We start from the raw sequence: 72089 nt of genomic DNA, 5'->3' as shown, positions 1-72089 counted from the left end.
ATACACTACTAGGTAGATCATGATTTTAGGATCTCAACAAAACTGATTTCACTATTTATGATTTTTATTTAATTTATTACGGATTTACAAATTTCAGCTATTTTAAACAAATAATGAAACTAGCAGAAAACGGAACACGCACCACGGCCGTATTAGGCCCAGCCGGTCAAGACCGGCCAGCCCCAGGCGAAACCAGGCCACGACGGCACAAGGTGGCCAGCGCACGGTAAGGCGTGGCAACCCAGGCGGGCACAGCGCGCGTGGCCATAGGCCCAGGCGACGCGCGGCCAGCGGCCTAAGATCGACAAGCGCGGCCCAGGCGCGCGTGCCAGCGACCGGCCCATCGCGGGATAGGCGCGGCCAAATGGGGGCACAGCGCGCATGGCCCAACAGCGCGGTGCAGCCCATCGGGGCGCGCGCAACCTTCCAACTAGGTGGACCAGCCAAGCCGACCTGCGGCTTAAGCACAACGGCTGTAGGCCGGCCCAGGTGGCTGGTGACGCGGCACATATGCAAAGCGGTCCCTGAGCTTCTACTAAATGACCCCATAGTACAATCAGTACTATTCCTATGGCTCACGTATTCGCAGTAAGAACCCTGTATAAATATTTTTCTTGGATTTCTCACCCTTCCTCACCTTTTCTTCATTCAAAAACAGAGCACGGACCGGATGACAGCCATGGTGAGCACGGACCGGACGATAGCGGGGTGGCACCGGTGCGGGGCACAGGAGGAGCCACACGTGGATGCCATTGAGCTACGGCGTGGTGCAGCGGCCGACTCGACAGCAGGAACGGGCGGTCACGACCGTGGAGTTGCGGTGGAGCGGCACACGGGGACGTGGGTGGATGACGCAATCGACGGTGGATGCGGCACGGTGACTAAGGCGTACCGCGGTGCTACAGCAGCCACAACGAGGTAAGGTGCAGAGCATGTAGGACTCGGTGTCTGGCCAGGCAACGTTGGCTCCCAGCACGAACGGTGGCGGCGCGGGACGCGGTCAGTAGCGGGGCTCGGGCGGAGCCGTGGGGGTGCTAGGTGAGGTGAAGCCACCTGCGGGCTCAGGCGACGGTGGACTGGAGCTAGGGCGCAGTGACGACGGTGGGGGCAGCCTTGACAGGTGTTGTAGCTGTGGTCTAGTGCGGTGGCGTAGACATGATGGCCATGCGTGGCCATAGCAGGAGCGGCGCAGGGAGAAACGCGACCGCGACCGAGCCTACCGGGCCATGGCATGGACCGAGGCGAAGGAGGCATCTGGGAGGGGCAGAGCTGTGCACGGCCGTGGTGGCTGACTATGGAGGAGAAGGAGAGCGGCGAAGCTGTGCGGCATGGGACGTGGTAGTGGGGGTTCACGCGTGGTGCGATGTTGGTGCGGACACCAGGGTAGAGCACGTCAGGCTCGGTGGAGGGGGCACCAGGGAGAGGCGACGCCATGGGTAGAGTAGCGGAGGAGGCCGGCACCGGTGGATGTAGCCATGGCGGGGTCGCTGTGGCCTTGCGCATGTGAGGGGAAAAGGGATGTGGCACACGGGTGCTGCGGGAAGGACACCGGCCGCGGACGGCGCAGTCAGGCGAATGGTTGCGCGGGCAGCAGGGCTTGGAGGCTGGCGAGATGGCTCAACGCGCGGAGCTGAGACGCCTCCTCATGGCTCTAGAACAATAAAAGGGAGAGGAGAAAGAGAACACGAGCGTACAAGGCAACAGCGCCAGCAGGCCACGGCTTGGAAAATCAATCGGAGACAGAGACAGACAGAGCAGAGAAGAACAAGGAGGATTTGGCCTAGCCCAAGGTGGCCGGCAGAGTGTGTCGGTTGGCATGGACAGCTCCAAGGAGGTGCGCCTACGCACGGTCAACTGCAACAGCGACGCAGTCGGCAACGTGACGACGTCGAGAACAAGTGAGGACAATTAGACACAGAGCAACACGACACGACGCCATAAATCAAAAGACTGATTCACAGCAGGGTACGTATAAAAATATTTTCTCCACCTAACACTCTCATTCCTATTTATTTTATTTTAAGTTTTAATACGATTAACTCCCAATTTTTATTTAAGTTCTAATTACAAGTGATATTTTATTTTGTAACAAAAATTGTTTTCATGCTCAATCCAACAGAACAAGCCATTCACCATTTACTTGCTAGAATCGCTATTGGATATTTTAAACATAATTTAAAATTTTAAAATCTGAGAAAATCATTTCGGTAAATTTTATTAGGCCTAAATCGCAGTGCTAAACAAGATCGTGACACCGGAGTGTTACACTCACCTAGGTCAAGCTACCTGTCCATACCCCCCTTAATAGTACGACCAAATGAAAATCAAAGTCCTAAACTACTCTAAGTGTCTCTTAACACCAAACGACACTTAGAACTAGTCCATCCTTAACCTTGTCGTCCATCCTTTGAAAACCGAAACGATTTCCATTGTGGGGGCATGACCACCATGATAGCACAATCGATCTCCATTACCATGACCTAACTTAATTGCCTCTGCAAAACACATGTTAGTCATAGTAATCACGTATTGTCATTAATCACCAAAACCTAACTAGGGGCCTAGATGCTTTTCAGGGTGGCGCCTTTGGAAGGGAAGGACCTACCGCCACCACCCTGCTCTCCTCGCCGCTCACCATGGCGTGCTACAAGGTGGGCCTCCAATCCTCCCGCACGGGAGTTGGGGCGATGCTCAGCCCCATCAGCATTCGGCCACTGTAAAAAAAGTACAGGTCAGTCACACTCCAAAAAACTCAACAGCGAGATCGAAAAGAAACAAAGAAGGCATACCGAGATGGAAGCGGTAGGGCTCTAAAGCCCTGATCCGACATCAACAGGCCCATCAGGCGAGGACCGCTCCTGGGCCATGACCCATGCCCCCTCACTTCAACCAGGGGGATCGACCCAACCCTGCACCTGCTCAGCCCGCGAATCACCACGACGTTCGGCTCGAGGCATGTCGATCGAAGCAGCTAGCGGGGCATCCTCCCGTTGTGGGTCGTGCACTAGTGCCAGCCCCGATGACGCATGGGTACAAGCTTGCTCTTCTGACCACCTGGCTTGTCCCGCTGTGCCCGGAGCAGGTGGGCACAAGGCCGATGACGCCTTTGAAGGGCGTGGTGACCATGTCCGCTTCGCCTCCCGTTCGTCAACAGCATCCACACTCGCAACACGCTTCCTTGGCATAGGAACATCACCGCGCCTCTCTGCCTCCTGCTTACCGCCAGCGGACATGGCTGTAGGATCACGACGCTCTGCTGAGGTCGCAACGACCTTCTGATCCTCCTCCTTCTCAGAGAAGATCACGTCATCACCCACCTCTGTAGGATCCTCTAACTCGAGCTATGACTCGATGTTGCTCCTATTTTCCTCGACCTACACACGCTGGGCTATCTCCATCTCCTTCTCATGCTTCTGCTGAGCCTCCTCGACTTTCTTCTTCTTCCTCTCAACTGCCTCCTCCTTCTAGGTGGCCAACCGGTCCGCACCCTTTGGCCCCTTCGGAAGGTGAGGCTAGGACTTGTAAACTCAAAGTCCTTATGGAACGGATGACTCAAATCCCACAATAGGAGAGCAAAGGGGAAAAGAACATAGGGTAAAGAGAGGGGAGCATACCAGTTTTGACACCATCGTGGCGTTGAGAGGCCCGGGCTTTCTATCGAGGGTCTCTTTAGGCCTCAGCTGCAGCACCCGATCAAGGCGACTCCAAACCTCATCGTTCAGTAGCTCCTCCGGTGACGCACGGTCGAGGTCTATTGGGCCATATTACTTTCACATTGGCCACGTCCTCTCCACCAGCGAAGCGACCCAATGGCAAAAGAGGGTGTGGAACACCCACACCCCGTCAAGGCCACATAGCACGAGCTTCTAGAGCTCCACCTTGATAATCTCTGCCTTCTTCTTCTGCCGGCTGGCGGGGCCCCATGACCAGCTCTCCTACCTCTCTGGCCTCTGACTGGTGAAAGGCGGGAATGGCATCTCCGTCAGGTTCCTGATGTAGAACCATTCCCTGTGCCACTCCCGATTGGAATCACAGAGGGTGTACACGGGGTACAAGCCCGACGCGCTTGGTTTCTTCTGCCGCGCGAAGCCCCCCCACCAGCATGATCATGAGCGCCTTCCCCTTCGACAAAGCTCGCCCAGAGAACAATCACCAGAAGAGGTCCACATGCGGCTCCATCACAAGGAAGGCCTCGCACACGGTGATAAATCCGGCCATATGAAACACCCTAGTTGGATTGAGGTGCTATAGCACTAGGCCCCACTCATTGAGGAGCCCGTGCAGGAACCAGTGCGTGGGGTATCCTAGCCCATGCTCATGAAAGGCGAGGAAGGAAACAACCTCACCGGCCCGAGGTTGCGAGAAATCCTCCCCCGTAGGAGCCCTCCAGTGCGCCACCTCCTTCGGTAGCAGAAACCCCTTCTCGGCGAAGGCAGCCAGCATAGACTCCCTCACGACGGATGACCTCCAGCTCAACATTGCGCTCTAGGTTCGCGGATGAATCTGTGAGTTTTCTCCTCTCCCTCACTCTCCCCTTTTCTCTCCTAGGAACCACCGTGACACTCAAATGCTCTAGGTGAGAAGGAAGAAGGAGAAGAGGCGGTAGATGAGGAATGGGTGAAGGAATGGGACGAAAGCCTTCTCCCTTCCCCTACTTAAAGAAAGAGGCATAGTAGTTCAGAAAGGCGCAGTGATTGGGGAAAGGCAGAACGACGAGGGCGAAAAACCCTCTCCCTTCCCCTATTCAATGCAGATGGGATATGATGGGACGCGCCCTGACCGATGGGACATACCCTACCCGACAGAATGGCACCTAGTCAGATGGGATGTGGCCTAGGTATGGCCACCACTACCACACACTAGGCGTAAGAAACAAGGTGCCACTACGCGTATGCGGCCCTCCACCTTCCCAGGCGGGACATGGAAAGGCTCAAACAACAAGATCTCCGCCAGGAGAGACCAACGGGCTTCCTGAGTCGATCAGATGGCTTAGGCGAATGCCGAGAGATAGGTAAAGAGCAGAGGGATGCCCCATGTGGGCCATGCCGACTCTATCATGAACGACGAGCGTGGATCCCGGTCAGACATATCTGATAGGAGCTCCTCAAACCCCGTCACTCGAGTCATCAAGGTAATATAACCAACCCCCACTATTTCTTTATATGAACATTCATCCATGCATGCATTCATTTATTCCATACATCCAAAAAGCATCGCATATACAGTTAAATGCATCACAACGCTCCATGTTGCATCATGAAGCGACAGTTGGCTCATTCAACATGAGCAACGACCGATCGGGGTTCGAAGGCCAGCTCATGAAGGGCTCGAGGCCACCTCGTGTCAAATAGAGCCAGGGGAGAAAATGCAGAAGAGCCCCGAGCGGCCCTCGCCTAGTCTGCCATGAAGCAGATAGGGTTATCTCAACCTTCTCGTTCGATCCTAACCTCCCGCCAAACCCACAGAATCTCCATTGAGGTGAGGCCAACGGGCCACCTAGGTCAGTCTCTAGAATGACCTAGGCATCTACTGGGTTGTAGGTTAAGAAGCAGTGGAATGCCACATAAGGGCTATGCCGACCTCGTCACGAACGACGGACCCAAATTTCCCTCGAACGTGCCCATTAGCGAGCTCACCGAGCACGTCACTCGAGCCATCAAGGCAAGCGATGTTAGCTTAGCCCCTCTAGTTGTGAGAAACCGTGGGTGGGGTAACACACAAAACTCAACCAACCCCTACTAAAGCCCAACGGGGCTCAGGGGCTCAAGACACCCAAACACCTCGGCTATGCCTAGGTCCATGACTCTGACTCGCCCGATCCCTCGGTGCGCCCGATGCCTGGATCCGTGACTCTAACTCGCTTGATCCCTCGGTGCGCCCGATGCCTGGATCCATGACTCTGACTCACTTGATCCCTTGGCGTAGCTAGCGCCTGGATCCATGAGTCCATCTTGTCCGATCCCTCGATGCACCCAACGCCTGGATCCATGAGTCCGTCTTGTCCGATCCCTTGGCACGCCCGACACCTTGGTTAGCGACTCTGACTCGCCTGATCCCTAGATCCGTGACTCCGACTCACCCGATCCCCTGGCGCACCCAACACCTAGATCCGTGAGTCTGCCTCGTCCAATCCCTTGGCGCACCCAACGCCTAGATCCATGAGTCCTTCTCGTCTGATCCCTTGGCACGCTTGAGGCCTTGGTTAGCGAGTCCGACTCGCCTGATCCCTGGATCCATGACTCTGATTCGCCCAAACCCTCAGCACGCCCGATGCCCCAATAGATGAAACTCCGTCTTGCCCAGTCCCTCGGCCACAACCAAACATCTAGGCCAACGCTCCTGGAAACGATGGGCTAGAAACTAGAAAAGGGAGGCTATGCCCACCAAAATATACACACTCACGCCCGCTGATAAAACCCCCTAGGCGATTCTACCCGAATCACCCAGGGGCTTCACCCGTGGGTGCGTTCACGCGTACTCGCTGACAAAACAAAACTTCCCCCAATTGGTGACATGAAAAACCCCAAAACAATTCTACTCGAATCGCTCGAGGGCTACACCCATGAGTGCGCTCGCGTGCACCCGTTGTCATGAAAAAAATCCCCTAGACGATTCTGCCCAAATCGCCCAAGGGCTCGGGGGCTCCTATCGGGTTCATAAACCTAGGGTCCCTCATGGACTGGCTTCCCAACAAAGGCTCGGCCCAGCGAATAATGTTGTGAATGATGCGCAACTGATAGGCCGGCCCAAATACCTGAATGATAGGCCAGAAGGGTGATCCAATCTCTGATCGGAAGGCTTGGCCGAGGAGGAACGGTGCCCACTTCCAACTCTGGCCTCCCTCTTCGACCAAAAGGCCTCACTAAGGAGGAACAACGCTCGCTTTTGACTCTGGCCCACCTTCGTACGGCCTCTCTGATCGGAAGGCTTGGTCAAACACCAATTCTAACTCTGACCCTCATCTCCAACTGGGGACGCACTGAACCCCTGCTTACAACTCTTCTCCGACTGGCGCAGTCGGAGCCAACTAGGACCAACTGACCGGGGACGCCCGCTTGGTGAGGACCAGGAAACAAATGAAGCAAGTAAGGTAGGGCACTCAAGTCAACCGCAATACCAAGTGATGTAGACTAGGCCCGATCTTCCAAAAGGTATGATAGCGTCGATTGGTGGAGACTCAACATTCATGATCTAGGCTTCGAACCAAGACTGATTCGGACCCCCGCAACTGTTACACCACTGCTCCGTTGGTTATCAACCACGCGAACGCGATTGACCTCGCCGAGAAGGCTTTCCTACAAGTGAATCGAGAACATAAGCAAGAACGGGATGAACGCAATCTGAAATTGCAAATAAATACGAGGCTTTTGATAACAAGAAGAAGTTCAAGTCTTTATTCGAAAGGACTAATTGCCACAGGCGAACAAGATCAAGAACTGGGGCCCTGGTTCACAGCAAGCGGCCTTGGTAGCGATAGTTGCAGCAAAACGATGTCTGTTTCACGAGGAAATCAAGAACTAAACAAAAACCCAAACCCTAAGGAGATCGATGGCTGCTATTTATAGAGTCTTGGGTGTCACCCCCTGGACGCGCCCCTTAATGGGCCCAAACACGATACACGGTCCAACGGACCAAAAGACGGTGTCGCAGCACCCTGGCAAATTCTGGACACTGACTTGTTTCGATGATTCCCGTTGATTCCGAAGGTCTTTTGATGTGAAACCACTTGGATTGGCTTCCTTATCCAATTAGCTTTCCAACCATATGTGGATCGTCAAAAACGGAGTTCGGATGCGTCCTGGGTGACCAATTTAAGGTAGACTAGTCCTAGAACCCGAGACAGACTCGAACTTGAGTTGCTTTGGGCCTCCACCTTGGGGACTCGAACCGAATTAGCCTTAGACCTCCTTCTTGACTTGGACACCCTCGCTGATCTCCTTGGTCTCCATATGGTTCTCCAAGCATGGTCATATGTATGGAGGTCATGTCCTCATCATCCTCCCTTTCTTGACAAAAAGTCGTCCTCGGCGTCGATTTTGTTTGAAGTCAACCCTGCACAACATGAGGACAATCGAGGTTTCCAAAATAATGAAAATGGACAATGTTGTGAGAGAGAATATGACCACATGTCTAGGTTTGTATCATGTCTTGTCCTACAGACATGTAGTCTACTCGATTGAAATACACACGATCTTTGCCAATACTATCCTGCAAAAGATTAGTACTAACAAGAAACATATGCTCCCTTTCTTTGGATTCCACTTGTGTTCGAAAAGCAAAACTAGAGGAATATGGCGAAACAATAGTGTTGATTTTACTATCCTCTAGTTGATCATTACTTTGCACAACAAAAGGAGAATTCGAATTTGTACAAATGTAAACTCGTTGTATCAAATATTGCCCTTGGTTGTTATATTTACCAAAAACATGATATGTATGTCGAGAGAACCATGGTAAATCAGCATATGCATAAAGTTTGTCCTCTAAAGAACTAAGATTACATGGAACATCAAATTCAATGTAACCCAAAGTATTTAAAGAAGACAACAATTTCGGCTCATCAATTTCACTAGCATTATGAATAACAAGTCTATTTTCAGCACAAGTGCTCGATTTCAGCACACATATAGCATGATCATTCTTCAATAATTGCATGGGTATAACATAAATATCATCATGCAAGTCATCTTCATCACAAAAAACATCAAGCAAATCATCTTGTGACAAAGGTAAATCAAGCGAAGGCTCCACTAAAATTTTGCTCTATCATAGCATGATTGGTGGAAAAATTCAGCACATCAAGAGAACTCTCACCTTCCGTGAGTTTAGCATCGTGGGCTTTACCTTTGCTCTCATGTTCAGCAGGAGTAATAGTTGATGGTTCTGAATTGTCACATGAGACTATGAGCATCTCATTTTCTGTCACGTCATCCTCGCTCTTTTGTACATTGTCCTGCAAAATATTAGGCATAGCAGGAGGAATAACAAGAGATTGATCTAGTTGATGCACCTCATCATTTGAATTAATTACAAGAGATGGATTAACAAAATTTTCTCTCATAAGATCTTTCATATCATTCCAAGTTTGAGGTTTATCAGAAGGATCTAAAGACTCCCACCAAGATAAAGCAGAATGTCACAAAACACTAGATGCGTTTTTTACCTTCCTCCTTGGACACATAAAGCGAGTAGCAAATATGTTATCTATGGCAATTTCCCACTCCATGTACTCATCAGCACCTATACCATCATAAGTCGGTGGATATGAACAACCTGTCATTGTTAGAATCAAACAAGAAAACACACAAGTATGTATTTTTCTATGAACTACTATAGTATGTGGATAAGGAAAAACAAGGCACTCAACTCTCAAGCGTCTTACCATGGTCTTACAAGTGTTCTTACCAAAGCAACAGGCGGTGCAATCGGTCGGTGACTGTGATACCGTTGTAGCTTGAGTGTAACAGTTGCAAGGCGAACTTGTACTTGTTTAGAAGAAAGTGGAGCTTGGACAGGCACAATATAGTAGCAAGGAATAGCAATAATTTAATTCAAAAATTGCAAGATTGAAAAGTAGTCCCAAGCTAGTCTATGTCGCTGGCCTAAACTCATCCTGAACCTAGTTCAAGCAAGCAATACAATACAACTCAGCACAAGGACTCAAAAGGATGCAAGCACTTCTGAACTTTTTTTTCACTTTCTTTTTCTTTCCTTCTTTTTTTCTCTTTTTTTAGGTGCGGCTTTTTTTCCTTCTTTTGGTTTTTGCACCTCTTTGCCTTTTTCTTTGTTTTATGTTTTTTTATCTCACAAAAGTGTCGCACATAAGAGATTAGACTTTAGATATTTCCACCGATGAAGAAAAATACTTAACTAAGGAAGCCATAGAAGGAATTGCTAGACAAAACAAACTCAATCACGTAACCCACTCCGTGACTATTTCAGATCCAAAGAAAAACTAGAGATCAATCTGATGCAAGCCACACTAGGAAACAAGACTTGACATTAGACCAAGAACAAGATCAAAACACAACGAACACTAAGACGTGGCGAGGGACGACAGTTCAATAAAGCAAACTGAAATTAAAAAATTACAAAGGCACAACGGGGCTATAGGACTAGAGATATGTGATAGTGTATATTTTTTTGGCTTTTTGTGGACTGTAGGTAATGCAAAAACAATAACAATCTAAAGGGGGAAACAAAGTTATACCTAACGGGCAATAAGGTCTCTGATACCACTTGATGTAGACTAGGCCCGATCTTCCGAAAGGTATGATAGCGTCAATTGGTGGAGACTCGACGTTCACGATCTAGGCTTTGAACCAAGACTGATTTGGACCCCCGCAACCGTTACACCACTGCTCCGTTGGTTATCAACCACGCGAACGCGATTGACCTCGCTGAGAAGGCTTTCCTGCAAGCGAATCGAGAACACAAGCAAGAATGGGATGAACGCAATCTAAAATTCCAAATAAATATGAGGCTTTTGATAACGAGAAGGAGTTCAAGTCTTTATTCGAAATGACTAATCGCTATAGGCGAACAAGATCAAGAACTGGGGCCCTGGTTCACAGCAAGCGGCCTTGGCGGCGACAATTGCAGCAAAACAATGTCTGTTTCATGAGAAAATCAAGAACTAAACAAAAACCCAAACCCTAAGGAGAGTGATGGCTGCTATTTATAGAGTCTTGGGCGTCACCCCCTAGACGCGCCCCTTAATGGGCCCAAACACGATACACGGTCCAACGGACCAAAAGACAGTGTCGCAGCACCCTGGCAGATTCTGGACACTGACTTGTTTCGATGATTCCCGTTGATTCCAAAGGTCTTTTGATGTGAAACCACTTGGATTGGCTTCCTTATCAAATTAGCTTTCCAACCATATGTGGATCGTCGAAAACGGATCCGGATGCGTCCTAGGTGACCAATTTAAGGCAGACTGGTCCTAGAACCCGAGACAGACTCGAACTTGAGTTGCTTTGGGCCTCCACCTTGGGGACTCGAACCGAATTAGCCTCGGACCTCCTTCTTGACTTGGACACCCTCGCTGATCTCCTTGGTCTCCATATGGTTCTCCAAGCATGGTCATATGTATGGAGGTCATGTCCTCATCACCAAGGACCGTACCGTGTACACCTATAGGACTGTACCGATAGGACATGTCAGTAGAGTGCCCTGCAACCTTCCAGGCATGTTAGAACCCAAGCAGTGTTGTGGGCACCGACATTTGCCCTACAGTATTATGGGTGCCCGCAACTCCCATACCAGACAAGCATGGTAAAACCCCTTGCGTACCTCTGGGCATCAACAGTATGGCAGGCACCGATGTCTGCCATACTAGAAGAAGACGATGCAACCTCCCACATGCATCTGACATTAACAGTGTTATGGGTGCCTATAATTATCTTGTACCCAATGGCATAGGCAACAAGACTTAGCATACATACACACTCTCTCTCACTCACTCGTAAGGCCACCCCCTTCATCTATAAAAGGGGATGCGCTCTTTCCCAAAGAGGGAGAATTAGTCCACAACAACTCGAACAACACACACAATCCGAACAACCAAGGATCCCAACAAACAACAAACGTTCAAACACTTAGCACATAGCGGAGCTCCCGTCACTCTCGGCCCTTTAGACCAGAGTCCGACCGGACCTCTTGTACCCCCATCTTTCCCCCTTCCGTTTGTAACCCCACAGCAAACTTTGAGCACCTAGGCTTAGGAATAAAGTCACCGACCGACTCAAATTAGACGCAGGGCACGCTGCCTAAACTAGTATAAACCCTGTGTCATTGAGTGCTAGGCCACATCCGATCACAACGTACGACAAAACTACAAATATTTACGTGTTGGTCACTTTCTGCACCGACAAAACTAAATAATCTTGATTATATTTAGAAAATAATGAAATTTATTTACTTTATTTATTGTTTTCTTGTTATTTTGAAGTGTGAGTTTGTTTCATTTGGATCGACTACCCTTCATTCATCTTGTAGGATCTTTGGTACGCCTAGATGGGGGTGAATAGGCCTATAAAAATTCAACTCAAACCAAAGTCAAATTCACCCGCGGCACTGCCGCTCTGTGAGCGCGGCACTACCGCACCCGCAGGAGAGATTAGTTCATAGTTCAAAATCTACCCAACAAAATTTAGATCAGGTAAATTCCTTAGCTCCCTACAGGGTAATAGATCACAGATCGATAGCTAAAAATGGTGGGAACACCACACACAAGTAGATTGGCCTCAATCCTAGAAATCACCTCAACCACAATATGTCATGCAAGTAATATAAATCAAGCACAAGTGACACAATGATTTATCTCATGGTTTGGCTCACCACTAAGGCTTGACTACCTCCACGCTATTGAGGTTAGCCACTAAGGCTTAGAGCTTTCCAGCCCTTCATCGTTCTCAAGTTAAGAGACTTAACTCTTGAGATGAGGGGTGAGTTTACTAGCTTCAAGAGGTGGTTACAAACCTTCCGAGGCTGCCACAAACTTGGCAAGCTCGCTAGGCGACGCTCTAGCCTACTAGGAGCTAAGCTCCAAGAGTAACAAACACAACCGCCGGCTAAAACGTGAACCAAGTGCTCTTTAGAGTTTGGGATCAATAGAGCTGCTCTCTATTCACGTTTGGGACCCTTTTCCCTTAAGGATTGATAGAGAAATCAATGGATTTGCTTGGGGACTTGAGGTCAATAATGGAGTGAGAGAGAGAGAGAAAGAGCTCCTACTCTGTTTTTGAGCATGTTGAAGTGAAGAAGAAGAGAACAAATTGGTTGGTTACCATTGGGAAGAAAGGGGAAAGGTATATATACCCCCAGTCCCCAATGGTCACTTTAAAACGTAGATAGCCATTGGAGAGAAAAGGAAAAGGTATATATACCCCATCCCTCAATGGACACTACACCCAAGAGGTCGAGCAAGATGAAGCCACGACCAAAGGATCAGGCGAGCCGGGGTCCGTGACCTTGGAGTTGGGCAAGACGGAGCCCGTGACCAGATGGTCGGGTAAGCCAGAGCCCGCGACCAAAGGGTCGAGCGAGCCGAAGCCAGTGACCAAAGGGTGGGCGAGACGAAGCCCGCGCCCAAGGGGTCGGGCGATTTGGAGCTCGCATCCAAGGGGTCGGGCGAGTCAGAGCTCGCACCCAAGGGGTTGGGCGGGTTGGAGCTCACACCCCACAAGACAGCAAAGGTAATAGTGAAGTGTAGACTGCCTTGGTTATGAATATGAGGATACTTGTGATTGTTTGAGCACTTGGTAGCACATATTAGCTTAAGCATTGTGCCCCCCTTTATAGTATGGCTTTTTCTATACTCAAATTCAATATATAAAAGAATCTTAGACCTCTTTTGAGTTTGAAGCCATCTATATTTATTATTAGGGGCTCCTCCATTTTATGTAGCATCCTCGAATATAAATTTATTGCTTGTCATCTTGATAAATCTCATTAGTTCTCTAATTGCGTGGTCATTATCACCAAAATCCACAATTGTGGCTTGATTGCACTTTCAATCTCCCCCTTATTGGTGATTGATAACAACCCAATTAGAGCTTACAAAATATATAAAATAAATATTAAGATTTTTAAGCCATGGGTGTAGAGCCTCCCCCTAAGTATATGAATAGAGAATTGAATTCTCAAATTGACATAAGAAGCCAAGATTCACATTTTAGTGAAAGTGATGGGGCTCCCCCTACATCCATGCTCCTATGGGGTGCTGCATATTGTGTTAGGTATGTAAAACATGATGCAAATGACAGTTTATGCACACATGTGCTTGTTGTTGTGCGGTAGTGCCGCACCTGACTGTATGAGCAAGACAGAGTCAAGCACCACACAGCTAGCTCAGATAAGAAAGATATGCAACCAAGCACAATAAAATGACTTCTAATCCACACAACGATACATGTCCATATCCAATACATAAAGAGTCAAATAGTAGCATTATTTCATAATTTAGAGTTTTGAGCGACTCTCAAACTTTCCACCTAGCGAAGACTAATACTCATCGAATAGGACATGAAGCACAACTGCTGCAAAAAGTTGTTGACCCCTCTAATTTTCTCCCCCTTTGGCATAAAGCACCAAAAAGAGAGGAAAATAAGAAAGATCAACACCTACTCATCATCTCCCTGGGTGTCCATCCAATCAATATCATCACCTCCTACAGCAGTCCTGGCACCACCATCACAATCATCATTGTTGGAGTCAATACGTGCATGACCCTAACGATGAGTAGTGGCGGGGGAGCGAATGGAATGAGTGGAACGCCTCGGCTCCTGTCTCTGACGGTATCCCTCCAGAGTCTCATCCCAATATGCTGCTCATCCCTATTGCTCCTCCTCCTCCTCATCATCTAAATCTATGTTGAAGAGACTCAGAAGGTCATACTATGGAGGAGGTGGAATAGGAGGAAGTGGTGGAAGGTCCTGTTGACGCTGCTGACGCTGCTCAAGCTGTGTCTCATACGCTCTATCAGCTACATAGGTGCACTTGCTGAAGATTGTCTTCAACCACTTGCCAAACTACTTCATCTTGCCTCCTCTATGAGACCTAGAGCGGGAAGACTCAGGGATGTCTACGTGAGTATGAGAGCTCCCCGCTCCCTAAGTAGCTGTAGCTGGCTGGGTCTTCTCAATTTTATAGATGGTGTGCATTCCATCCTTCAGAAAATAAAATCTAGTGACCTTCTCAATCATGAACATGAGGTAAGGGACATATGGCAACCCCCTCCTCCCATCCTCCACTATAAATCTCAACTCAGTCCATATGAATCTAGGGACATTGAACCTGTCCCCACCTAGAGCAAATCTAGCCAACACATTTCTCACAAACCCATTAATATCTGAGGCAGCTCCATCCTTTGGGTTGATGGTGTTCCTGATGAGGTTGTTGAGGATGTAATAGAAGCTATGTAGACCACTCCTCTTGTCATCTGCAATCCTTCTATCTCTCCACATGTAATTGATATCACATATTTCAGCTCGGGGCTCATCATGAATGTAAGTGTAACCTCTGTGCTCCTCCCCAAAGCAAAGAATTCGGCTAAAAGTGACAAAGTCGACTCAGTAGTGCCGATCATCAGTCATCTAGTGAATCTCATTAGAGGTCTGGTCATAGAATTATGTGGCATGAAACTGTGCAAGGACCTCCTCATTTCAGTTATACTGGAAACCCATGATGTCTGAAAGCTAGAACCTATCACAAATTTTGATTACCTTATCAAACTCAGGCTCCTCCTTCTCCTGCATCTCATCCCAATCAATATACTGCATCTTGATGATCTTGGTTTTCTTAGATACAAGAATGGCAAGTGGCATAAAAGTTGGAATGAAACTCATTCCAGAATATGTAATCAATGCCCAAATCCTTGCGCACTGCATAGGGATTGATCCTCCTTGCCTCTTCCACTAGCTTCCAACTCTTGGAATAGTTGACAACTGCATGCTAGCAGGAGTCATCTAGAGGTCTCATAATGATCTCACCCTCAAAATCTCTTATGTATCTGCCATCAAACTCAGAGAGATGCTGTGGGGTGTTAGGAATGGCATCAGTGGTACTACCTACCATCTCCAACCTCTCCTCATATTCAATGTATTGCACGTGCCTCCCCTGGTCACCAAGTCCCCCTAGAGCTACATTACTGCCTGTTGTTATTGACCTCCCTCAACCACGGCGAGGTGGATCCTTGTCTCTTTGCTCATTCATATTCCTTTTCCTCATTCGGTCATTGTCTCCATGCTCCATCTTCTCAAACAAGGAATGTAGAGAAGAGGGAAGACTCTACTAGGACCAAGGGGTAGTAGCAGCCATCAGTGATGTTGAGGGAGTGCTGGCAGTTGTCGCGGCACTGCTAGAGATTGGCAATGCGCGCTCAAGTGACAGCGACGACGTGGGTGCGAGAGGAGAGAGAGGCGCGGGTGTCGGCGTCGGGGGGGCGGGGAGAGAGGAAAATAAGTTACTATGGACCTAAGGATAAGAGGAAGAATAAATGGGCCTTGCAGTAAAACTGTTTGGGCCAAATCTCAATTGAGATTCAAAGTACGACACTATCGTAGAGCGACACTCTTTCGGGTTGGCTTAAAATCTATATGGACAAAACTGTTTTGGCATGGTAGGCGTGGCACTGCCGCACTCCCCAAAATAGTGGGAGTTAACTATAATCTATATGACTCTCTCTGTATAAGATATGGACACATATCACCTATATACCATGACCAGAAATAAATAATCAATACAGACCATGATCATGATACATAAGTTGTCTTTTAGACATCATTTTCATGCATAATATGAAAATTTTCAACTCTTTTGCCTAGATACTAGTTTATCAAACAAAGGCATGCTAAAATTCAAACCACATTATGAGAATCAAGTATATTTAGCTCACTACGCAAAGTATAAAACCCTGACTCATCAAGAGGCTTAGTGAAGATATCGGCTAGTTGTTTTTCGGTGCTCACATGGCAAATTTCGATATCTCCTTTAGCTTCGTGGTCTCTCAATAAATGATGTCGGGTGCCTATGTGCTTAGTTCTTGAGTGGCTTATGGTATTGTTGGCAAGCTTAATGGCACTCTCATTGTCACATAATAATAGGATTTTGGTAAAATGACATCCAAAATCACAAAGAGTTTACCTCATCCAAAGTAGTTGGGCACAACAGGCACCGGCCGCAACGTACTCGGCCTCAATAGTGGAATGGGCTACATAATTTTTCTTTTTAGAACTCCAAGACACTAGGGACCGTCCAAGGAATTAACATGTCCTAGAAGTGCTTTTTCGATCTACTTTGCAACCGGCGTAATCGGAATCCGAATACCCAAGTAGATCAAACTTAGAGCCCTTAGGATACCACAAACCAAGGTTAGGAGTGTGTACTAAATATCTCAAGATTCTCTTAACGGCCACCAAGTGACACTCTTTTGGGTTGGCTTAAAATCTAGCACACATGCACACACTAAGTATAATATCAGGTCTAGATGCTTACAAATAAAGTAGAGAGCCGATCATGGAACGATATACCTTGGTATCCACGGCTTTCCCTTCAATGTTGAGATCAAGATGTCAATTGGTTGGCATGAGAGTTTTGATAGGCTTGGCATTCACCATGTCAAACTTCTTGAGCATATCATGGGTGTACTTCGTTTGACTAATAAAAGTTCTATCCTTCACTTGCTTGATTTGAAATCCGAGGAAGAACTTCAACTCACCCATCATGGATATCTCAAATCTCTTCGTCATGATCCTACTAAATTCCTCACAAAAAGTATGATTAGTACTACCAAATATTATGCCATCGACATATATTTGGCACACAAATATATCTTTACCAACTTTGTGAGTGAAAAGGGTAGGATCTGCTTTGCCCATTTCAAAGCCTTGTTTAAGCAAGAATTCCTTAAGGCATTCATACCATGCTCTTATTGCTTGCTTAAGCCCATAGAGCGCCTTTTGGAGTTTGTAGACGTGGTTGGGGAACTTGGAATCTTCAAAACCCGGTGGTTGCTCAACATAGACAAGTTCTTGAATGGGGCCATTGAGGAATGCACTCTTCATGTCCATTTGGTATAGCTTGAAATTGTGATGAGCAGCATAGGCTAGAAGCATTCATATTGCTTCAAGTCTTGCCACCGGTGCATATGTTTCCTCAAAGTCCAAGCCCTCTACTTGAGTGAAACCTTAAGCAACCATTCTTGCCTTGTTTCTTATCACCACGCCATTCACATCTTGCTTGTTGCGGAAGACCCACTTGGTGCCAATGATATTGGTGTTGGGTCTCTCCACTAAGGTCCACACTTAATCAAGTATGAGAATTAGTAGAGAGACCAAAGAGACATAATGTGATTGGAACCAAATGGGTCTTTAGAAATAAGCAAGATCAAGATGGGATAGTAGTAAGGAACAAAGCAAGATTGGTAGTACAAGGATATACACAAGTTGAAGGTCTTGACTTTGGAGAAATATATGCCCCGGTTGCTAGATTGGAAGCAATTAGAATCTTATTAGCCTATGTTTGTGCCCACAACATCAAGTTCTATCAAATGGATGTCAAGAGTGCATTTCTCAATGGTTACATCAATGAAGAAGTATATGTTGAGCAATCTCCCGGTTTTAAAGATGACAAGAAGCTCGACCATGTGTACAAGTTAAAGAAGGCATTGTATGGCTTTAAGCAAACACCTAGAGCATGGTGTGAGAGATTGACATACTTCCTACTCTCTAAAGGGTTCATGATGGGTAAGGTTGACGCCACTCTTTTCACCAAGAAGATTGGCAAAGACTTAATTATGCTGCAAATCTATGTTGATGATATCATATTTAGATCAACCAATCAAGACTTTTGTGAAGAGTTTGGAAAGATGATGGTTAATGAGTTTGAAATGTCCATGATTGGAGAGTTAAGTTACTTCCTTGGTCTTCAAATCAAGCAATTGAAGAATGGTATATTTGTGAGTCAAGGCAAGTACATCAAAGACATGCTCAAGAAATTTGGCATGATTGATAGTAAAGCCATTAGTACACCAATGGGAACAAATGACAACTTGTATAGTGATGCAAGAGGAAATATGGTGGATCAAAAATTATATCGGTCTATGATTGGAAGCCTACTCTATGTGACCGCATCAAGGCCGGATGTCATGTTTAGTGTATGTATGTATGCAAGATTTCAAGCCTCACCAAGAGAAAGTCATTTGAAGGCTATAAAGAGAATATTGAGGTACTTGAATGAAGGCTATAAAGAGAATATTGAGGTACTTGAAGCATACACAAAATGTTGGTTTATGATATCCCAAAGGAGCAAAGATTGAGCTAGTTGGTTACTCCGACTCAGATTGTGCAAGATGTAAGGTTGAAAGGAAGAGCACCTTGGGCAAATGTCAATTATTGGGAAGATCACTTGTTTCATGGTCATCAAAAAAGCAAAATAGTGTTTCATTCTCAACCACCAAAGTCGAATACATATCCATCGGTAGTTGTTGTGCACAAATACTTTGGATGAAGGCCACCTTGAATGACTTTGGAATCAAGTTCAAGAAAGTGTCATTGCTATGTGATAATGAGAGTGCAATCAAGTTAACCAACAATCTGGTTCAACATAAAAGAACAAAGCACATTGATGTCCGTCACCATTTCATAAGAGATCACCAACAAAAAGGGGACATTTGCATTGAGAGTGTAGGCACCGAAGATCAACTTGCTGATATATTCACCAAGCCATTAGATGAGAAAAGGTTTTGCAAGCTAAGAAATGAGTTGAACATATTGGATTTCTCAAATATGTGTTGATGCACCTCCCACTTATATAACATGACTCTCCTTTGAGCAATCTAAGGTAAAAACTTGATTAGCCTGGCATACATCCTTGCTAAGGATATATTTAGTGCATCTAGTCATCTTTCACATTTAATAGGCTCATTCATGAAAATAAAATGATTTTGATGTTTGTATGGTACCACTATTGCTTCTATGCTTAATTTTGTCTAGTGGTAGCATATGACATGTTTGTGGACTTGTAAACCTAGTGTTTGATCTAGAAAAAGAGCTATAAGAGTTTAACTCAACATGGTACAAGATAACCCTTATTTGAAGGTGTGAATAAGCTTGACCTTGGATCAAACCGAGTTAAATATCTTTGGCAAGTGATCTAGATTGGACCAAATTTGGGAAAATAATCCTCACCCCATTGATTGACATTGATAATCTTAATCTATCTATATTTTGAACCTTTGTGGTCATTGATGACAAAGGGGGAAAAATAGTGTACAAAGATAGCATCGGGTTCATAAATCTGTGGTCCCTCATGGACCTGCTTCCTAGCAAAAAGCTCGGCCCAGTAGATGACATTACAAACGATACACAACTCATAGGCCGGCCCCAATACCTAACGACAGGCCAGAAGGGCGACCCAGTCTCCGACTAGAAGGCGCGGCCAAGGAGGAATGACGCTCGCTTCTGACTCTGGCCCGCCTCTCTGACCGAAAGGCCTGGCCAAAAGAGGAATGGCGCTCGCCTCCGACTTTAGCCTACCTCTTCGACTGGAAGGCCCGGCCAAGGAGAAGATGCTCACTTTTGACTCTGACCCACCTTTCCGACTAGATGGCCTGGCCAAAGAGGAACAGCGCTCGCTTCCGACCCTAGCCCGCCTCTCTGATCGGAAGGCCTGGCCAAGGAGGAATGACGCTCGCTTCCGACTCTGGCCTGCCTCTCTGACCGGAAGGCCTAGACAAGGAGAGGACGACGCTCGCTTTCGACTCTGGCCCGCCTCTCCGACCGAAAGGCCTAGCCAAGGAGGAACGACGCTCGCTTCCAACCTTGGCCTGCCTCTCTGACCAAAAGGCCACCAAACCTATGCTTACAAGTCTTCTCCAACCAGCGTGGTCAGAGACAACTAGGAAACAACCGAATGGGGACGCCCGCTCGGTAAGAACCCAAAGAATTAGGCGGAGCAAGTAAGGCAGGGCTCTCAAGTCAACCACAATACCGAGGACTGTACCCTACAAACCCATAGGACAGTACTGTCAGGCCATGTTAGAAGGGTACTTTGTAACCTTCTGAAATGGCAGGACATGAACAGTGTTGTGGGCACTGACATTTGTTCTATAGTATGGTAGGCACCGACATTGTCCATACCAGAAGAATACGATGAAGCCTAACACATGCGTCTGGGCGTCAATAGTTTTGTGGGCACCCACAAACCACCTTGTACCTGATGGTGTGAGCAACAAGACTAGGTAGCACACACACTCTCTTTCTATCACTCTCTCTCTTGTAAGGTCGTCCCCTTCATCTATAAAAGGGGATGCGCCCTCTCCAAAAGGACGATCGATTTGGACAAACCGAACAACCAAGGATTCCAATGAACAACAGACAGATCACTCTGATTCTCTCTTCTTGGATCTAGAACTCTAAGATAGACGAAGCATACGTTCGAACGCTTAGCGCATGTCGAAGCTCCCATCACTCTTGGCCCTTCGGTCTAGAGTTCGACCGGACCTCTGATACCCCCATCTTACTTCCTCTCGTTTGTAACCCCATAGCAAACTTCGAGCACCTGGGCTCAGGAATAAAGTCACCGACTAACTCAAACTAGACATAGGGCACGTTGCTTGAACTAGTATAAACCCTGTGTCATTGAGTGCTAGGCCACATCCGATCACAACGTACGGTAAAACGACAAATATTTACTAGTTGGTCACTTTTTGCACCGACAGGTAGTGAAAAGACAACAAAGGAGAAAAGAAACAAAGATATAAGTGATAAGGGGAAAACTTGACATAGGGGGAGAGATATGACAAATGAAGGGGATCAATTAAAATATTAAGCACACAAGTAGGGGAAGCAAGCTCATGAACTTGTATGATGCATTTAAATGTGTATTTCATATATTTGCTTGCATGGCACAAGTTTTAAATTTCAATATCCATGCTTGTGTGGTATATGCTAGTTGTAGGATTGAATGATGAAATAAAAAACTAGCATGCATAGGTTAAGTAACTAGACTCATACTCATATTATGAAAACTAGACCCTTGCTTCTAATATTGATCTCATAGGGTATTCTAGTTTTTGTGTATGCCTAGTTACTAATGGTGTTAAGGATGGTATATTGGTGCACTCCGATTGGTATCACGCTTCAAAGGTCCATCTCTTATACCTTAGCATCATTTGGTAGACATTGTCTCCTATATTTCCTATCTAAGCATATGTGTAAGCTATAATCCAATCTTTTAACACATATATAGGGGGAGCAATTGCTTCCATATGGGATTCATGAAACTTGTCCATATCCTTTTACACATGGTAAATATGCTTGGGCAAGCAACATGGATTCAATTAAAATTCAATTCATATATTTGTGTAAGGGTTATCATCAATTACCAAAAAGGGGGAGATTGAAAGCTCTAGTTTGTTTTTGGTGAATTAATGAAACCCTAAGTGCTAACCTAGTTCATCTAAGTGATCATGAGATAGGTAGCATTATTCCAAGTGGTGAAGCAATGGTGAAGATCATAATGATGGTGATGCCATGGTGATGATCAAGTGCTTGGACTTTGAAAAGGAGAAAGAGAAAAACAAAAAGTTCAAGACAAAGGTTAAATTGATAGGAGCTTTTTGATTTAGTGATCGAGACACATAGCGAGTGTGATCACATTTAGGATCGATAGCCGTACTATTAAGAGGGATGAAACTCGTATCAAAATGCGATTATCAAAGTGCTACTAGATGTTCTAACTTATTGCATATGCATTTAGGATCTAGTGGAGTGCTAACACCCTTGAAAACATTTGTGAAAATATGCTAACACATGTGCACAAGGTGATACACTTGGTGGTTGGCACATTTGAGCAAGGGTAAAGAAGATAGAATTGAAAAGGAGTTGAATGCGCTGGTCGCAGGGTGACCAGACGTGTCCGACATGCGTACCGAACGTGTCCGGTACTATCTCAGGTGGTAGTGTTCCTGATGTGACCGAACGCTGATGAGTTACTGTTCAGCATCAGGGCAAAGTGATATAGCCTGAAGCAGGATTGCAGAGAGCGACCGGACGTGTTCGGTCGCCACACCGGACGCGTCCGGTGTGAACCAGCAAGTCTTGAGTTTTCAGCACAATAATTGATCGAACACTGGGAGCGTCTGGTCTAGCGTGATCGGACACGTCTGGTCGGTCCAGAGCAGCTCTGAGAGCTCTTTAGACTCGACCAGACGCTGCGTCTCCCACGTCCGGTCGTTTTCTAACAGCGCGTTCGATCACGTAGTATTACTGTGCGTAGAGATAGCCGTTGGACGCGAATGGCTAAACAATTTGAATGGGGCACGTGGTGGTCAGGCTGCAACCAGACATAGCGACCGGACATGTCCGGTCATCACACTAGACGCGTCTGGTGCACACGACCTGCGCGTCCGGTCGTCCTGCAGTCAGCCCAATATTTGAGCCAACAGCTCTATTGTTTGGGGGGTGTCTATAAATATCGTTTGTCCATCTTAAGCTCACCCTCTTGGCTATTTGCATTGACATAGCAACCTTGTGAGCTTAGCCAAAGCCCTCCCACTCATCTCCATCATTAATTCATCATCTTTGTGAGATTGGGAGAGAATCCAAGTGCATTACTTGAGTGATTGTATCTAGAGGCACTTGGTGTTTATGTTTCGCTATAGGATTTGCTTGTTACTCTTGGTGGTTGCTGCCATCTAGACAGCTTGGAGCAGCGAGGATAGTCGAGTGGAGATTGGTGATTGTTTCTGACTCCGATCGTGGTAATTGTGAGGGGTTCTTGACCTTTCCTTGGTGGAGAGTCAAAATGTACTCTAGTGAATTGCTCGTGGCTTGTGTGATCCTCATCTTATGTTGGTTGTGTGGCACCTTATTGAGGGTTTGGCATGTGATGCTAATTAGCGCGTGAACCTCCAAGTGAGTGAATCGCCACAACGAGGACTAGCTTGCCGGCAAGCAAGTGAACCTCGGTAAAAAATCATTGTGTTATCATTTGATTCCGAGGTGATTGGTCTTTATTGGTATTCATTCTTGTGATTGATTGGTTCATTCCTCGACTCGGTGGTATAATCATCTTGCTCTCTTTTTTTACATTACCGTAAACTAGTTGTCAAGCTCTTTTGTGTAGCTAGTCGTGAGAGCTTGTTAGTTTGGTTAGCGTGGCTCTTTAGTTAGCCTTTGAGAGCACACTAACTTAGTGTAGTGACATAGCCATTGTGTGGATAGAGACTATAGAAACTAAAATTATGGTAGGTGGCTGCAAATTTTAGTAGGCTAGCGCAACACTTGCTTTGCCTCATAATTGTCTAACCGGTTTGCTAAGTGTTGTTGTAGAAATTTTTAATAAGCTATTCACCCCCTCTAGCCATTAGGACCTTTCAGAGATGCACATCGAGGTTGGCCTAGGGTCGACAAGGCCACCTAGAACGCCACTAAATCTCCTCGAGAGACGTGTCGAATAGTAGGGGGTTGGAAAAGTTAGGTAAAAAGATAGTAGATTATTTTTTTATGATTTGATGTTGGATTTCTCAATCAGCCGTGGCCCTCCGATATATATAGAGGAGTTGATCTTATCCTAGTAGGAAATATATCTAAGATGTATTTTATAAGTTTCCCACGTCAAAACATGAGCCGAGATCGAGTTGGACTTGAATCGGTCTCTGTCCAGAAAAACGACTTAGCTGAATCTTGAAACTGGCTAACCTCGGGGCTAGGAAGGTCTGCCAAATAGGCTACAGAGAACCTAGCCTAGCCGGTTTGGGAATCCGACTAGACCAGTTTTGGCACATTGGGCCCAAAACATTCTTTCTTTGCTTAGGCTTCAAACACGATAATCCATTGTTTTTTATCGCCTTGATGCCTAAAATCTCATGATGAAGTAATTTTTTTTTCTGCCAACATGTTGTATCCGCGTGTCATCGTATTCAATGCCCATAACTGTACGAGCAACATATATGATATTTAGTACTCCTTCTGTACTGGTAATTCAAGACGTTTTGGATAATGACACAGTCTCCAAAGCATAACTTTGATTTCCTTTTTATAAAAATATTTATTAGGAAGTGATATATGTATATTTTTATGAAAGTACTTTTCAAGACAAATCTATTCATATGGTTTTTATATTTCCAAACACAACAACTTAAAAGTTATTCATGATTTATATTTTTAATATTTTACTCAAGCATTGTCCAAACAACTTAAATTACCAGTATGAAGGGAGTACTCTTATATATATACTGTAGCTTGCCATATAATAAGGGCCTCTTTAGCGTGGCTCCTAAGGGCTCCGGCTTAACCTACATGTGCACTGTTGAACCTTGTGCATCATTGTAGGGAGAAGCCATTCCATCAACAACATCCAAAAAATAAACTGCAGAATGAAGGAGCCGGCGAAGCTAATTTTTAGGGCTTCAGCTGGCTCCTTGCTACAGGACAGCTACATGAGTCCTACAGTTGAGGAGCCGAAGCACCTCATAGCCGTACCAAACGGCCCCTAATTGGAGACGGATATAGCGCGACCCGTCACGCATACCGGAAGCGTGCGACCCAGCCCACGCGGGGACCAGCACGCAGCAAGCCAGTGCGGCAGTGCATACGCCCCGACAAGCCTGTGCGGCTGTGCCCCGAGAAGCCTGTTGCCGCCATTGCCTTCATGTGGTCAGCACGCAAACCAAGAAAACAAAATACTACTCCGTATTTTAGGTGTTTGGTTCTTCGGTCGCTGCTAAAACTCAGGTCACATCGAATGTTTAGATACTACTAAAGGACATTAAATATAGATTAATTATAAAACCAATTACATAGATGGAGGTAATTTATAAGACGATTTTTAAACCTAATTAATCTGTCATTAGCACTTATTTACTGTAGCACCACGTTGTCAAATCATAGACTAATTAGGCTTCAAAGATTCGTCTCGCAAATTAATCGCAAGTTATGTAATTAGTTTTGTAATTAGTCTATATTTAATACTCCATGTATGTGTCTAAACATTCGATATGATAGAAATTTTAGGAGCACCTGTAGAAACCAAACATGGCCTTTCTTTAAATTGCTATAGATTTAAAACGGTGTATCCGTTTTCAATTCTGTTTGCACCCATACGTTTTACGTGACGAGACAAACAAAACTAGACCCCACTTGCCTATGTTTCAAAAAAGGTTATAAGTAATTTATGTGTAAATGTGTTAAGAGATTTATCAAAGAAGTTACTACCTGTAATACTAAAGTTGTTACTAAAAAATATACTGAAGTTGTTATCATGAGAATATAATAAAATTTACATAAAGATACTAACCCCTAATAAGAATAGCGGCTCAAAACAAGACAAGCTGCAACATGGAGGGATAAATTATTAAAACAAGCATTGCATAAGCTGTTAACTAGGAGAGCAAGTTATTATACAAAACTTTACAATAAACTAGAACCGAAAGCGACAATAAATAATAAAGAATGAAATTGACAAATAAGTTGCTACATGCTTAATATATAAGTTGCTACATGTTTGCTAATATATATAATTTGTTGGAAGGTTAATATATATATTGCTATACCCTGAATACATAAATAGTTATTACATATATAACATAAGTTGCCGGTACATACAAACTATTTTGAAACACATGCATCATGGTCGTATTTCTTAGATCTCATCACAAGTGGCTCAATAGTACAAATAAGTAAAAAATAAAAAATATTAAAAAATGAAAAATAAGTTGTTACACGTTTAATACGTAAGTTGCTACACGCTTGCTAGTATATATAATTTGTTGGAAAGTTAATATATAGGTTGCTACACGCTGAATACATAAATAGCTATTACATATATAACATAAGTTGCCAGCATATATAAACTATTTTGAAACACATGCATCATAGTCTTATTTCATAGATCTCATCACAAGTGGCTCAATAGTACAAATCGAAATTAAAAACTAAAGTAGACACAATAAAAAACAAATAACTAAAACATAAGACTGAAACTCAAATTGACAATTAGAAAATAATACTAAAATTGAAATTTAAAAAAAATGAAAAATAAAGTAAACACAATAAAAAACAAAAAATTAAAACATATTACACAAACTGAAATTACCGGAAACTGAAATTGACAACCAGAAAATAAAACTTAAATTGACAAATAGAAACTAAAAACTAAAGTAGACACATAAAAATAAAAAACGGAAACATAAGACTGAAACAGAAATTAACAATCAGAAATAAAACTTAAATTGATAAATAGAAAAAAATAAAGAAAACTCAATAAAAAACTAAAACATATTACAAAAACTAAAATTACTAGAAAATAAAACTAAAATTAACAACTAGCAAATTGAACGGTTAATGACAAATACAAACTCAAAACTAAAGTAGACATAATAAAAAACAAAAAACAGAAACATATGACTGAAACAGAAATCGACAACTAGAAAATTAAACTAAATTTGACAAATAGAAAAATGACAACTAAAGAAAAAACATTCCACAAAATACGTAAATACTTATCATAATAATACTCGGATCAGCAAGAAAACACAAAAAAATTGCCAACCCGGGGCCTCAACAATATTAATCCATTCTGCAAATTCGTTTAAAATTATGTGCTTCTGTCAAGTGTAATTTAAGTTATTTTAGCAAGTGGCCACTTATTTTGATTACCATAATCTATAAAATACATAAGTAGCTACTATATATACAACATAAGTAACCACTATAAAAGAATATATTTTAAAATATAGGCATCATGGGTCTAGTTTTATAGATCTCATCATAAGAAATACAATGGTGCATATAAAACTAACAACAGACTAAGTATAAGAAAGTTATTATATTTTTAAAAGAAAGAAAGCAAAACAAAAATGTATAGAGCAGCCTACCTCCATGTCTCATGAGGAGTTGCAGTGAAAACACTATCTCATGGTCTACACTCACATGCACTGGGCGACGGGCCGGTTGTATGGCGTGAATCATGCAAACACTATCGAACGGTATACGCACGCATGCACTAGGCAGGCCTGGCCGCGTGAGCGCTGGTCACGCACTAGTCGTCACTTAGAGTTTCCAATAATAATTTATTTTAAAATAACTTATTCGATGGCTACCTTGAGTTCTCGGTAACTACTAAGGTGACGTTTATGGAGATGATTCCCACCCGTATCAGTTGCAGGGGAATTGATTACGCCATGTGTTTGGTAAAACGGCAGTGGCGGGAACGGGTTGGAGGAGAGAACAGTAGAGCGCATGGGGAAGAGGGACGCGGCGCTCTTTTCTTCGCGAGTCTGCATGCGCGACTGCGACGGGACCGGATAGCGCCAGGAGACGAGGGGCAACCGTGTTGTATGGGGCTGGATCGGTTTACAGTGGCATCGGTTACGGGCTGGGCTAACCAAACACAATGCAACGCGATCTGTTACCGCTGTAAACTACTTACGGGCCAAAAACATCGAACCAAACAGCTCCTTTACGAGATCACAGTCACAATAACTCAGTAAGTCTCTCAAGTCGTATCCAGGGAATATTTAACTTTTTACCATTATAATAAATGTCACATCTTCGAATATTATTTTTAAAATTACTCCTACATATTTACCACCGAGATAAAACATTTGACTTACCATTTTCGTTAACCTGACACGCCAACTTACTTGGGAGCATACACCGACCACACAAAACGACGTTTTTGCCCATCATCTATTTCTTCCGTCTATGGTCTGGTTTAGTTCTAAAAAATTTTCACTCCAAACTATCACATCGAATCTTGTGGCATATGTATGGAGTACGTGAGACGAATGTTTTAAGACTAATTAGTCCATGATTAGCCATAAAGTGCTACAGTAACTATGAGGCTGTTTGGCTGGCTGGCTCTGTCACTCACGAAATCACTGTTCACGTCCTGCCAGAACAGTATTTTTCTCTCACAACAATCCGTCGGAACAATGTTTTTCAGTCCTGCCGAACAGTCTATAACATGCGCTAATGATGGATTAATTAGGCTTAATAAATTCGTCTCGCAGTTTTCAGGCGAGCTATGTAATTAGTTTTTTTATTATTATCCGAAAACCCCTTCCGACATCCCACGCATCCGATGTGACGTCAAAAATTTTCATTTCGCGAAACACACCCTATGTTCCTTCCTGCCTCGAGCTCCGGCCATGGCCGACGATGGCCCTAATTACCTTTTTCTTTTCTACTCCTGGCGTCTTCTTCCATGGAAATCTTCACGCAAGAGCCTGTACCGCAAGAGCTGGTCCCCATGCACGCACGCAAGAGCCTGTACCAGCTCACAGCCAGCTGTACTCGAGCGCACGCAAGAGGACGCCTGGCACCGCGCCGCGCGCTGGCCCCGTGCCGGCGGACGCGCTCGTTCCCGCGACGCCTGGAGGATGCCCCGGCGACTGCGGCCGCGCGTTGGCTCCGCGCCGGCGGCCGCGCCCGCCCTGGCCCCGCGCCGGAAGCCGCGCGCCCTGGCCCTGCGCCGGCGGACGCGCCTAGACCCCGCGCCGGCGGACGCGCCTTGACCTGCGCCGGCGGCTGTGTCGCGACCCTGCACCTCGGCAGCCGTGCCCCAGCCTTGTGTCCTCGGTGGCTGCGCGTGCCCCTGCGACCGAGCCCGTGGGAGGGTTTCGGGGCAAATCTGCCAGGGACCCAGGTCCGGGCCATGGCCGGAGCTTGAGCGAGGAAGGGCATAGAGATTGAAGAAAGAGACGAGGGAAAAAATGTTATTTTTCGTGATCTGTCCTATCCAGGTCGAGTTGACGTGCTACGTGAAAAAAAAATAACGAAAATATATTAAATATTCTCTGTCGAGAGTAAATACGTAGGTGCAATTCTTACGAGAGGTGACATTCGGTAAAAAGTTAAATATCCTGCGCAGAGTACAGACGACGTTAGAATTTGGAGCTAACGCAGTTTCGTTTTTATTTGATAATTAATATTTAATTATAGATTAATTAGGTTTAAAACGTTTGTCTCGTAATTTTTTATTAAATTATGTAATTAGTTTTTTTTTTTAATATTTAATACTCTATGGGCCGTAAATATTCGATGTAACGTGTGCTTTTTGGAAATTTGGGGTAGCGTGCGCCTCTCCGGACTGCGCCTCTCCACGGCGGCGTGCGAAGCCGCGTCGCCGAAGGGCGAAGAGAGCAGACGCGAAGGGCGAAGAGAGCAGACGGATCAAGAGGCGAGGCTGGAGGTGAAAGCAAGCACAGCCTGGCCCGGAGCCGTCCGTCGTGGGTCGTGGCGCCTACACCCCCACACCACCCATGTCCTCCGCCTCGTGCCTCGCCCCTCCCGCTCCAAGGTTCCGGGTTCGGCTCCCACCTCTCTCCGCCGCGAGGCCGTCACTCGGCTTCGGGCCTCGGTGTGCGGCTGCAGCGAAGGTACGTCTCTCTGTCACTCGATTCTACCTGCTTGCGCATATGGGGGGGGGGGGGGGGGGGGGGGGGCGGGGCAGCTAAACCTTCGTTCAGCAGTACATAATTTGCCCTCTTCTGTTGCTTGGATTTATTGAATTTTGCATTTCCCTGCTTAAATCTGGGCTTCAGACTTGCATTTTTGTTGCGCGTGCTGACTGATTACAGGTTGGAGTTCTGAATTGGTTAAAGAAACTCGTATACTGTGGTGATCAGTGTATCCAGTTCGTTCTAGGAACTGCAATGTTGCTCATCACCTGACTATGTTCTATGCTTAGTCAATCTGTTACTCCTGGGCCTTTTTTTGGTCTTGGAATAATCCGGAGCTTCTTTTCTCTTTCCTTTGAGCTTTTAGGTATGGACATTGTGGCACGTCACATGCTTCAGAAATGATCAGGATGGACCGACAACATCTGACGAAGGTGATGGCTTCAAGTATGCTGCCCAATCACAGAGCACAGGTGGTGCAGAGGTGAAAGAGGAGGAGGTGAGTAGCTCAAATGAGGAGCAGGAGCAGAATTTCAAGGACGGGGATTGGTTCCTGCAACTGCAGAAGGCAAGTCTGATTTGCTTGACTTGTTTGTAATTTGTACTCTAGTAAATTTGGGCATGGAATGTACAACTTGGATGGGATGCTTGAGAGAAAAAGTATGGCCTCATTCTTTAGGATACAACAAAGCTAAAACTACTGCATAACTGGATTGTCGACTTATATTGCCTTGATTGTCTGATAATTTCATGTAAGAAACTGAAATGAAAACTATTGGTCATAATTATAAAACTGCTATAGAATTTGTTACAACTGTTCATATGGCAATTTGCATGCTGTGTTAAATTGTAACTATTAATCAGGACATATACAAATTTGTATGTGTTTATATATTAGCACCGATAGCAGCATTTGGCCACCCAACACAACAATTGTTTCTATTCCTAGGTGTTTAACTGACCAAACATCATACTTGTAATGATATGAGAATTGGGAGTGTTATTGGGTTTTGATGGAACTTAATTGAAAATTATACTAAACTGCACTGATAGAAATAAATAACTGAATTGACAGATAAATAACTTCAGTTATCTAGCTTAGAGCATCTCCAAGAGTCTTTTTAAAGCTCACTCTCTAAATCATCATTTGGAAAGTCATTTGCATAAAAGTCGTTTTTTATATTCTTTCACTCTCCAACAGCTTTTCTATATCTTGTGTGCGCTCTAAAGAGCCCTTCTCGCTTTCTATGTTTGACTAGCGAGAAATCCGGAATAGATGAGGGCTATATTTGGCTAGCCAATTAAAGAAGCTATTGGAGGTTATTTTTTCACCAAAATCTCTATTCCTAACAATTATGAATGATTTAGAGAGTCTTGGAGTTGCTCTTATGATGGATATTCACTATCCAGGTCTTATAACACTTCCAAACAGAACAAAATATGGGCTTAATATAAGCTTACTAGCATCTCTGACTCTGTAGTGCCATTTGTATGCACAATGTCCTGGATGTTTCATTATAAAGCATATAAAGTATGAAGAGTTAGAAAATGTTCTGCCATGCATGTGGTTCAGTCCCGGGAAGTTGCTTTAATTGAAACAAAAAGTTCAATTTTTTAGAGATAACAGGAAAATAGTTTCAAAAGGCAGCTTTTATCCTATGATTTGTCTACCTGTTATTATCAACCATTTAAATACATGTAACAGATCAATTTTCGCTTAGCTGTGTTTGGTTATGTTTATATGAGGTTTTAATGAACATCTAGGATGACCATTTTAATGTTTAGGACAGAAGTAAGTACTGTGGATATAAATTTGCAAGACAACTTTGTGCATTATGCTACACTTTACTGCCAAGCTCTTTAGTTTGGCATCTTGCATGCGTTTTACTAGTAAATCTAAATTGTACTAAAAGGCCAAACACTAGATACCATTAAAAGTTTTACTGCTCTACTATGTATTTTGCTTCTTGGAGGAATATAAGTGTTTGGGTATTTTCATTGTCTGGTCAATGAGAATTCTCTATTTGTGTTTCAGATAAAAGAAAATTTACTGGGCAGAATAGTAAGATTTCAGACAGAACGCTGGACAGTACCTTGGACTGGACAAACCATTGCTCAGGTTAGTTCTTCCATCCATCTTCTGAGGTGACGCTAATGCTCAGTTGCAGCTTCATTTTCTAAGGCTGAATGACATGTTTTATACGTTACTTTTCCATCGATTGTTGGCAGACTGCTGAAATTTGAAAGATGCAATGTACTGTCAGTGTGGGTCCATAGTTTCTATTGTAGTCTTAAACCTATATAGCTATGCATTTTGTAGACTTTAGCAGTAATTATAGCATGTTTCTATTTGTATTTTATATTTTACACAGCACACTTGAGGATTTTGCCAACCTGAACTTTGTGGGGACTAAAAGGCTTCGCTGTTTGTCATACAGTTCAAATGAGAATTTTATACATTTATCTCTGTTTTAGTTATGGTATATCTTCTCCCTCATATATATGCTAGCAAGATTTATACACAAAAGAAATGAATGATGGATGGCATCATTGAGGCCTAGTTTCACATATGGGGAATGCTTAGTTGTTGATCATCCGACTTAAGTAGGTAGTTAAATCAGAAGTGTTCATCAAATCTAATGATCGCTTAGGATCTTAGCACTTCACTTGAAATGTGCTGAGGTAGGTATGCCAAGCGTCTCTCCCTCTCCCGTCGCCTCGTCTCCCCCTGCCCTCCCGCCGGAGCTCACCCCGAGCCCGCCGGCCACCTCCTCCTCGGTCGCGCAGGCGACCAGTTTTCTCCCCATCGGCGACGACTTCCTCCCCTCCTCTGTTTTCTCGCGGTCGCTCCAAGCACGAGCGGTGGGGCTGTGACAGCCCAGGCTCGGAGTGCTCCGACGGCTCGCCTTCCTTCCGCGACGTCGTCCTTTCGTCCTCGGCTCCTTCGGCGGCCGTGACGGCGGTTGGCTCTGCCGCCGTGGAAGCTGTCCCTGCGCCGCCCCGTCCCAGGATCATCCTTGCCCGCCGCTCCCCTGCTCCTGGGCGGCGTGGAGGTGGGGGCCCGGGTCCTGGCGGGTGGGAGGAGGTGGTGTCACGTGGCGTGCGGCGCCGGCGCCGGCGCGAAGCCTGCCCCCCTCGTCGACCCGTCCCTGCTGACTTATTGGGCAAGTGCTTCAATTGTTTGTCTGCCGGTCACACTGCCGCCCAGTGCCGTCAGCAAACCCGGTGTTTTCTCTGCCGTTTGCTGGGGCATCGTTCCTACGAGTGTCCCATGGAGTCGGGAAGTGGCGGAGCCTTGAGGCCGGAGCGTGTTCCTGTCTGGAGACGGCTTGGGCCAGCCATGTCGTCGCCTGGCGACTTCCCCTGCAACGGCTCACCGGCGGGTGTGGAGTCTGGGGCCGCGGCGGCTAGGCCTGTGCACAGCCTGGGAGCTGCTATGAGAGTTTGGCGACGCAAATCTTCAGCCCAGCTGCCTGCCGAAGATAATCCCTGCAACGGCATTCCGGCAGGTGACATCTCTGGTGGCGGGGTGGCTGAGATGGATCGGGCTACGCGTTCGGCTGCCGGCGGTGCTGTGGCGGTGAAGTCGGGGGCCGTCATGGGTGACGGGGAGAGGCAGAAGCGTCGTCGGCGTCGGCCTCGTTTCCGTCAGCCGGCTGCCTCTTATGCGGATGTTGATCCTGCGCCTTCGGTTTCTGCGTCGGTGGCTCCCCCTGAAGTTCCTGTCATGCCTGTGCAAGCTTCCCCATGCATTATCAACTGGGATGATCGCATGGCTAGGGCAGAAGAGGACCTCGCGCATGCTGTGATCGTGACTGTCTGTGCTGCAGAGCCCTTGGCCCCGGCTAGAGAGGTGGCGGAGGTGCTCGCTATTCGTCTGGGCGTTGAGGCAGGCTCCCTGGTGCTTCGTCAAGCTTCCAACTCGAGTTATCTCCTTGTCCTCCCTGATATTGGCTTAGTCGAGCGCTTGGTGGATCAGCGACTACCCCCACTCCGCTCCCCTGCGTTCACCCTCCTGTGCAAGCGGTGGAGCCGATTGGCCGGTGCCTCGGGACGGACCCTGCCATGGTTGGTTGATCTTGAGCTTCGAGGAATTCCTGCGCATGTCTGGGAGACCTCGACTGTGGAGCAGTTTTTGAACCCTCTGGCCAGCATCCAGCAAGTGCACCCAGAGACCCTCGGGCTGGTGAACCTGGCCTCCTTCAGATGTTCGGCGTGGTGCATGGACCCGGCTGCACTCCCACCCTCTAAGGAGCTCTGGGTCGTCGAACCTACGGTCGCTGCCATGGAGGCCCCCCCGGTGAAGAGATTATTGTCCTACCCAATTGAAATCAAGTGCTCCATCCTACACGGGCTTGGCACTCCTCCCCCTCCGCCGCCTCCTGCTCAGGGCGGGCCGCCTCCTGCTGGGGGCGATGGCGGGGATGTTTCTCCTGCTCAGCGGCGGCGTCGACGTCCATCTTCCTCGTCGCCGTCTTCTCCGACGAATCAGGGCGATGGTCACGGGGGTTCTCGGCGTCGGACTGTCCTTGAGCGGGTGAGCGTTGGCCACGTGGTGGCCCTTTCAAGCGCCGTCATAATGGCGGCTTCCTCGCTCGAGGCTACTCCGGAACAGGTTGCGGGTTTCCAGGGGACGCTAGATGTTCAAGGCTCCCCAGAGATTGAACACCTCGGTTCTATGCCACCCATTACTGCGTCGCCTGCCAACGGTTTGAAGGGCCCTACTGATGACAGCCCAGCAGCTGCCAACCCTTTATCGTCAGACGATGTTGCGCCATCAATGATTTCCCCCATGCTTGTTCGGTTTGCTGTCGATGAGGAATTGACGCTCCCGTGGGCTGTCTCTGGTGCCCCTGGGCTGGCCTCCCATGGGCCTATGGATTCCCCCTTTGGGCTTCGAAAGAAGTCTGGGCCTTCGGAGGTTGGTGCTGAAGCTGAGGATCGCAGTGAGGCAACGGAGTGCTTGCCGGCCTCACCGCGTTCGCCTCTGTGTTTCTTCTCTGGTGAGGCGACGGATTTGCCGGCCTCACCTCGAACCCCATCATCTTCCCCTCCCATCCCAGAGTTCAGCCTCCTGGTCACTCCGCCGCTGTGCTCTCAAGCTCCAGTGAAGCCGCTCCTAGTTTACTCTAGGCGCCGCTTCCACCACTCAAGGACCCCTGTGGGTGGGGAGGCGGCGGCTGCTGCTGCCATTCCATCTCCGGCCTCGTTGGTTGGGGATGTGGTTGCGGTTACAGCTGCTCCACCTCTGGCCATCACTCTGGGTGACCCGGCGACCTCAACGGTGCCTCCTACTCCGCCTGATGCCCGGGCAGTATTCTTCGACAAGATAGTTCAACGCACTACAGGCTTATTGCCTGTCCCTGCCGTCAGCAAGCATGGAAGCAAGTCGCTGCCTCCTAGGGTTTGCCTCCGCCGCAGCCGTCGGCTTGCTGGCGCCGAGGCCGATGTGGTCCCTACTGACATGGGAGGAAGAGTACAGAAGAAGGCGATGAGCTCTCTCGGCATCATTAACGAGCATGAAGGTATAAATCAACAGGCCCAGAACGATTATGCAAAGCTGTTTGGGCAACCGCTCTCAGACTCTCATCTTCAGGCTCTGACTGCATTGTTTTTTTGGTCTCTCCCTGAGGAGCTGGAGCCTGGGAGTGATGATGTACTGATGGTGAAAGTCTGAAAGTCTGATTTGGGTCAGATTTGTGGTCGTTCTTTAAGTGTGTTTAATGGATCCAAAAAAAATTTTGATTTGGAATGTTAGGGGTCTGAATTCTACTGCTAGGCAAGGTTCAGTGCGCTCTCTGGTAGCTTCGTCTTGTGCAGATATTGTTTGTGTTCAGGAGACTAAGATCACAGCCATATCCCAAAGGGTCATTCTCTCTGCTCTTGGGTCTGATTTCACAGGATACTTAGCTCTGCCCTCTGTTGGGGCTAGTGGTGGTATTCTAGTCGCTTGGAGGCACCATGTGGGCATCTCAGGTGCTCAGAGGGTGGACAACTTTAGTATGTCCATTCAATTCTCCACGGATAATGGACAGACGTGGTGGCTGACCTGCGTTTATGGACCACAGGGGAATGAGGATAAGATTCAGTTTCTTCAGGAGCTTCGTGACATCCGGGCGACCTGTCAAGGGCCTTGGATGATAGCAGGAGATTTCAATTTGATTTACAAGGATGAGGATAAGAACAATGTCAACTACAATAGGGCTATGATGGGTCGGTTCAGGCGATTCATTAATGATCTGGCCCTCAAAGAAATCCCCCTCCATGGTCGCAAATACACTTGGTCTAATCAGCAAGATTCCCCTACTTTGGTAAAATTGGACAGGGTTCTTTGCTCTGTAGACTGGGAGGATAAATTTCCTAATTGTTTGCTTCAAAGTTTGGCTTCAGAAGACTCTGATCACTGCCCACTCTTGCTGGGACTTCAGAACAATAAAGTAGGAAGGCGCAGATTTCATTTTGAGTCTTTCTGGACCAAACTGGATGGTTTTCAGGAGGCGGTGGCTGCAGCCTGGATGTCAGTTCCTACTGGCTCCTGCCCCTACTTAACTCTAAGCCAGAAGTTTAAGGCAACCGCTAAGGGATTACAGAGATGGAGCAGCAAAAAGGTTGGTAATGTGAAGTTTCAGCTTGCCTTGACGCGGGAAATCTTGCATCAGTTTGAGATTGCTCAAGATAATCGTTCCCTATCTCCAGGAGAATTGTGGCTGAAGAATAATCTGAAGAAACACAGTCTTGCCCTTGCTTCCTTGAGTAGAACTATTGATAGACTGCGGTCACGCATTGGCCGGCTCCGGGAGGGTGATGCCAACACCAAGCTCTTTCACTTGCATGCCCGTCATAGAAAGAGGAAGAATTTTATTGGTCGCCTCATTTCCGGGGATCGCATCTGTACAAGCCACCAAGACAAAGCTGAAGTTATTAATAATTTCTATGAAAATCTGCTTGGAAGTTGCACAGACAGGTTGCAAACTGTCAATTTGGATGAGATTGGAATTGATACTCATGACTTAGCTGATTTGGATCTTCCCTTTAATGAGGAAGAAGTATGGAAGACAATTCTGCAACTGCCATCAGATAAAGCCCCTGGGCCGGATGGCTTTACGGGACGATTTTACAAATCCTGTTGGCCAATCATAAAGGAGGACATCATGGCGGCAGTCTCAGCACTCTGGAGCAGGAAATTTATGAATTTTGGCACTCTCAATTCAGCCTACATCACTCTGCTCCCAAAGAAAGATGGTGCAGATCAGCCCAAAGACTTCCGGCCCATCAGCTTGGTACACAGCTTTGCTAAACTTATCACCAAGTTATTGGCTAGTCGGCTTGCTGGTCGTCTTCAGCAAATGGTTTCGCCGAATCAAAGCGCGTTCATAAAGGGGCGCTTCATACAGGATAATTTTATGTTGGTGCAACAAACAGCTAGATATCTTCATCAACAAAAACAGCCCCGCATACTCCTTAAATTGGATATTTCTAAGGCATTTGATTCGGTCTCTTGGCCCTTTCTCTTGGAGGTCTTGCAACACTTGGGTTTTGGGCAAATCTGGAGAGATATTATTTGTGGGCTGCTATTTTCCTCAACCACCCAAGTCCTCTTGAACGGGGTCCCCGGGGAATGTATTTCCCATCGGCGAGGTCTACGGCAAGGTGACCCCCTTTCTCCCATGCTATTTATCTTGGTCATGGATGTTTTGGGACACTTGATTGCCCAAGCGGCAAGTGAGGGTCTTTTACAGCCTCTCTCAGCAAGAAATCTGCAACACCGAATCTCTCTGTACGCGGATGATGTGGTGTTCTTCCTCCGACCTGATGATAGTGACATTTCTGTGACAATGGATATCCTCCAAATTTTTGGTGAAGCTTCGGGTCTGAATACAAACCTTCAAAAGAGCAGTGTACTGCCTATTAGGTGTGGTGACTTGGATTTGACAATTACTCAGAACCTGCTGCCTTGTGCCCTTGCTGAGTTCCCTTGCAAATATTTAGGTTTGCCTCTCTCATTGAAAAAACTAAATAAGAGTCAAGTACAGCACTTTGTTGACCGCATTGCTGATCAACTGCCGGGCTGGAAGGCGGAGTTGATGACACGAGCAGGAAGGAAGATTCAGGTTCAATTTGTGCTCACTGGTATGCTTATATACATTGTCATGGCGACTGACCTCCCAGCTTGGGCTATCAAAGCAATTGACAAAATAAGGCGTGGCTTTCTTTGGCGTGGTCGCAAGGAAGCGAGGGGGGGACATTGTCTTGTAGCATGGGTAAAGGTTTGCCGGCCAACTGGGCTTGGGGGACTAGGAATTTCAGATTTAAAAACCCTCGGCTGGGCATTGAGAATGAGATGGTTGTGGTTGCAGAAAACAGAGCCAAACCGCCCCTGGGCTCATCTCCCAATTCATGTGCCTGATCAGGTGAAAGCCTTCTTTGCGGTGGCTGTTATTTCTGAAGTTGGTGATGGTGAACATACCCTTTTTTGGGCTGACAGGTGGCTGCATGGTCAGAGTATATCAGAGCTGGCTCCTCGACTTTTTGCTGTCATCTCTAAGAGACGGATCAAGCAGCATACAGTCAAGGAAGCTCTCAATAACCGGGCATGGATCACAGACATAGAGGGGGCTATAACTGTTGGAGTAATGGTTGACGTTCTCCAATTATGGGATATCCTTTCAGACGTTGTTCTACAGCCAGAAAGGGAGGATAAACATATTTGGAGGTTCTCTTCAAGTGGCCAATATTCAGCCAAGGCGGCATATGAGGGTTTTTTCTTAGGTGCTACTCTCTTTGCACCATGGGAAAGGATTTGGAAGACTTGGGCGCCACCAAAATGTCGTTTCTTCATGTGGTTAGTGGCACACAATAAGTGTTGGACGTCTGACCGCCTTGCACGTCGTGGATTGCCTTGCCCAGATGGCTGTCCACTCTGTGATCAAGAGCAGGAAACAATCAACCATCTCCTGGTTCAATGTGTCTTCGCTAGGGAGTTCTGGTTTATTTTGCTACGGCAGGTCGGTCTCCAGGCCTTGTCCCCACAACCTACTGAAAATTCCTTTCTTGATTGGTGGGAGAGAGCTAGTAATGCTACTTCTAGTTTGGTGAGGCAAGGGGTTAACTCCCTAATCATTCTGGGGGCCTGGACTCTTTGGAACCATCGTAATCGTTGTGTTTTTGATGGAGCAGCTCCTAGTGTTGCTGGGGCTTTAGTAGTGGCTGGGGAGGAGCGCCGGTTGTGGACCACAGCAGGAGCCCGAGGCCTTTCCCTCTTGTCAGCCCATCTCCCTGGAGATTAGTGTTTTGGATCTGTGTGGGTCGTTTTGCAGCCATCTTAGGTGTATCTGTGTTTTTTTTGGCTGCAGTAGCGTGTGTGTGTGAGTTGGGTTTGGGTGTCTTGTAAGTGTTGGGTACTTTTACCCTCTTTCTTCTTAATATAATGAGACGCAGATCTCCTGCGTTTTTCGAGAAAAAAAAAAAAAAGAACTGACACATTTGTAATTTATGAATGCAGGTCATGATTTTATGGATTGCCACATTTTGGTTTGTGGGTTCCTGGATAGTGCCATTCTTGGCTCATGCTGCTGGGTTTAGCAAGGAAACATTGACGCACAGAGGCCAGGCACTATATAGTCTCTTGACAGACATAACAGAAGGCCTTGCTGGGATTGCAATCCTTCACCAATGCCTTGGTAGATTCCGGCCTCTTCCTCCAGGCTGGTTTGAGTTCAATTTGAAGGGCAAATGGCATTTGGATGTAGCATTTGGGTGCCTGTTATTCCCATTAGTCAATCTGCTGTCTCACATAAACATCAGCATAGTTCCAATGTCACCAGGTCCAGTTGTCGGGGTTTCCAGTGTAGAACAGTCCATTGTGGCACGTGATCCAGTGGCAATGGTTCTGTATGCAGTGGTAGTCACCGTATGTGCACCTATATGGGAAGAAATTGTGTTCCGAGGATTCCTTCTCCCATCTCTAACACGGTACATGCCACTTCCATGGTCGATTCTAGCAAGTGCTGCTGCTTTCGCACTCGCTCACTTCAATGCCCAGAGGGTGATGCCTTTAGTGTTTCTTGGAGTGGTGATGGGAGGGGTCTTTGCAAGATCGCGCAACCTACTGGCATCGATGGTGCTGCATAGCTTGTGGAATGGCTTTGTGTTCTTGGATTTGATGAAATGAGCTGAGCTGGTATTACTGTTTCAGTTCAAACTTGGACATATCTGCTGGAGCCTCGTCTGAAAATGTTTTGGTGTAACATGGACAGGATTGATTCTATTCTTTTCTGGATAAAAACAAGTCATTTAATGCAGCGGCGAAATAGAAGAAATCATGTAGTCTGAAGCGAAGAGGGAACAGTTAGTGCAGGAAAATAGACAACAGAAGAAATGTTTTTTGAGAATTTTATGTAGATGATTAATCACTGCAGCCTTAGGACCTGTACCCAGCTTCCAGAAGCATCTGCCACATTTTTGTAAATTACATACGCCGGAAAATAATTGTCTCGTCGTGTATAGAATTCCCCGTCCATATTGTTAAGGAAATATATGATTTCCTGTCATCCAATGCCATGCCTTGAACGCCTGAATGGCTGTATGCTTCGGATGTACGTATGTACTTGCATCGTTCTTTTCTGTACAGTGGGGATCAATAAACTTCACGTTCTAAACTGTGCACAAGTTATCCAACAGAATTGAAATGGGCACTGCCAATCTTGAGTCTGGTGATAGCATGGGTTTGTGCTGCCCTGAGTTCCTCTGTGCGGCTACCTCCTTGCTAGATGGATACCTGAAGCGCCATGAGGCTCTTTAATTATTTATTACACCTACCACTAGAATTATTGTTTTTGACATGGAACATGCCTTCCTCCGAATGATGCCGAGATTTTATAGGGTTGTCTGTTGGGCAGAAAAAACAGTTATGAGAAGCGAAATCAAGACAAGGGTGATTGGGTAGCAAGTTATCATCCACCTAGATGGAACGGAGATACACTGAGAAAGCTTTTGGTTCAGGGAAATGTAACGCAATACTGAGGGAATCGTAATGCGATACATGTGTAGGCCGGATATCGAGCCTGCTCGGCTGGGCTCGGTTTAACCTCATTAATATATTAATATTACGAGATAGAGGACAGCTCAGCTCGGCTCGTTTAGCTCGTGAGCTATAAAAAAATAGGACACACTTGTTTATAATGTTCATGTCATAATAATTTCAGAAGGTGATGTCCACCATTATGCAACCATACATGATTAATACATGTCAGGTTCATAAAAAGTATCAACCAGGCAACATAGCTGGTCCATCCATGATCTATGTAGTTTCAGCATACTTACTAGTTGCTTGCCACCACAGACTTAGGAAAGTCCATAAATTGAATGTCAGCATTATCATCTTTTTCATAGAAAACAATCCATAAATCAATATTTAAGTACCACAACAATTATAAAATTAAAATTCATATGAAACAACTGAAAATAAGGATTACATATCAATAGAATAGGTGGACACTTCTAGGTCAGCGTCATCATCTTCTGGATTCATGGTCATGGGCTGATAGGCCTCAGCTCGTTTGAGCTCTTGAGCAGCGCGCGAGCTGACTCGTTAAAACAGCGACCTAGATTTCCAGCTCAGCTCATAAAAAAGTTAAAACAAGCCGAGCCGAGCTGAACACGAATCGAACGAGTTGACGAGCCGCGAGTATTTTGTTCAGACCTATACATGTGTTTGGTTCGCCCCAGTTGGTTAAGAGCTACCGTGGAATCAGATAACACTCAGTTACTGCTGATACCGCCTGTCCCCGAGACTTACCCGATTACGCTGCCGCAGCGTCCTCGCTCTGAGACTTCGAGCGCCTCCGGTCTCCAGCTCAATACTGTTACCACATGCAACCAAACAGATCAAGGAATGAATGATCCCCCGGCCAGTCCCGCCATCAGCTACTTCCATTACTGTTTACGTTACCTGGAAACGAAACAAACACTATCTCAATTCGACCTAAATGTTAATACCATGTGAAAGAATTCAAGGAAAATGCTACGTGATATTACCATCTCATAGTAAAAGTTCATCGGTACTATGTATACATGTTTATAAGAATGATAATAAAAGAGATTAAAATTTTCTTCGAAAGTATCGAGACCAATACTAGGGTATCCAAAGAGGAGGAGCTAATAACCATCAACATTGATTCATCCGAGCAGTCAGGAGTGTGACTACAGCTCCAACCGACCCCCAGGTACGCAAGCTCCGCCTCGCCCGACCTCTGGGGATGGGCTCCGCCTCGTCCAACCTCTGAGGGCGGGTTCCGCCTCGTCCGACCTCTGAGGGCTGGCTCCGCCTCGCCCGGCCTCTGAGAGCGCGCTTCGCCTCGCCCGACCTCTAGGGGCGAGCTCCGTCTCGACCGATCCTGAGGCCGGAGGATCGCCCGACGGAGAACCATACCGCCGTCAACTACTCCAAGTCAAAACAAATAGGCCTGGTCAAAGCTCTGACACCAGGGAGGTGACCGGCACGCCCCGATATAATCCGTGGCCGTGACGGGCCATACCTAGCGATTCACATCAGGAACAGTGTCGGACATACCGGTGCTGTTCTACCTAACCCTCGTACGAGCACTGACCGGCGTGTCAGTTCACCACGACGTCCGCTAGGACGGAGTGGAGCGCCATGACCGGGAGACGACGCCTGCACATGGCGCCAGTGACAGACAGGGCCACGACGTGGAGCTGTCCCTGTTGACGTCTACAGGGTTGGCGAGACCCGCGTGAAGGAAAAGAAGGACCCGACGATCATGGAGGAGGTCTTCTCATTCTCATTCTCCTCTTTTCCCTCCACTGTAACCCATGCTTTCCCTTGGCCTATAAAAGGGAAAGCACGGCGTCCCATGAAGGGTACTCGAACCGAACGAACCTCGAACCGATCAGAACACACAAGCACATAGCCGGGAAGCGACCGAGCTCTCTGCACCCGTTCGCTCCTCTCACCAGAGACTTGGGACCTGTCCCTCTCTTGACCATTTGTAACCCCTACTATGAACTTTCAGTGCTAGTAACATGAGCAGTAGCAACGAACTGGATGTAGGGACATTCTACCTAAACCAGTATAAACCTCATGTCCTCTTAGCACACCATCCGAGCCAGAGGAGCAATATTAGAAATTTACTAGTCGGTGGCAACTCGAAACACCGACAGTTAGCGCGCTAGGTAGGGCCCTTTTGCGCGTCTCGACATTCACACAAGGCCTCGAATGGCTAGTCGCAACGTTAGCTGGGTCCCGGTGGAAGGAGAGTTGGCGCAGGCTCCCGCCACCGTCCAACCACTCCACTTGTCCAGCCTCGATGCTATCGCCGAGGTGCTTAAGGAGCTGCAGCTGCAGGCACCGGAGGCCTACGCCCCCGGGAGCGGCCAGCTCGATGGCTTTGACTACAGGAGGTTAGAGTGCCAGCTCGGCGCCTTCCTAGGACCCCGACTATCCCAGGAGGGCCTGTGCCACCTCACCTTCTCGTTCGCCAATGTCATGGCGTAGCTTGCCGGAGGAGAGCCTCTCTCCCCAGAATACCTCATTCGGAGCGTCCCGACAGCGCTCCCATTCGTTATCCACAACACCGCAGAGACCGATGGCCACCTTGCGGCACAACGCAAGCCTCCATCCCCCATGAACGACGGGTTCATGGGGGTGATCGAATATGTCATGGAATCTTTTCACGACCTCCTCGCGAGAGAAATAGAGTCGCCCTCCACCTCTGACTCTAGCAGGGGGAGCCATCACCCTTCTCGTGAGTGTTTCATGGCAGGTACCCCCGAGGGACACGTCGGAAGCATCCACGAGGAAGAGGCTACCCTAATGAATGACCTCAACGACGAAGTCGAGAGGGATGCAGGGGCCCCACCACGCCTGCGGGTGGAGCAGCTGAAGGCCCGACACCAAGAGCTTGAGGAAGCGTGACTCTAGCTCGAGCAGGAACATGTGGAGCTCAAGCGAGAGATCGAGCACCACAGAGATGGTGGGCGCACGTGCCATGCCCCACGACATGAACCGGAGGATCATCGAGGACGATGAAGCGCTCCCACACTTCGCCCGGGCCAGCCAGAACATTGCTGCTGTGGCCACCTTGCTCCAGGGGCTTCCGAGACCCACGATGCCCAAAGACCATCGAGCCCATCATGAGATTCACACGCTACTCGAGCGTGCGGTGGCACAGTAGGCCAGGAGCTCACTGTCTCGGCGACGCGAGCTCGACGCCAGCCAACGCACACCCTCGTAGCGACTCAACAAGGATGCGTCAGTCCACCAGGCACCACAAGGCGGTAGGGTGCGCACCGTGGTCCCGGTACATCAGCGTCTCGGCCGCAACCATGACGCGCGTGACACCCTCGACACCCGTAGGCATGTCCATGGCGATCAGAGGGAGGGAGCTAGTCACGGCTACCACCCTTGTCGTGGTGGGCGCTAAGACAGCGATGAGGACCAAAGCCCAAGCCCTAGCCTACCAGGACCTCAGGCCTTCGGTCGACACATCCTCAACGCCGCCATCCCACCACGGTACCGACCACCAACCAACATCCCAAAATAATCTAGGGAAACGAACCTCAGACTATGGCTCAAGGATTATCAGCTTGCTTGCCAAGCCGATGGAGTGGATAATGATGATTTCATTATTCGCAACCTTCCATTGTTCCTGGCCGATTCGGCGCGAACATGGTTGAAACACCTTTCGCCCAACAAAATCCAAAGTTGGGCGAACCTGAAAGAGATCTTCATGGGAAACTTCTAGGGCACGTACAATCATCCTAGGAACCCATGGGATCTCAAAAATTGCTAGCAGAAGGCCGAGGAAACCCTTTGGGGGTACATCCAGCGCTTCTCTAGGCAGTGCAATGAGATGCCTAACGTCGCTGATGCTGTCATAGGAGCTTTCCTATCTAGGACCACTTGCGAGTCCCTGGTCCATAAGCTAGGACGTAAGGGCCTGCAAACCACCAAGGGGCTCCTCGACATCACTAGCAGCCATGCCTCGGGCGAGGAGGCGGTCAAACCGATCTTTGACTGCCTCAAAGTCAAGGCAAAGTGGGACGAGGACGCCGGCGAAGGTGCCTCCAACCATCCCATCAAGAAGAAGAACAAGTAGTGGCGCGAGGGCTCGCTCGTGGCCGCTGCCGACAGCAAAGGGGGTCGAAAGCCCACCGAGGGTACCCTGATCCACTTTGAGGAGCTACTCGAAGGGCCATGCCTGAACCACTCTTTCCTCATTGAGCACCTATACAAGGACTGTGACCTCTTGAAGCAGTTCTTGTCTAGAGGCTCCAACAAGGGGGAGCATAGGAAGGAGCCTAGCTAGATGAAACGCGCAACATCACCCTCCTCCGCTCGGCCAAGTACTAGCAAGCGTTGTGCTGGTACCACAGTCGTCGAGTGCGGGGTCAGGCCTTCAACATTGGGGACCTAGTGCTCCAACTCGTCCAGAGCAACAAGAACCGCCATAAGCTCTCTCTGCCATGCGAGGGGCCATACGTCATTGCGGAGGTGCTCCGACTAGGCGCCTACAAGCTCAAGGCCATCGACAACAAAGTTTTCGTCAATGCATGGAACATCAAATAGCTACGTCGCTTTTACCCTTAATATACGCACACTTTCTCTTATCAGTTTCGCTATCAACTCCCTGATGTTTAGTGATGCCCGACCCCAGCAACGACAAAGAGTTGGGTCTCACTCGGGGGCTAATAAGAGCATATCTATTCGGTAGACAGTCTCTACGTTTTACCCTTTCTCACGATTAAGACCCAGAAGCGAAGTTTGCGGAAACAAACACTGAGTAAAATTGGTCGGACTACGAGAAACCTATTGCTTGGTGGCTCCGATGTCTTTGCTCACTAGCGTAATCAGAGTTTTTTTTTCTGCACCCCAGGCTTTTTGGCCTTAGCCACGAAAAGAGTCGGTACACGTTTAAGAGTCTATCTGCCTAGCAAACATTCTTTGTGCCCGACCCTCTCTCATGTTGAGACCTAGAAGCTAGGGTTGTGGAAACGAACGCTGAGTAAAACTGGTCAGACTGCAAGAAACATATGCCTTGGTGGCTACGACATTTTTGCTCACCAGCATGATCAGAATTTGTTCGCCCGCACCCTAGGCTTTACGGCCTTAACGACGGAAGGGGTCGTAACACACTAACCTTTTTATATGAAGGGGGAGAAGGGCTAAAAAACTGTTTGGCCATAACGAATTCTAAGAGCCTATCTATTTATTACAAGTTCATTGCCTACCTTATCTGCCTAACTAAGTTTTTGGGAGGGATGTTCTCATCCCCTATATCCGCAGGTAACTCCTGTCCCAGCGAGTAACACAAGTCGATCGGATGGCTTGGCTGCTACCGAGAGATGGGTAGGGAGCAGCAGGATGCTCCACGTGGGTTATGCCGACCCCATCATGAACGATGGGCCAGATTCTGCTCAAACATATCCGGTAAAAGCTCCCCGAACCAATCACTTGTTCCATCAAGGTAGGTCCTACGCCAGCAGGTCACCCTTAATTTGTGCACGTTTTCTCTTATCAATTTTGCTATCGAGCCCCCAACCCTAGCAACGACAAGGGGCTGGTCAGGCCTCACTTGAGGGCTAGCAAGAGTAACTATTTGCTAGAAATTCTTTATGCCCGACCCCTTCTCATGATAAAAAACTAGAAGCGAGGTGTGCGGAAACAAACTTTGAGTAAAACTGGTCGGACTGCAAGAAACCTACACCCCAGCGGCTATGGCATTTTTGCTCACCAGTGTGATCAGAATTTTTATCCCTGTACCCCGAGCTTTAGCCTCCGCCTTCAAGTCGCCTAAAGTTTGGAGGGGCCCACCTATGGAATCTCCATCGAGGAGAGGCTAGCAGGTTGCCTAAAGTCGATTGGACGGCTCTGACCACTGCCAAGAGATGGGAAGGGAGCAGCGGGATGTCCCATGTAGGTCACGAATGATGGACCCGGACCCCACACAGACATATCTGGTTAGAGCTCCCCGAAGCCGTCACTCGAGCCATCGAGGTAACTTGACCAACCCCCACTTTACTTTCTAGTACATGAGCATTCATTCATCCATTCTCATGCATGCATTCATACATTCATCCATACATCCATCTCATACATCCAAGCATTGTATATGCAATTGCTGCATCACAATGCTTCGCGTCGTGTCACGAAGCGGTAGTCGTTCATTCGACATGAGCGGCGACCGACCAAGGTTCGAAGGCTGGCCCGTGAAGGGCTCGAGACTACCTCGTGTCAACCATAGCCAGGGGAGAAAAACATAGATGAGCCCCAGCAGCCTTGCCTGACCCTGCTCAGAAGTGAACAGGGACTTCTGGACCTTTCTCGTTCAATCCTAACCTCGAGCCAAGCCTACACAATCTCCATCGAGGAGAGGCCAGCGGGCCACCTGAGTGCTCTCTGGAGTGACATGGGCAGTTGCCGGGAGATGGGTTAAGGAGCAGTGGAATGCCACATATGTTGACCCCATCAGCGAGTGACGGACCCAGATTCCACTCGGATATGCCTGTTAGTGAGCTCGCCAAGCACGACACTCGAGCCATCGAGGCAAGTGTCGTTAGCTTAGTCCCTCCAGTTGCAAAAACCGTAGATGGGGTGATGCATGAAACATGGCCAACCCCCACCGAGCCCCACGGGGCTCGGGGGCTCGAGCCGCTCGACCCAAACTCAGGAATCCACTTGACCGGGGCTCAAAGGCCAGCTCGCGAAGGGCTCGAGGCTGCCTCGCATCTAATAGAGCCATGGGAGAAAATGCAGATGAGCCCTAGCGGCCTTTGCCCGATCCGCTCAGAAGTGGACAGGGTCATCTTGACCTTCTCGTTCGATCCTAACCTCAAGCCGAGCCCGTAGAATCTCTATCGAGGAGAGGTCAGCGGGCCACCTGAGTCGCTCTCCGGAGCAACACGAGCATCTGCTGGGAGGTGAGTTAAGGAGCAGTAGAATGCCTCAAGAGGGCTAGGCTGACCCTGTCATGAATGACGTGTAACACCCTAGGTGTTAGCCTTGCATAATTTGACTTGCATAGCATGAGCATGAGCACCAAGCATTCATATTTAAGCTTTTACATTTGAAACATATGAAGCATGCTTGTTATTTTATGTTTCTTTGTATATATGCATATGATCATGAGTGAATACATGTAAATGGTTGATGTGAGTCACTAAAACATATTAGCTACACTTAGGTTAACAAATGGAACATTGTTCATGAAAGTCACCTTTCATGATCAAGTACTTAAGTGATGTTATATGTGTTGACCTGGATAGTCCTATGTGTGACCAATGCATGAAATGAGTGTGTGACCTTACAAATAGCTTAAACATGTTTAGAAGATCATGATGAACAACTTTGGTATTCATGGTTAGGGGTAATTTGGTCACTAAGCCATAGTTGAGTGTATACCATCATTTGAATGTAGCATGTTTGACCAAGTTTGAACTATGTGCTAGAGACCTTGCATGGAGGTGGTCACTAAAGCAAAGTTGTAGTATTTGGCAAGAGGAACAACTTTTGTTTTTGGGTCATTGACTGGTTTAGCTCCTAACATGCTTGAATTAGGCTCACAAGAATCATCAAATCCTTGTTTTCAGCACTTAGCAATTTTTTCTAAGTTTTAAACCCTGACAGTGCTGACAGCCCGACTTTGGGATGACATAACTTGAGATTGGTTGAGATTCAGGGCTTGAGTTCTAAAGAACAATTAGAGCTGGTACATCGTGCTTCAACATTGGTTTAGGAAATTTTAGCTAACAGTCCACGGATTTGGAGATTTCTTCGCTGCAAACCACGCTGTCAGGCCGAAATCGTGAGCACTGATGACTGAATCAAATGGCGTCAGTGGCCGACCAACGCTAGAATAGGGCTGCCGCGTGGAGCCAGAAGCGAGCGGTGCGTCGCCGGCGCCCTACCCAGCGTGGCCACGATGGGCCAGCGCGCACTACAACAAGCCCCGCACCCGTTGCTCCATCTCCGCGCTCTCCATTTTTGTTTTTGGCCTCCTCCTTCACCTTAGTGTAGCCACCGCAGTAGCCGCCGTTGCCACTGCCGTCGCAGCTGCTCCGTCGAGCTCGCCCACGCTCACCGTCGCCCCATTCTCCAATCGGCCGTGCTCGCAGCTCCGCCTCACCCTTCTCCACCGTTTCCACCTTGCAGCGCCCGCAATCGTGCCTTAGGTAAGCCGCTGTTCGTGTTGCGCCATCGCGGGTACGCCTTCGTCGGAGCACCGCCATGGTCACTGTCGTGGCCATGCTCTGTCGGAGCACCTCCAGCCGCCTAGGTCGCCTAGACATAGTCGCATGGTCGCCGTGGTTCTGTAGAGCACTTCATCGGGCTTCGCCATGGCCGGTGACGGCCGGCACAGCGTAGAGCAGCGCCGCCGTGCTGCCATGGCCGGCGACAAGCAAGCTCCGCCACACCTGCACGGCCACCACCTAGACCATCCGATGTGGTTTGAGTAGTAGATCATGTTGGTGCCCTTGGCTTCGCCGAAAAGCTCACCGGCGATGAGCCGTGGCCAACCCGCATCGAAGTAGCGCTGCTGCCCTACTTTGTTTCGCTGACTTGTAGGGCCGACTAACTAGTGGGTCCCCGTTGTCAGTGACTCAGTTAAGAAAGCTAGTCCATTTATTCCTATTTTTGTGTGTAACTTTGGAAATTGATAAGTTGAGCTATAGAGAACCAAAATTTGTGAACCAAATTTTGTAGTGTTCCTTAGGAAGTGTAGTATTTGTGAAAAATATGATATTAGTATTTGTAGTAGAATTTCTAGAAGATTTAAAATGAAACTTGAAATGTGTTTTAAATGTATGTAAACGTGTTTATTTTATATCTAGAGTTCCTATGCTCCAAAAATTATGAAATTTATGTGGTGAGTTGTTCTTGACAAGTATAAGCTTTGGTAAAAATTTGAGGGTCAGTGCATGTATTGATTTGTAGTTATATATTTTCCTTTTTATAATTAGGTGATCCTTGTATGAATTTTTATAAATTATTTATGAAGTCAATATTCATGAAATTTGTTGGAGATTGTCCTAGTACCATATGGATGCTAAGAAAAATATAAAATTTGTTGCTTGACACTTTTCACTAGGGGTTTCTATTTATGCTATTTTAAGCCTTTTTGCCTTGTCATTTTTATGTAGGGTGTTTTACATGCTAAAATAGAATGAAACTTTTACAGTAGTCTATTGATAGCACTAGTAAGCCACTATAAATTTATGAGAATTTATGATGTGCATTTAGTATATGTTTATTATTTAACCTAAGTATCCAAATAAAATAATAAAGGCATTTAAGTAAATAGTTTGGGATTGGACATTATGATTTCTTGAGTTCATTTGATGTCTTTGAACTGTTGGTATACTTGTTGAAGTCAGATCTAGAAAGTTTATATGCAATAGAAATATCGTTGCTTTATAATTCGGGTGAAAAGGGTTTTCGGACAGATTCTGTGATTTGGTATGTTGCATAGTAAAAATGACGTTTGCTGTAAAAATGGTTAATAACAAAGTTGTAGATAACTTCTTGATTTATCTTGTGTTAAAATTTTAGAGCAATAGGACATAGGATTTAGGAGTTATAGCTGTTTAAATTTAGTATCCCGAAATGCTTGCTCCCTGGAATTTCTGGACAGCACTGGATTGATTGTCTATTTTGGTTAAGATAAATTGTGAGTTAGCTTTTGGTGATTAAATAAGAGCTATAGACAATTTTATGAGATTTCCAGAAAGTCCAAGATCACAACATTTGGATAAGTAGAACTTCAGTTATGAGTAAAAGGATTAGTTGTTGTTTTGTAGTATAGTAAATGAATTGTTGAAGTATTTGATTTAGTAATTAAGAAGAGATATGCACATACTCAGTAAAATGTGATACACTTGTTATTACTTTAACAACATGCTGTTAAGAATACTTACAAAGATGCATTCTTCATGTAGCATCGTACTATACTTGTCGGCTTGTATGCATTCGCAATATCTTATGCCATATTCATGCATCTAGGATCGACGAAAGAGATAACGTTGCTAGAGTTCAACGAAGGAGAGGAAGGGGACCAGCAGGAGATTCCTCAAGCCATAGCTCCTGAAGAAGAGGAGCAGATCCCTGAAGAGCTTCTAGAGTGCCCTAATCACCGCCCCACTTCCTTTCTGAAAGGCAAGTCCCGGAGCATTCTAAGTCTCCCAGTATTTTACAAAATATTACTCAAGTCCTTATGATTGATGCATTAGGTTATAAGAGTTGATTGGAACCACTTGATGCATATAAATTCCTTGTCCAAATATATACACCTTTAACTCTATGTAGGTCTAGGATTGAATATATGCTTAGCCAAGCTTAGACCGGTAGAAGTCGGGTGATTTCCTATCACCTGCAAGATATAGGAGGATACCGAAGCACGGTTGGCTATATTTGCTATCGTGGAATAGAACCATGGGGTAAAAGAAAATCAAGGCCGAGCGGAGTCTATGTGTAGGTTGGCTCATGTGATTCCGTCTGTGCCGATCAAGGACCGTACCGTTGTTGGAACTTCTGACAAGATTGAACGCATGCCTATCACTTAGCTGGCCGGATAACTCGTTCCGACCGTGAAGCCAAGTAGCTCAACTTAGGCCGAGCCCCATTCTATTATGCGCTCCTTGCGGGGAGCCAGATTGAGCCCAAGGGCAGGCTAGGCCTGAACGTCCTAGCATTTGGTGTCCCCGATTGTACGGTGCGGTACGAACCCACGAAATGTGTACCTGAGTTGTACCAAAGGTGACCATTGATCAGGTCTGCCTGGGTTTGTGTTAGGAATAAATTTCTAGCTGGTTGAAATCGATTCGAATCGCCGTCTCTCCCGGATAGTGAGAAACTTGGCTAGCTCCAGCATCGTAGTAACTGTATTATGGAACATGATGGTTCGAATGAACATGGATTTACAATATCGGCTATGGTTACTAGTGTATGCTCTTAAAATGATAAACCATATGTTTGGCACAGGATAGTTGCTAATTTAGAGATGGATAGTCATAATTAACTTGGTAACCGAATTATAATTGTATAATTGATTTAATCATTTTTTATGCAAAATGTTGTTAAGCTATCTCTATTTATACAGCCTTGCATGATCCTTGGAGTCATTTTATTTCTGGTTTATGACGGGTAAGTCTAGCTGAGTACCTTCTCATACTCAGGGTTTATTTCCCATTGTTGCAGATGGCACTGTGTATCATGGTTATTGCAAGAGTTGCTTCTATCCCGCTGTGGATGAGGAGTAAGCCTTGGGCAGGCTTCTTTATTAATCCCTCTACATGCTTTTGTGGACTATGATAGTATGTTGGCACTGTATCAAACTATGTTGGCAAATGCTACTTTCAAACTTAATTTGCTTCCGCTTTTATCTATAAAACTTGGTTTGTAATAACTTTGTTTCATACTCTGATGATGGAAATGTATCTGTGAACTTTATGTAAGATGTGACATGTATGTTGAATCATGTACGATCTTGGTTGTTGTTGTAAATCATTTATCGAGACCCGTCGTGGTACTCGACGGACTACCAGGTTTATATGGGTTCAAGTATGACAGTGCGACCGCTTGTAGGCTGCCATTGTACTTGTACTCTTATAAATTGGTTGGTTCTACGACATGATGGACCTGGATTGCACTCGAACATGCCCGATAGCGAGCTCACCGAGTGCGTCACTCGAGGCATCGAGGCAAGTGACGTTAGCTGAACCCCTCTGGTTGTGGAAACCACGGATGGGGCGACAATCACAAAGATGAGCCAACCCTCGACCAGACCCCTGCTACACGTGAGGGCTCAAGGAAAGTTGGACTCACAAGGAGACCGAACGCGCGGTCATAGAATAATGGCTCAGATCCTAGGGAGGGGGTATGCACGAAAACAAGATACGCTTTCTCCTACTAGTTTCACCATCCTCTCCTTGATCTTTAGTGACACCTGACGCTAGCAATGGCAAGGGGTTGGGTCTCACTCGAGTGCTGATAAGGGTATACATACACCCTTTCTGAAACAGTTGCCGTGCCCGACACCCTTCCTCACGTTAAACCTAGTAGCAAGGTCTACAGAAACGAACGACTGAGCAAGGCTGGTCGGACTATGAGAAACCTATGCCTCAGCGGCTATGGCACTCTTGCTTACTAGTGTGATTAGAGTTTCCCTCCTACACCTCAAGTTCTATGGTCTTAACAAACAGAAGGGTCGGAACACATGAACCCCTTTTCACACATAAAAAGGGAGGAAAAACAAATTCGTTCACACCAAAACAAAAAAATAGACTTGGTCAAACGAAACAAAATAACAAGTTTGTTTAAATGATACGTAAGGGTCGGCACTTGTCCATTGATTACAAGAATGATCGACTGACCTATTGAACTAATAAACCCCTCCGAGGGAGAACTATGCCTTTGATCCTATCCATCAGGTCCTGTGAAAGGGGAGCCATCGCCGCTTCCATCTCCTCTAGCTCGTGGACTTCATAGCCAGGTGTGAAGCCATGGCTCATCGTCTCTAGATCGATGTTGTCCCCATAGTGAGAATGAGTAATCACAAAGGATTGATTGACCCCGGCATGAAGGGCATTCCTCTCGAGCTGGCGCACCCGCGCCATGATCTCGATGGCACGAGCCATGAGTGAACTGGTCTCCTTCGACCGTACCACCTCAAGGTCATCGCAGATCGCTCTGAGGGCGACGCTCAAGATACCAAGATCATCGCTCTCCATCTGAAGATTCCTCCTTGCCTCGGCAAGGTCCATGGCTAGCCCGATAGAAATGATTTTGGCCTCAAGCTTCAGGGTCATCGCGTTTCCAAGGTCGGCCTAGAGGGAGCCGACCTTCTACTATGTGTCATCGTGCTCCAGGCAGGCCTGGTCACACTCTTAGTAGGCCTAGTTACACTCCTCGTGAGCCATGCCGTGTTCCAAGCAGAGCCTCTCTATGGTTTGGAGGAGCTCATCTTGCTCCTTGTGTAGTTGAGCGACCACCACAGCATCTAGGCTCACCTTCTTCTCTAGGACCGCGAGCTTCTCCTTGACCCCTAGCTTTAGCTCCCTTTCCTTGTCAACCTCAGCCAGAAGGTTGAGGATCCACTGGCGAGTCTCGGCATCCTTCTAGAGCAGCTCATCCCGCTCCTTCCTGACCTTGGTGACTTCCTCATCGTCCCTCCATGACCTCACCGATAAGGCGTCGAACGCCTTCTTAGCCTCAACAGCGTGCCGATGGGCCTCGGCCACCTATGATCGAAGATTGTCCACCTCCTTGGTGAGGGGAGTTAACTTGGCCACCCTCTACTAGGCGACAACAAGCTGAGTGGTCACCTCCCTGTGTAGCCGTGCCTCCTCGATAAGGTGGTCCCATGTTTCCTTCTGTTCATGAAGGAACCGAGACTTCCCCCGGCTGCGAGCGATGAGGGACTAAAGGGAGACGATGGTTAGGATATAAAAAATATATAGAGAAAGGAAAGGGTGAGAGGTAGGATTAGGCAAATACCCAGCTGAAGGGAATGACAATGTCATGCAAGGCACCCCCAGCATGGTCTAGGGCTTCCAGCATGGATGCGATCCCCACATCGAGGCTCTCCCGCTCCATGCTCTTGGCGGTGTCATCGAGGGTGAAGAGCGTTGATATTGGATCCAGCGGATTTGTCCACTGGAGAAGGGGCTTGCCCCGTGCGAACGACTCGCTGCCTATCGACGTCAGCGCCAGGGATGACTCCTCGTCGGTCCCAAGCACCGCTGACCTCCTTGCCACCACAACCACTCCTGAGGACACCTCGGCCATGTCCCCCTTTGTCTGACCCATGCTAGGCACCATCACTAGTGCCACCGATAGCACGGGTCATGCTAGTGCCTCAGGCGCTGTTGCGGTTGTGCCTGGTCATGACCCCTCTGTCATGACCACCGAAACCTTCACCTACGTTGGGAGGGTCACGACCGGCTATGTCACACCCGCCACGGTCGGCGCCATGAGTGCAGTCGGCAACCTTGTCCGCCCCGTCATCGGCAGCGGTATCATGGCCATGGCTGGCTGCTCCATGACCTCTGAAGGCGCCCTTTGAGCCCCCGTGGCCGTCCATCCCGCCGCGGGCACGGGCGGCATAATGGGTAGCACCCGACCGACCAATGACTCGGTCACACTGGTGCCGCTCCCACCCGAAATGGGTGTGACACCAGTCGACAGTTGCCGCCTCAATTGGAGGGCGACACTCTTCTTCGGCACCAGCGCCAAAGGATTGCGCTGCCTGCCGACGCTGAAAGGGACGAAAAGCATAAGTCACGACAAAATCTGACTAAATTAGGAAAAAACAAAGGAACCGATAACTCACCTCAGTGTCGTCGGGTGGCAGGTACGTTTGGGGGTGAACCCCCTGACCTCTGCTCTGTCTCATCGGGGCGAGGCCATTTCGAGCCCGCCCCCTACTCCTGGGCAGAGGGGCTCGCTACCCTTTACTCTTGGGGCATGACGGTAGAGCCACCCACCTCTGCGTGACATCTCAGGCATGGCAGCGGAGCCACCAGCCTCTGTTGACTCCTGAGGGAGGCTGACGGTACGTCCTGCCTCCGTCGGCTCTCCAAACTTACCCTCCCTTCCACAGATCGGGAAGGGTCTCGACTCCTGCAAGGATGAACCAATACCTATCAGTGCATCCTCGATCTCCAGGATGTCCCACTCAACATCATCGGCTACCTCGTCATCGTCATCATCATCGTCGCTGTTAGTGTCCTCCTCCTGTTCCCACGCCTGTAGCTTCCGCTACCTCTTTCTCTTCTTGTCCTCCTTTGCCTTCCTCAGCCACTCACCCTTGGTGCGATTCACCACCCTCACGGACAAATCCCTCGACAATGGCGTTGGGTGATCTGTGAAGATGAGGTCCCTTGGCTGGTCCCGCCCCTCTCAAAGTTAGTATCGAGAGGTCGAGAAATCTATTAAAGAGAAGGCATGAGAAGGGTAAACTTATGAAGACGACGTGGCCTGGTTCTAGCCGCATCGAAAGATGTCCTAGCACTAGGTAGACGAAATCAAGGGGGCGCCTGCGTCATCCCATGAGGGCTCCATTGCCTCCTTGATGCGTTGCGCGATCTTGGAGTTAGAGAGTGCCCCCTCGGCGAGTGTCATTCCATCGAACGACGCCTCGAGCGCCATCGCATACAGCAGGAGCGCACGCATCATCAACGATGCCACCCTCCTTGCGTGGTAGGCCCCGATGACGCCTGACCCCTTCAAGCCATTCTCCTTGATGTTGTGGATGGCAGTGATGTGGTCTTGGATCTTCTTCTTGTCCTTCTTTGGGATGCCCCACTTCCTCCATGACTTTGGGGCCTCTTCGATCTGGTGCCTGGTGAACTCTGACAGAGGGGCGGTGGCGTCGTTCTTGAGGTAGAACCACTGTGAGTGTCACCCCTTGTTGGACATTGATAGCCGCATCGATAGGAACCCGCTGACCTGATTATTCTAGAGCTAGACACCGGTGCACCCCATTGGCATGTGTAGCTCCTACCTGTCGCTCTTCTCCCTCTTCTTCTGGAGGGTGACAGCGAAGAAGTACCTACACAAATCAAAGTGGGGGCTAATCCCTAGGAACCCCTCGCATAGGGCGACGAACACCGCCATGTGCTGGATCCCATTGGGATTGAGATGCTGCACTTCGATCTTGTAGTAGTGCAGCAGCCCCCGAAGAAATCTATGGACGGGGTCGCAAACCCACGCTCATGGAAGTGGGCGAACAACACCACATAGCCATCGGGGGGCGACAACATGTCCTCCTCATCAGGCTGTAGCCACTCCTCGACCATGGTCCGCTTGAAAGGTCCTTGTTTGGTTTTGGTAATTGAGTGACAACCTAGGTGGACTAATTGTATTTATGTGAGATACACAGGTGATTAGTCCACAGGTATATGTGTATGAGCAACATATGCCATGAAGGTGAAAATGGCTTGGAGATGTTGCAAAGCTCACACATGTGATGATGAAGGAGCTTAAATGCACATGAGACATGACATTGAGTTATGTGATCAAGATGGAGAAGATCAAGACAAGACTTGGCTTGATGGACCGGTTGCAAGCGTGAAGGGCAAGTCGAAGGCTTTGGAGTGATGGACTGCGTGGCGGTGAAGCTTGAGCAAGACTTGGCGCCGATGGACGATGGCAACGGTGAAGAGCAAGTAAAGTCAAGATCGATGAACCAATATGATCACGTGATGATATGAAGTGGATCATATCATTGTTGATCGTGTTGGTGCATGTGTTGCATCGACATTGAAGGAGATGGAATGGAATGCGCAAGGCAAAGGTATAACCTAGGGCATTTCATTTCACCAATCATAGGTGTGTAGAGAAGTTTATGACCGGGTTTAGGATAGATGGCCGTACTATCAAGAGGGCAAACTTGTTTGCATATCGGTCATCTAGTGCCACTCGAGTGATCTAACTTTGCATTGTCGCTAGGATCGAGTGGCGTGGCAAGTTGAGTGGCTAACATCCTTTGGGAAATGATTGTGAAAATGCTAACACACATACACATGGTGGTGTACACTTGGTGGTGTTGGCACATTTACAAAGGAGGTGGTGTTTGCAGGGGTGAGATGGGTTTGGGTCCGGCGCTTTCGGGAAAATGGAATGCCTATTTTCTATTACGCCGGATGCAAATTCTTGGTGGTTAGCACATTGGAGCAAGGGTGAAGAAGTTAGAAGTGAAAACGAGTTGATCGCGAAGATGCTGGCGTCGGTCAACTGACCGGACGCTAGATCTGAATGCACCGGACGCTGGTAGGCTGCGTCCGGTCAGGCTAACGTACGGTGACGCAGAAGCTAGAGTGTGACCGAACGCTGGCTGCGTCCGATCAAGTGTGACCGGACGCGTCCGGTCGAGGTCGGTACCTTTCTGGAAATGACCGGACGCTGGGGGTTCAGCGTTCGGTCAGTTGAAAGCTACTGCGTTCGGTCAAGTCAAGTGACCGTTGGAACTGGGACACGTGGCCGTCTGCGGGCGACCAGACGCTGAGGTCCAGCGTCCGGTCAACACGACCGGAGCGTCCGGTCGGCCCGACCGTTGCCCAGTGAAGGGGTAACGGCTAGTTTAGCCCTTGGGGCTATAAATAGAAGTGGCCCTCGGCCATGGCTGGTGTGGAGCACCTCAAGGGACTTAGTGTCCATGCTTGTGAGTGCTTGGGAGCCCTCCATCACACGTATACTTGATAGTGATCATCCGATTTTGTGAGTGAGCGATTCTAGTGCGATTGCATCATGAGGTTGCATCGAGTGGCACTAGGTGATCGAGTTGCAAGCTGGTGGTGCTTGTTACTCTTGGAGGTTGCCACCTCCTAGACGGCTTGGTAGTGGTCTCCGTCGAAGCGCGCAAGAAGCTTGTGCGGCGCTCCGGAGAAGTGCTTGTGAGGGGCACTTGTGCTCGCCCCGCGGGAGTCACGAAGAGCAACATTAGTAAAGCGTGTCATTGAGCTACCCTCACTCAAGGGGTAGGTTCTTGCGGCGCCCGACGTGCGGGCTTGGCAGGTGATGCCAATTAGCCACCGAACCACCAAGTGAGCGGTCGACACAACGGGGACTAGCGTGTTGTCAAACACGTGAACCTCGGGAGAAAAATCATCATGTCAACCTTGTTCTTTCCATTGGTTTGCATCTCCGTTACACAAGCTTGCATTTACTTTCATATACATTAAGCTTGTGTTGTTGCTTTTGTAATTAGTTAGCTTGTGTAGCTTGCTAGTTACCTTCATGCTTGTGTAGCATAGAAGTAGCTCCCTTGCGTGGCTAATTTGGTTTATGTAACCTTGTTAGTCACATTACTTAGTTTGTGTAGCTAAGTAATTGCGCTCTCTAATTTGGCATTGGTTGCCTTGTTATTGAGCATTGCTAGTGAGTTTAGTTGGCTTTGTGCTTTTGCTTACTAGCATGTGTAGGAGCTCCCCTGTAGCTTAAAGTACTAGTGGCATAGGTTTGTGTGACCTTGCTTCTAGAATTAGTTAGGAGAGCTATAGCTAGCCTGGCACCTTTGTTGCTTGATTAGTATCTTTGCAAGGTGCTAGTGAACATAGATAGAGGGGTGTAGTCTTGGCTAGACCGATAGTTTTAATTCCGCACTTGTTTCGGTTAGCCAACGTGATTAAGTTTTAAAAAGGACTATTCACCCCCCTCTAGTCGCCATCTCGACCCTTCAGCGTAGAGAAGATCGCGATGGATGAGGCCCTCCATGCACTGGAAGGTGATGTCAGAGTGGCACCACGGGTCCATTGGAGATGGGGGTGGGTGGATGCGAGCTCGACGATGGCGGGGATGCGGAGACAGGAGACTCGAGCGATTGGCGGTGGCGGTCATGGCTGTGGAGGCAAGGATGCAAGGTATGGAATTCGAGGGGTGAACCCTTTGGTTTTATAGGGATGATGGATGCAAGGAAACCAACCGCCCGCCCAGATCTCCACGCCTGCCATGATCTGCTGCAACGTCCCACCGTGGGACATGTGCACACAATCTCTATCTGTTCCCTTAGAAAATTCATCGAACATTTTGCCTCTTCGGACGGGCCATGACTCATCACGAGTAAAAGGAATACGAATCTAAAAGCGCCTCTATGGCCTGACTGGGCCCAGGATTTCACAGCTCGGCCCATCGATAGGTTCGACAACCGCTCCAGGCACCTTTAGGGTGAGAGGTGGAAAGGGATGGGCCCGCTAGCGGCCAATACTCGGGCGCACGAGTGCCGCGGGCATCTCGACCCACATTCGAGTCTCGGCCGGTTATGATCCAGGGTTTTTTTGAAGAAAGGTACTTAGCCCTTGGGACCGGTCGAACGGACCCGAGAACTATATAGATTGACCATAGAGAATCTAGGGTCAGTCACCAAGCTGACCCAAGCTGGATCCCCACGAACGGGATACCAGGGGCCCCACTTAGACTAGCCCATTAATAGCTCACCGGGTGCCATGATTCATCCTTAGAGGAAAATCGTGGCATGGCTCGACCCCTCTATTTGTATCAGAAAAAACGTTTGAGGGAAGGCAATAGCAAAGACGAACTGATCTTCGAGTGGGGCCCTACTATGGGAGGGGGCTCGAGGAAAGGGAATCACTGCCCCTAGGTCACGATGTGGGCAACAAAAGAAGGCCGAGGCCTTTAGAGTCCTCCCATTCAAAAAAGCCTCTGAAGGAGTATTCTACTCCTCCGCATGCTTGGGAGCTACTATCGGGGACGAATGCTAGGGTACCCAAAGAGGAGGAGCTAATAACCACCAACATTGATTAATCCAAGCTGTTAGGAGCGTGACTACAGCTCCAACCGACCCTAGGTACGCAAGCTCCGCCTCCTCCGACCCCTGGGGGCAGGCTCCGCCTCACCCGACACTGAGGCCGCGGGCTATGCCTCGCCTGACACCGATGCCGCGAGCTCCATCTCGCCTGACCTCTGAGGACAGGCTCTGCCTTGCCTGACCTCTGAGGGCTGGCTCCACCTCGCCCAGCCTCTAAGGGCGGACTCCGCCTCGCCCGACCTCTAGGGGTGGGCTCCGCCTCGCCTGACCTCTGGGGGCGGGTTCCGTCTCCCCTAACCCTTGGGTTTGCGCTCCGCCTCGCTCGGCCTCTGGGGGGACTCTGCCTCGACTGACCTCGAGGCTGGAGGATCCGTCTCGCCCAACGGAGACCCATACCGCTGCCAACCACTCCAAGTTCAAGCGAAGGGGCCTAGGTCAAAGCTCTGACACCAGGGAGATGACCGGCACGCCCCGATATAACCCGTGGCCATGACATGCCATACCTAGGGATTCACATCAGGAATAGCGTTGGGCGTACCGGTGCTGTTCTGCCTAACCCTCGTATGAGCATGGAAAGGCGCGTTAGTTCAGCATGACGTCCACCAGGACGGAGTGGAGCGCCACGATCGGGAGACGACGCCTGCGTATGGTGCCAGTGACGGACAGGGCCACGACGTGGAGCTGTCCCTATTGACGTCTACAGGGTTGGTGGGACCGTGTGAAAGAAAAGAAGGACCTAGCGATCCTGGATGAGGTCTTCTCCTTCTCATTCTCCTCTTTTCCCTTCACTATAACCCGTGCTTTCCCTTGGCCTATAAAAGGAAAAGCAGGGCGTCCCATGAAGGGGACTCGAACCCATCGAACCCTGAACTGATCAGAACACACTAGCACACAGCCGGAAAGCGATCGAGCTCTCAGCACCCGTTCGCTCCTCTCACCAGAGACTTGGGACATGTCTCTCTCTTGACCGTTTGTAACTCCTACTACGAACTTTCAGTGTTAGTAACATGAGCAGCAGCAACAAACTGGATGTAGGGACATTCTGCATGAACCAGTATAAACCTCGTGTCCTTTTAGCACACCATCCGAGCCAGACGCATAATATTAGAAATTTACTAGTTGGTGGCAACTCGAAACACCGACAGAAAGATGCTACGTGATATTACCATCTCATATTAAAAAGATTGCTCGGGTGTTATGTTCTCCGTACTAAAATATAAGAGATTCAAGTTTGTTCTAAGTTAAACTATGCAAAGTCTAGCCAAATTTATAGATACAAGAGTATTAACACTATGACATAAGAAATGTAGATTATGAAAATATATATCAATGATACTAATTTGATGTCGTAAAATTTTGGTCAAAAGTTAACATAGCTTGACTTATGAAAAATGTAGACCCCTTATATTTTAGGAAGGAGTGAGTACATGCTTATAAGAATGAAAATAAAAGAAATTAGATCTTTCTTCAAAAAGAAATGAATAAAAACAAGTTTTCTTTGCATCCAAATTACAGAACAGAAAGACAATCCTAATGACAAATGGAAATTGTCCAAATAAATTCAAAATACACCGTCCGTTAGATCTTTCTTCAAAAAGAAATGAATAAAAACAAGTTTTCTTTGCATCCAAATTACAGAACAGAAAGACAATCCTAATGACAAATGGAAATTGTCCAAATAAATTCAAAATACGCCGTCCGTGGGGATCGAACCCACGACCACGTGGTTAAAAGCCACGCGCTCTACCACTGAGCTAGGACGGCAACTGTTACATAGGTATTTGATAAGATTACTTAACGGTGTCGCCACCATTCTTACAAGGCTGTGAAATAAATGAAGCCTCCGTGCAAAATGCCATCCATGATGCCAGAATATAATGGTGGCCGTCTGGCACCTGTCTTTGAACCACAAGCCCACCATACTTTAGCGAGGCACATGTTCGGCTGGTCTATAAGTCGTTTGTGCTAATTTATACGACTAATTTATTGAGAGAGAAAAATACTGTACCATAACTAATAAGTCGGGTTATAATAACAGCCGAACGTAGCCATGTCATCGGCGTTGCTTGGGAGGATCAGCGGACCTAGGCACTAGGCAGAGCAGAACCAAGGTGGACGTCACATAGTTTGACTCCGAACGCCATCCACGCCCTTCTAGAATAGTTCTACCGCTCCAGCTTGGACAGGCCACCCGTGATACCTGATTCCCTGTTACCACCGTCGTGGTGTCCATGAGCAGTGACGGAGCTTCACTGAACAAATAGGTGGGGCCTAATCTATGCAATTGAGCTCTAAAAACCTATGAACAAGACTAAAATTACTGTTTAGTCAATGGAGATTAAGGTAGGCTAGCAGAGACCATGACCCACTTTAGCCTCAACTAAGCTCCGTCCCTGTCCGTGAGGTGACGAGCATGATATGGATCCTCACTATTGTGCCTCCTTGTGCATTCATAATCTATTCTCTCTGTTTTAAATTGCAAATTATTTCAATTTAATCCAAGTTAAATTTATCTAACCACGGTCACAAAGTTTTTAGGTCGACGGGGGTTAAGAAATGTGGTATGCTACTAGTGATAGATTTTTACACGGTAGTGTCAAAATGACATATGCCCTCAAATTGTAGACAATGTTCCTGGATCGAGGATTGATGCTTTTGACATCGTTTTATGTCTCATGTATAACTTCAACCAAGTTCATAAATATATATATATATATTAATATTTACAATATTATTACTATTACTAAATAAATACACTATAAAATATATATTTCATGAGGTATTTAATGGATCTTGTTTGGGCTATATATGTTTGTATAATTTTTAAAAAAGAAATTTGACTCAGAACAAGGTTAAAATGACTATAGTTTGACATGGAGTAAGTAGATAAATAAAAGAAGAAACAGATAATCAGAATTTGAATTTAAATGCATAATTTTGGAATATATATGATTTACTGAAATGCGAGTTTTGCATCCACTGGTAAGTCGTGGTGTCTTATCTAGTTGGTTAACTGATAGTCAAATTCAGTTTAGTTTTACCGGGCTGAGAGAACGTGCGGTTCCGGAATCCGGATGAGACCCAACTCAACACTTTCGTTATTTTCACTAAGGCCGTTATCACAAACCCATTTCGAAGGACATCAGGCCGACAGAACTACCAAATTCTACATCCGATCAGTGTGTAAAATCTGCAGCTTCCAAGTTCTAACCCCGTGTCCGGCAGCAAAAATTTAGAACCATCGAGTTTTGGAATTTTGAGGATGCGAACTTTCAGTCCATGTCCACCAGACCACCACCAACCACCAGCGGAAGACCCAAACTATCAAGTCATATAAACCATCGAAGCAGCCCAAAATACTAAAATATTGGACCACAGACAACGCGAGGGACTAATGTTTCGCCTTCCATTATAGACCAATAGTTCGATGCATGAATGGACAGTTTAATTTAGACCCATGGCTTCAATTACAAAAGGCAGTGCATTAGACCTAGGACAGACCCACAGCTTGTGTAACGAGTAGATAACTGGGTCATCATCTTCCTGGCAGCCAGCAATGTCAGCCCATTGCATATTTCCGAGTCCAGCTCCTAGCAGTAGATTCGTACTTCACGCGGTCAGTCTTGTACATGTGAGCAATCTCTAGGACCAATGGATCATCAGGGTTTGGGTCCGTTAGAAGGGAACAAATTGAGAGGAGGACCTGAAAATTGTGGGCATGTATTAGCTAAACATGCAAACTAGAAAAGTTGACAAATAAGTGTGCAGGAGGTTGGTATGTTTTGGTTAATCTGCAGAATCTTATAGATGATCCCAACTTCTTAAATAGGCTACACTAGAGTTATCTTGAAGTAGCTTGTAGCAATGTTACATGGAGAAGAGAATAAATACTAACCTTAGAAACTGTCAAAGCAGGGCTCCATTGTTCCTTTAAGATATCAAGACAGATGCTCCCATTGCTGTTGATATTCGGATGGAAAACCTTTGTCTTAAATGCAACCTGCAAAATGTAATAAATGATGAGCACACAGATAGGTATTTCAGATAAAGTTGGATTGCTAATGCGCATGTGTAGATAGAGCTAAGTTTTGCAAAGAACAAGGTTGGTTCTCACATTAAACAGGCTAAATCAAACCAGTGGTCTAGTGTAGAATAGAATGGCAAAATAAAGAGCTCACAATTTCACAGAAATCATAGTATGCGTGCACAGATTATAACATGTCATGGACAGTGTCGATATTTGTTGACAAGCAGCACATAAGTGTCAAATTCAGAATTAGTTGGAGACGTTCCATGCCAATAATTCTTCTAATTGGGATCTAGACATCTAGGAAATAAGTGGACAACTGGTGTAACAGGAATGGGGGTCCAATAATTCATATGAACTGACGTGCATAAACAAATGGAAACTAATTGAAATTGAAACAAGCAGTGGTCTTATATACTGTACAAAACTGTGCCCACAACAAATAACAAATAAGCAGAGACAACACTTATGTACCTTCGGTGGTTTGAATGGGTAGTCTGGTAGGAAGTGAATAGTGACAAAAAACACGCCACCAGCATATGGGCTATCTGATGGACCCATAATCGTCGCTTGCCAGTGGAACATATCTTCGGCAACAGGGTCTGTAGATGGACAAAGAAGTGCATTTTAGTCACACATTGATTTGATACTCTAAAACTTGAATATCAATCTTCCACAAACATAATTGCTAGTTCTGTGTACAAGTACAACTGAAGACTGTTGTTATGTACATACATCAGCATACTAGATTTGCTAGTGTCACAGTGTAGGGGCTGATGCCCCTGGAAGCACTCAGCAGGTTTGCATGCTCAAGTACATGACTACCATGGTGCGTGAGCGCTGCACTTATCTAAACAACAACGGCTTGCTTGGTGCCGACAAAATTACTCAACCCGTCTGAACAGAAAGGTGAATTTCTTACTGGCAGGACGATGTAACTGCCCTGTGCGACCCTGATGCAGGAACCTGAACATGAAAAAAGACCAGCAGGAGGCAGGCCCCTCTCCGGATCTAACAAGCAAACCTAGAGGGACGGCAGGAATGAACACCCGTATGTCCACATGAACAATATAGAATTATAGACAAGCTACGATCCTTTTCCTAAATTACACAATTACACAACACATGCCCGTTATCCCACCAACAACCTACACCGTTCAAAATTTACGATCACTATTTACAACCGTTCCCAGTGGATGTATACGCAGATCTGGCAACTACGCACGAAGAATTGCACCGCGCTGACAACCAAACGCAGGGAAGAAGTCGTCTCCCATCATGGAAAATTCAAAAAAGTAAAGCTGTAGCAGTGAAAGAGGAAGGGCGGGCGGAATCTAAATCACCTGCGCTGCATGAGGTGGGCGGATCCTTCTGCAGGTCCTTGAGCTCCTTGAGGATCCGCTTCGACGCCATGGATCCGGTCTCCTCCTCTCTTCCTCGCAAGTCGCAGAATTGCCGTGCACACCACAACTATCCGAAAGCCCAACTTAGAACCCAATCCAACTCGATGGAGAAGCAGGAAGGAACAAGCGGGGATGGACTGGGATGTATAAATACGGACGGGGAAGGGGGAGGGAGGTGTCGTGCAGGCGAAGATGGGATTGGTGGAGGATGGAGCTGGTGGGTTCTGGAAGCTTCTTGTCGCACACGGACACACGGTTTGGTTTGGACCAGAAGGGTGGGCGAAACCAAGACAAAGCGCGTGCCGTTACCTCTCAACATTCACCGTCCGTTCAAGCTCCGGAGCTGCTTGGTTGCCGTCCACAGAAAAATACGATTTATATCCGTAAAAAATAGTTTAACTTTGACTAAATTAATAATAAATGATATTAATATTTATGTCTTTAACTAAATTTAATAAAAATATATTTTTAATTTAATGGTATTTATTTTTTTATTATAGATGTTATTGTGTTGATATCTTTTCTCTTTTGAATCAAATGTACGGGTGGCGCTTAAACATGTAAGGGTGTGTTAATTAGGTCATTCAACTTTAAAAATGCATTTTAAAGTTAAGTGGTGCACCACATGTCCATGTCAACCAGGTTGATATTTATTCGCTGATGTGGCATACTAGCGTGTCATATTTTTCTATATATTTAAGCTCTCATCTTTCCTCTTATCTCATGATGGGTCCTTTCTTCTCCTTACTTCCCTCTTCTTTCATGGTGTCGGTGTTTTGTAAATCGGCTAGTAAAATTATATGAATGTCGCGATGCTTTAGGAAGACGATGGTAGCATCCAAAAGACACGAGGAGTTATACTGGTTTAGACTAGAGCCCTACGTCTAGTCTCAGAGATGATCGAGTGCGTGTTCCTCGCTTGAATGCTCTGAAGTTTTTACAATAGGGGTGCAAGAATAGTGGAAGAGGTAGGAGAGCTAGAGCTAGGAGACGGGCTACCCGAAGGAAAGCTTTGAGAGCCCCTAAGAGTGTGTGGATGATTTGATGGATGGGTGCCCTGGCTACCCTTATATAGAGTCCGGGCTAGGCCACATAAAAAAAGAAGGTTCTCTCGATCGAGGAGTCGTGAGCCTGAGGGAGGGGGCCTAGCTAACTTGGCTTGCAAGTAACGCTATTTTGTGGTGCACGTCCGGACATGTCTGTCGTCATTGTCTTGTGTCCACATTGCAGTATGGTGTGACATGGTGCTACAGTGTTGCTAGCCTCCACTAGTTCATGAGATTCTAGGCGACAATAGGTCAGTGACCCGAGACGTGAGGAGGAGCTGGTCGTGGCTTGGCCATGACCCTTAGCGGGATCACATGGGCCCGTCTCCTTTCTCGCTAACATCCTTTTTGACCCCTAGAGGTCATGATGCCTGGTTTCAGGCACATTTGGTTTCACTCCATGCAGGGAGAGGCTTGTCCACCATAACCACATGGTCGGAGTGGTGCGCCTCATCGAGGTCAATGGGTAATTCAAGTGGGACCCGATATCCTCCACAATCAACGTGGAGTTTGGCTGTGCCTCATCGAGAGACGTCCCATAAATCGTTGGTCATCAAGCCTGTCGGTCCCCAACCACCTCCACAATGGCCAGAGGGCAAGATGCCTTCCCCTAGAGGGGGTCAACCTAGCGACTTTAAAGCGAATGACTCAAACATAGGAGGAGATTGTCATGAGGTTCCCATCATAGATAAGAGCCGCTGGGGCCCATCTCATCCTGCCCCTACTTCTTTTGTGGCCTCAAACCTGTCTAAGGGCTAGCCCAAGAGAAGGTTTCCTAGGTGCAACATGGGGTCATAGACACAGCGGGCTGCTCTGTGCATGGACTTAGGGGCTTACTGCCTCCTTGGTGGCGGCATGACTTAATGGCGCTCATTCGTGTGTGAACGTGTGATGCGCCGCGCCGCGCGATTGTTGCGGTGCGGCGGCTCATTTGCCAAGGGTCCGTGGGGCTTATCCTAGAGTGGATTTCATGCGGGTACAGTTCACATCCCTGGCCGCCATCACATATATGACCCCCTAGGCTTGAGTCCGCTTACCTTGTTTTGTCCTTCCATTGCTGTACGCTGCAATTGAGAGAGGGACAGAAGGAAATCAAACTCGAGAGGTTTACCTAGGAGGTGCATCACTGCTAGCGATCGCTTGGCACCGTTGCCCTCCATTGCTCCTTCTGTCCCCACCCTCGCATCGCGCCTTGCCTGGGTCATAGGATGAGTGAGTGGGTACCTTTGATGGTGATGGAGGTGAGGTTGCTGCGGCTCATTGATGAAGGTCTTCTCCTACCGAAGGGGTCACCGATTGGAGGGCCACCACCGGCGAGGTGCTCCCAACCCGTGACCTAGGAAAACGGTGTCCTTCACCGACTTCCATGAGCGTGGGTTCAGGAGTCCAGCATCAGATTTTCTCTGGGGATTTCTTCGAGAGCATGGTGTCTAGTTACAACATCTCCCTCCTAATGGTTTACTACAGCTAACGGGCTTTTGTGGTCATCTGCGAGGCCTTCCTTGGGATAGAGCCCAACAAGGACCTTTTTTGGTGGCTCTTCGAGGTCAAGAGTTAGTGGGTGCTAGGCTCTAACGAGAGAATGGTTGCCCCCATGGGTGGGATGAACATTCAGATGTGTCCTAGGGTGTCTCGGCTCTATCCGTGCTTGCCATTAAGGAGTTTGAACTCTGGCTAGCACAGAAATTGGTTCTACATCCTCGATGACGCCTCCATCACCTTGCTCCCTTTTTTCATCGCTCCTCCAATGAGGTCGACCTCCTGGGGTTGGGGGTGTGACAAGAAGCAGTTGATAAGGGTGGTAGAGGTGTTGGAGGTTCTTGAGGGTCGAGTGTCGGTCGACCTAGATGGTGTTGTGGTTCTCCACACTATGGTCGAGCGATGAGTCCAACCGTTGAAGCTGCGGGCTCACCTGTTGTGCGACTACATTAGAGTTGAAGATCCGACTCGTGAGGTCATAGAGGAGCTCGAGGATGACGTGGTCATGCAGCAGATGGCTAGGCTAGTTGGTGCTGGGGTCATAGTTGTGATCGAGAGGGCCGTCATGGCGTTCTAGGCGAGCCGTCATCCCGACCTGGTGAGTCGTCCTTCTCATGTCTTTCCTTCTATCCAGGGTCAGAATCAGTCGGGTGAGTGTTGATGTAGCTTGTTCTTGGTAGCCTGTTTTGTCATTCTACTCCTGCTTCCATGTTCCTCATCCTGGGGTGCTGAGCGCGTCGCCCAGGAAAAGGTGCCCGCCGATGAGCAGAAATGGCTTTGGTTAGAGAATTCGCTTGGAAAGATAGAGCAACAATGGCGAGGGGCTTCACTATTTGATGAGGATGGTGCCAATGAAGGCGGGGACTCTGAGAGTGATGACAACGAGGACATGGAGATCCTCAGATGTGCCCTTGATGAGTCCCGAAGGTCCGATGATGGGGTCAGATCGAGCAGCGGTGGCTATGTGGCAAGCGCCACAGGTGAGGACGGGGTCATGCGGAGGTGCTCGACTTCATTGCCATTGTAGGGGCTGAGTCCGAAGTGTCCTCGTACCACCGGTGTTGGTGTTCAGGGCTTTTCATCCTTAGTCCTGTCTGGCCCGCCCTTGATTAGATTGACGGTGTTTGGCCACGAGGAAGGAGCTGGTGGGGAGTCAGAGGCTGACGCCGTGGTCGTGGCCTAGGTCGTCTCATTGATTTCTGGCCTCACAATGTTGGGTGCGGTGACTCCAGTTGTGGTCCTGGTCCTGGGGAGGGGTGTGACAAGACTCATCATTCCCCCTTCTACAGGCTACTCCAAAAGGTAAGTTGTTATCTAGCTCTTTTCTTTAGCTGTGGAGCCTAGTTTGTTTGGTTTCTTTATCTTCAGGGATCTCTATTTGTGTGTGGGGGGGGGTACAATCCTAGATACCCACGGTAGACTACATGGGCTATGGCTCTAGGGTGGTCTAGCCCACAAGACGAAGACTTACGGTGCGCAGTACTGCTCGCATGTGTACTGCAAGACATCAAGGACGATATCCTAAAGATGCTATGAGATCTATTAGGATATGTTCGATCCCATGATTTCTGTAATATATTATTACTTACCGGTTATCTCCTAGATCTAATCAACTTGTAACCCTACCCCCCAGCTATATAAGGCGGTTAAGGGACCCCCTCAAAACACACGCAATATCATACGATAGCCAATACAAACTAATAGACCACAGGTGTAGGGTATTATGTCGTGCTGATGGCCCAAACCTGTCTAACTCTTTTGTCTCTATTGCCTTCTTGTTCTTGATTATGCGCACCTCTGCCGATCAATCTACCTTCGTGGGATACCCCTTGGAGGACTACCGATGATATTCTATTGATAGTTGGCACGCTAGGTAGGCATGTGCATGCTATTTCCATGATGAACAAGATGGTACATTTTGCAGGTTCTTCATCCTCCCCAAAGCTTAGCCAGATCTTCATGGTTGGATCGATCTCTGGGGTCATCAATGCTGACGGAGATGGAAAGATCATCGAGCTGGTGTAGATTGATTCTGCGCTGACCACACCAACACCTACAACAGCAGATCCGATCTCAGAACCACCTTTGAGGTTGTGTTCACCAACAACTTATCGCCTGCTCCCCCGATACCTGAGGAAGCAGATCGACAACGACAATCTAATCGCATCCATTGATTAGGTTGGCCAGAAGCTCGCCAACTATCTCTCCATTGCAGAATTGGCTCTGACCACTTTGGTTCAGCATCGATGACCCTTCGATTCTGATCCATTGGAGGCCGATCAGGAAACTCCAGGGGTTACGACCGCCATCCATCAGGATGCCCTAAGGGGCAAATTCGCTAACCAGGTGGGAGGAGACATCTATCCTCTCGCCGACCCGATTGCCGACCAGCTCTCGCCGACTATCAATATGTTGCAGATCGGCTGATGTCCTAAAGCATCCCTCCACACCATGTTGGAGGAAAATCTAGACTTTGAGTCCTAGGGCTCTACGGAGACTGTCGTCGAAACCCCTGCCATCCAACCTCCTTTCCCACCCTTCCAAGGAGGTGGGATTTTAATGTCAGCGTCGATAGCCTTCCATGGGATGGAGAAACCAATGAGGACCGCACAGCTCATGTCAATAGAAACGTCAATCATGCGCAGCACCGAGCAAATGAAGCCTCCATTGTGCTAGCCGAGGTTGCTCGCAACGGAGAATAGCTTGACTCGCAAGGGAGGACACGCCCACTTCACCACAACCTCAACGATGAATTCATCTGTGTCGATGGCCACAGTGTCTATAAGACCCCAAGCGCCAACTTGGCTGTGGCCATTAATGAGATCGCTCAGCTCAAGCAAACGCTAGAGGTCACCAAGGTCACCGCAATGCTCAAAGCTGCGCACTGCTAGGTCAACGAGATCCACTAGGATTAGGGACCTTCCTACTCGACAGGCTCGAATCGCCGATCCGCCACGCCAAGATCCAATCACTGTGCCGGTAGAAACCGTTTCACACCAGTCAACATCGCAATGATGGACAACCACTCTAGGGGGAGCTAGTGGGAACTGCATCAACCACCCTCGCCAACATGACTAGGAAGTCGATCAAGACGTCCGAGCATGCATCAACAACCTCTAGGATGAACGACATCATGAAGAGGAAGTACGCCGACATCAAGAATATGAGCAAGAGTTTGGTAATCCGGATGCAGCCCTCCAGCCACTTAAACACCGGTAATGCTGTAGATCCCAACAGTGATGATCCTAAAGGGTTTCGAGCATTCATGAGAGCACTCCGAACACTCCAGTGGCCTCGTGGTTTCAAAATCACTAGGGTCGAGCCCTACGAAGGGCGGATGAACCCCACACAGTGGCTACAAGCTTATGCCACCACTGTGCGCACCATCGGGGGAGATACTAGTATCATGGCAAACTATCTTCCTGTCATGCTCATGCTAACCGCAATGAACTAGCTCATGACCTTCACCCCAGATTCCATCGGATCTTGGGAACAACTGAAGAAGGTCTTCACCGACAACTACATGGCTACATGTACTCGGCCGGGCACCAAGCATGATCTGAATCGCATCTATCAGAAACTGTTCAAGCTCCTCCATAGTTACATCAGATGATTTTCTGAGATGAGGAATTCTATTCACCGCCTTTATCAGAGGACTCCATCATCGTGACCTCCACTCCAAATTCAACCGTAAGCCACCAAAGGGGATTGGTGAGATGATCACGACCGCCGATCAGTACACCGACGCTGAAGAGGCCGAAGTTTACCTCAATGAGGATGCGAGCACTCACCACCCAACTCGCCATAGTGACAAGTGCCCCGACGAATGCTACCACAGTGACCGCCGTTACGACAACCGCGGCCACCATTAGGATCTAAAGCTAGGCAGTATTGCCGCCATCGACCAGACAACATCATTGTCACCGTTAACGAACCTCATGCTAAGTG

The 72089-nt window shown here is 47.5% G+C and overlaps 2 protein-coding genes and 1 non-coding gene across 3 annotated transcripts; 1 reads left to right on the top strand and 2 right to left on the bottom strand.

The window, feature by feature from the left end:
- The first annotated feature begins 29111 nt into the window (after positions 1-29111).
- On the top strand, positions 29112-40950 carry LOC136520779 (uncharacterized). The gene is made up of 4 exons (XM_066514430.1): positions 29112-29887; positions 30276-30476; positions 31944-32027; positions 39411-40950. The coding sequence occupies exons 1-4, from the start codon at positions 29771-29773 to the stop codon at positions 40077-40079; spliced, it is 1071 nt and encodes a 356-aa protein (XP_066370527.1). The 5' UTR covers positions 29112-29770; the 3' UTR covers positions 40080-40950.
- Positions 40951-61878: 20928 nt separating this feature from the next.
- On the bottom strand, positions 61879-61950 carry TRNAK-UUU (transfer RNA lysine (anticodon UUU)). Its single transcript has one exon. It is a non-coding gene; the product is annotated as a tRNA-Lys (tRNA).
- Positions 61951-63301: 1351 nt separating this feature from the next.
- LOC136521593 (ubiquitin-conjugating enzyme E2 28-like) lies at positions 63302-65966 on the bottom strand. The gene is made up of 4 exons (XM_066515342.1): positions 65557-65966; positions 64688-64815; positions 64082-64186; positions 63302-63889 (listed from the first exon to the last, which is right to left on the bottom strand). The coding sequence occupies exons 1-4, from the start codon at positions 65624-65626 to the stop codon at positions 63746-63748; spliced, it is 447 nt and encodes a 148-aa protein (XP_066371439.1). The 5' UTR covers positions 65627-65966; the 3' UTR covers positions 63302-63745.
- Positions 65967-72089: the final 6123 nt, after the last annotated feature.

This window comes from Miscanthus floridulus, chromosome 18, assembly GCF_019320115.1.
Source record: "Miscanthus floridulus cultivar M001 chromosome 18, ASM1932011v1, whole genome shotgun sequence".
NCBI lineage: Eukaryota > Viridiplantae > Streptophyta > Magnoliopsida > Poales > Poaceae > Miscanthus > Miscanthus floridulus.
This window is presented reverse-complemented; position numbering and strand designations above follow the sequence as displayed.

Coding starts and splice junctions, on each gene's coding strand:
- LOC136520779 (XM_066514430.1), top strand. CDS start 29,771: ATGTCCTCCGCCTCGTGCCTCGCCCCTCCCGCTCCAAGGTTCCGGGTT. Junction 30,477..31,943: donor GGTTCCTGCAACTGCAGAAG/GCAAGTCTGATT, acceptor TTTGTGTTTCAG/ATAAAAGAAAATTTACTGGG. Junction 32,028..39,410: donor CTGGACAAACCATTGCTCAG/GTTAGTTCTTCC, acceptor TTATGAATGCAG/GTCATGATTTTATGGATTGC.
- LOC136521593 (XM_066515342.1), bottom strand. CDS start 65,626: ATGGCGTCGAAGCGGATCCTCAAGGAGCTCAAGGACCTGCAGAAGGAT. Junction 64,816..65,556: donor GCCCACCTCATGCAGCGCAG/GTGATTTAGATT, acceptor GTCCATCTACAG/ACCCTGTTGCCGAAGATATG. Junction 64,187..64,687: donor ACCCATTCAAACCACCGAAG/GTACATAAGTGT, acceptor TACATTTTGCAG/GTTGCATTTAAGACAAAGGT.